Raw genomic sequence first — 70156 nt, 5'->3', positions numbered from 1 at the left:
ATCATTGAAAAACGTTTCGTAGAATGTGTATCGCGTCAAAATGGTAGATTAAATAAACACTTAAAAGTTAATGTTATACTTCCATTAAGTATAAAATAAGATTTTGTGGTATCCACTAGTGTAAATATTTTAAATTGAAGATCAAATTCATTCATTACATTCTTATAGGGTTGAGGAGTGTAGCTGTAACCGTTAAATTGTGATTTTTCATTTATAACTGTCGAAAACGTTTGTTCCGTTACGTAATCTGTGAATGTTTGTTTTTTACGATTTTTTACGTATGCAATCTCAGAGTGTGTACAAATAAGTTTGACGGTTCGATCGTTGAAAAACGCTTAGAATGCGTATCGCATCAAAATGGTAGATTAAACAAACACTTAGAGTTAATGTTATACTTCCATTAAGTATAAAATCAGATTTATCCACTAGTGTAAATATTTTAAATTGAAGATCGAATTCGTTCAATGCATTCTTATAGGGTCGAGGAGTGTAGCTGTAAAAAATCATCACAATCGGAGCTAAAATAACCGTTAAATTGTGATTTTTCGTTTATAACCGTCGAAAACTTTTGTTCCGTTACGTAATCTCTGAATGTATTTTTTTTACGATTTTTTACGTATGCAATCTCGGAATGTGTACAAATAAGTTTGACGGTTGGATCGTTGAAAAAAGTTTCGTAGAATGCATATCGTGTCAAAACGGTAGATTAAACAAACACTTAGAGTTAATATTATACTTCCATTAAATATAAAAAATCTAGTGTAAATATTTCAAATTGAAGATCGAATTCATTCATTGCATTCTTATAGGGTTAAAGAGTGTAGCTGTAAACAAATCATCAAAACCAGAGCTAAAATAATCGTTAAATTGTGATTTTTTGTTTATAACTGTTGAAAACTTTTGTTCCGTTATGTAATCTCTGAATGTTTGTTTTTTACGATTTTTTACGTATACAATCTCGGAGTGTGTACAAATAAGTTTGACGGTTGGATCGTTGAAAAAAGTTTCGTAGAAGGCATATCACGTCAAAATGATAGATTAAACAAACACTTAGAGTTACTATTATACTTCCATTAAGTATAAAATAAGATTTTGTGGAATACACTAGTGTAAATATTTCAAATTGAAGATCGAATTCGTTCATTGCATTCTTATGACATTTTCCGTGTACAATTATTTTTTTGTTTCTTTATTGCATATTTTACATAGGTTATTATCCATTAAACCAAACAATTATTTATTTTCGACCAAAAAAATATTTATTATTTAATTTTTAAAAACGTATTCTACTTAAATACAGATTATTTATTTATTTATTAAACCAAACAATTATTATTTTATCTTTTAAAATCGTAACAAAATTTTGGGGGGAATTTAAAATTTTGGGAGGGAATTTGGGCGGTGAATTTTTTCCGCCATTTTTGTTCTGTCGGTTATAACCGACAGCAATGAAATTTTTTTGTCGGTTTATATTTTAAAAAATGTTTCTGTCAGTTTTAACCGACGGTACCTAAACCCTTTCTTATACCTACATCCGGCCCCCACTCCTCTCCTTCATTTTTCTGAAACATAACTCTAACTATTGACACACTCTCTCTCTCTAAGCTCCGAGAAGGAACCCCCACCATTCCTCTCAATTCTGACCAAATCAACCCTTAAAAATTTGAACCCCGAACCCTTGGGACATGGGGAATCAACCTGCAACGTTGCATGTATCATCGATGCATCACAGTGTGCTCTGCCATTAATGTTGAGAGCTTCAGCTCTCTCGAACTCCATCTCAGGTATGAATTATTTCTCCCTCTTGGTTGTGTGGGTTCTAATCCATCTGTGATGAGTATTATGGCGAAAATCTCTAGGGTTTAATCTCTGTTTTGAATCTGTCAAGATGCCCTGCTACTGCTCTGCCAAAATGCCTTGGCCGGGCCCAAGGCCATATGAGTGTGTCCGGCGAGCTTGGCATAGCGATAGGCACCAACCCATGAGAGGTTCCATCATTCAGCAAATTTTCCGGCACTGGGTCCTCTTTGTTTCCATGGATTTCTTGGTAAAGGTGTCTGTTTTTCACATTTTGCCGACCGCCCACCACCTGTTTGATTAGGGTCGTCAATGAGGTTCATAGCTCCGTAACGAAGAAGAACAAGGAGTGGCAAAAGAAGCTGCCTTTGGTGGTTTTAAGAGCAGAGGAAATTATGTATTCCAAAGCCAATTTTGAGGTTTTTCTCGTTTCCTTTTCGGTTTTGCATTCGCTCTTTTTGGTTGTTCCGTCGGTCATTTTTTGCTTTGTTTTGTTGAAGGTTGAGTAAATGAATCTCGACACGCTATGGGACATCAAATGACGCGGTTAACACGATTATCCGGCGAGATAAGGGCACTAAAACCAGGGAGCTTCTGTCGCCGTGTGTCGAAGGTAACATTGTATTGATTTCTTTGCAGTCTGTTGAATTGAACCTTGAAATTATGCTACTGGGTTGTTCTTATTTTCAATGTATATTAGCTCATTGCTCAAGCTTAGGTTAGTTCGTTGTGTAGAATGAATACACTAGAGGTGTGATTTGTATGTGTTTTGGTTCCTCCTCTTTAGTTCGTAAGAAGAGATTATTGCGCAGAAAGTGGTTGTTTATATTTTTTTTAATTATTAATATATTTTATGTCGGTTTCATCCGACAAGAATGCTTTTATTTATTCTTATTGATAAATTCTCTGTCGGTTATAGCAGACAGAATTCCTGGCGGTTTTAGATTTTCTGTCGGTTTTATCCGACAAAAATTCTCTTATTTATTTATTATAAATATATATCATGTCGATTATAACCGACAGTATTTCTGTCGGTCTTAGAGTATTTTCTGTCGGAAAATTCATTTCCTGACGCAGGCAATTCTGTCACTGCATCCATTTTCTGTCGGATTTTGCTTAAAATCCGACAGTAATATACGTTTTTTGTCGGTTTTTGAACCGCCAGTTATAGATAATTTTGTAGTAGTGCTATAATTAGAGGCATCAAGCAAATGATAAGTTAAGTAAATAAAATTCAGGTCTAACAATATAGGCAATTGAATTTACAATTTCGCCTGCTTTGACGGTCTATATTAGTTGTTATCGGGAGATATAATCTTTTTTCTTTTCAATTTAGGAAAATATAATAGAAGTGGGTTTTCGTTTTTTTTTTCTGTAAATTTCAATTTATTTAAAATTTTGAATTAAATAACGTAAAGGAGAAGAAAAAAAATCAGTGCTTGAAATCATTTCTTTAAAAAAGGGAGTTCTAATTGTCTATTCCCCTTCTCTCTTCTTTATTTTTAATATCAAAGAGTGTTGATGACATTTTTATGGTGCAAATAGCAGCTGTATCAGGAAATAAGGGAAGGGTCAATGGTGAGTGAATGAATAGTGTGAGCTTGAAGTCTCTTTTCAATACGTTAAAATATATTAATCCTTGTGATAATATGGGAAACTCTTATTTGACTACTTGAAGATAACTAAGTTGGATTCAGATACCCAAAAAAGGAGGCGTGTAATATCAAACCCACATGTCCACATGAAAATTTTGAAATCGGTTATTTTTGCTGATGGTATTGCACACAAAATTCATACTAGTACGGATAGTGGTTGGTTTGTTGTCAGTTTTTCTTTGGAGTCGGCATTGCTCATTGTCAAAGAGATCCTCATATTCATTATATTAATTCAAGGTTTTGTGCGTAGAAGCTCTCATATGCTAATTCGCAAAGTGCTCTTCCTTTTCATGAGAATAAAATTTCTTTGACTTTGAAGTGACATCTCAGTCCTGAGTTTGGGTGTGAATCATTTCTAAGGTTGGATGCATTCTTTTGCTTCTTCTCGGGCATGTCTTGCCCCCAATTCCACAAATATTGTGGCACTTAGTTTGGCCGAGTTAGTGTTTTATGTTTTGTTAAGGCCATCTCCAATGGAAAAGGCTAAAGGTCCAAAAGCCAAAAAAATTAGCCTGATTTGTTCAAAATTTCATCTCCAACCGATGACTGGCTATAATTCTATGGAGCTTGCTAGGCCATTATTTGGCCAAAGGGACATCAGAGTGGCCAAATGTAGCCCATCTTTTATCCCTTTATTGGGGCCCAGCTCCTCACTTATAATTGATTCAAATTCAATTACTAGATTTTGAAAACATCCACGTTAGTTTAATTAAATTAACCAATAAAATTAAAGTATAAACTTAGAATCAATAAAATATTGAGGGTGCTATGTTTAATTTGAAGTATAAACTTAAAAATAAATTTTTGCAAGGCTATATTTAGCCATTTTGATTGGTGATGGCCTAAAGTTTATTTGGATTAAGAACCTCTTTGATGTTATCTCGAATGCCCTCATTGATATTTTTTAGAGGGTTTATTTTAACATTATAATGGAACCACTGTCGTTTCTGTAAAAAAATATAAAAAAATAGGCGTGTAATAAAAAAAACCCACATGTGCGCATGGAACATTTAATTATGGAAAGATCAACGCTTAGCCATGCTATACATTTTTTGCCACCATATCAAAAAGAATAAATGGTTTGGTAAGAGTTAAACAATAGTGTTATAATATGCACTTGTACAAGTGTGAACGCTTCTCTTTTATGTTATTGTATATATAATAGTATTGGTCATAATTATAACGATGGATGATTGCAATAATAATACTAATAAACGAAAATAATGCACCATAAAAATATTATATTAGGATGACCGATAAACAAATGGTGGATAAGATCTTTGGCAACCATCTTCATATCGAGTTCAAACCCTCTACTTCATTTACTATAAATTAAAATAGTGATATATAGCTTGTAACAAGGATAATAATAATAATATACGGTATTAATATCTAAAATAATATATATATATACACACACACACACACTAGGAATATGGTTTAGGGTTTAGAATATTTGACAACTTAAAATATTAGTTTATATCTAAATGCATACTTGCCAAATGCATACCGGCCACAAAATTATATTAGCTTATATCCAAAAACTTAAAATATTTGATAACTTAATAAAGTAAAATAGGAAATTGAATTTTTTAATGATTCATGGATTTTAAGTTGGTTTGCTTTATTGAGCTATCAAATATTTTAAGCTTTTAGATCTAAACTAACATAATTTTGTGGTTAACATGCATTTTGTCCTCACTAGGGATGGGCAACGATTATGGCGAGCGAGTAACCGCGGTTATTTACCCATAACCGTTTATGCTCATACCCGTATAATCGAATTTACCCGTTGGATAATTTCCCAAACTGTTATACACATACACATAACATTTTACAAACGGTTAACCATACCCATCAACGTGTACCCATTTAATCGTAACCGTTTAGTACCCATTTACCTTTTTTTATCCCGTTTATCCTTTTTTTTTTTACCATTTACCCATTTTTCACCCGTCTACATGTTTTTTAACAACTTGAAAATTAAAATAAAAAAACAATTTGTCATAATTTTTTTTTTTTGACAGTTAAACGCTGTTATAGGTACATTCATCATACATTTCCATATTTTAATTTTTTAAGTCTTTATACAATTTCAAACATTGAAATAAATAATTTATGGACGACATTTTTAACTGTTACCTATGAAGGTAATATAATATTTGCTAAGTATTCTTGGGTTACGAAAACTATTTAGAAGATAGTATTCTTTGGTTACGAAAACTGTTTAGAAGACAAAATTCTTGGGTTATTTAAAGTATTAACATAATATATATAATTAGCTACAGAAACCATGCACTATAGTGAATAGCATTGATCTAAGTTTTGTCCGATAGAGAACATGGTTTGTGTTAATTTCACATATATAAAATAAACGGGTAAACGGTTACCTATTTATAACCGCAGTTAATACTCATAACCAATCATTTAAATTTCACAGGTAAAAGGTTATACCCATAACCATTTAGATGAGCGGGTGACCGCGGGTATTTTGCCCATCTCTAGTTCTCACAAGTCCTCAAAACAACGACCTTACGATAGAACCATAGTAACATAATAGAGTCACGCTCTACTAAGGTCCTCATTTTGAGGATCTGTGAGACCCAAATGTATATTAGTCACAAGATTATATTAGTTTAGATTCAAAAGCTTAAAATATTTGACAACTTAGAAAACCAAAACAAGAAAATGAGTTTTCTATGAATTTTAAGTTGGTTTTGGTTTATTAACTTTTTAAGCATTTGAATCTAAACTAATATAATCTTATAACTAATATATTTTTGGTCCTCATAGGTCCTCAAAATGGAGACCTTAAGAAAGGAGCTCCAGTATACCCATAGATCATGGAACAAATAGGGTAATAGAAGAATGGATGAATATAAATTGTCCTGGATCACTACTAAATACTAATTAAATAGAAGATAAAATTAATTAAACTGTACTCTAACATCTCTACTACGAACTCTTTGGAAATATGTCTCTCCTCTCCTGCCCTCTCCAATCAAAACATCTCTAGCTGTGTATGCATGCAGGCGCTATGAACTGCACCAAAACAAAATATAAAATAATTAGGAGGCCACCTTAAAAATTAAAACCCATATATACGTGCTTGCATGTATCGTTTTCATAAGAAAACCCAGTTTTCAAATCTGAGTCTGAAAATTACAACAAAACAAGCAAAACTTCTACGTGATACATCAGAGCTCAGACCAATATATAACGGGTTTCACGTATTAGAAAATCCCCATTACAAGTTTCATGTTTACGTATCAACTGTTGAGAATCAAACACTTGACTTTTGGATCATCATTTTCCACACATGCCAAAATTGAAACACTCTTCATTAGCTAACTAGGTGGAGAGAGACAAAGACAAGGGTACTTCGGTCATTTCACACAAAGAGGGAAGAACGATCGAAGCAGATAGTGAAGATCATAAATAGTACTGCGACTGTCAGTGGAAAATGCCTTGAAGAAACCACTCATTAAAACGAAGAAGAAGAAGACGACCCACGTAATCCTGTTTTTAAATTTCTCTTTCACAATTTGGACCATCAAAACAACACCATACAATCAATGCGTGCACCAAATTAGCTCAAGCAAGCATCGCCATCAACTGCGAGCGTATATTTCTTTATTTGTATATTCTGACAAAACATAATTAACCAAAAAAATAAAAAGGAAATAAAATATATTGATGCATGATGAAGGAAAGGGATGTCACAAAGGTGGGGGAATTGAAACCTCAGATGTTATTGATGACGGTCAAGAGGGGTGCATCCCTCCCTGGCTGTGAAAAGACAATAATTCCCTCAAACCTAACCTAACTAAACCCCTTTCTTCTGAGTATACCCTATCATCTATCTCTATGCAATAAAGAGTTTCATGAAAAAACAAACCCAAATCCTATGTCCACACAAATCAAAACCATCACAACATTCATAAATGCAAAACCCTAATGCGTACAAGGAAAATGAAACTCATTTACACCCCAAATAGAATATTAGTGTGACGGTATTTTAAACCAATTCAGCACTATTAGGTATTAAAAATCAAATCATCATAACATTCATACATACCCAACCCTAATGTACAAGGAAGGAAACTTATCTATATCTAGATAAATGCCATTGTGGCGGTATTTTAAACAACTTACGAATTGAAATATATTTAATTATTCCACGTATCAATGCGTTATTGGTTTAAAATACCGCCACATGCAAGACCATATGTTCATAAATCCAAAACCCCAACAAACCCTCATGTGCAAGTAGGGATACTTATCTACATTTAGGATGTCAATACAACGGTATTTCAAATCATTCATGCACTAATATATTTTGGAATTTTTTTAAACATAAAGAGTGTTATTGACTTAAACTGCCGTGAAATTTGAGGTGTAAGTTGTGTGCAAGACCCTCAACAACAATTAGAACAAGAAATTAACGAAATTGAAATGTATGAATTTTCATCTCAGAAAAAAGGAACAAGCAAAGGGAGGAGGAGGACACATACCTAGAATGAAAATTAGTTAAATGAAAAAGCGGGGAAGGCAGGGAAGAGCAGAAGAAAGACCCATCAACAAGAGGGACCCACACTCCTACCACCGCCTTCCTCGCCCAGATCGGACTTTGCCTGCAACTGGGGTTGCTGGGGCTGCTGAGCCTGATGCTGCCCTTGCGGCTGTTGGGTTTGGAGCAACAACTGAGACTGAAGCTGCAGGTGGAGGTGGAGGTGGGGATTATGGTGAGGCTGCTGCTGCTGAATCTGGTGGTACGGACCGCTATCAAACCCCAGAGCCAAAGACGGCGAAACGGCGTTGCCCAACGCTCCGGCCATCTGAGTGAAGCCGCCCACAGTGACCGAGCCAGGGGACGAGTCAAACCCACTGTTGAATCTCACATGGTCCTGCGCCTGCTGCTGCATTGCCTGTTTACTCTGATCAAAACTCCTGAACATCTCCTGCTGCTCCCTCGCTGCCACGGCCACCGCCAACTGCTGCGCCTCAAAAATCTGTTGTTGCTGTGGCTCTCGAATCATCAACTGCCCGGAAGCAGCCCCGGTTGGAATGCCAATCATTGGAGACATGTACGGCGAAACGGCGGAAGAAGCGTTTCCTTGGAGCTGCTGAGCCATGTAAGTTGGCGGCTGGAGGATGGAGAGCATACCTTGTGGGCCCATGTAAGTGGCGAGCTCCTTCTTGGCATTGAAAAGGTCGGCCTGGACTTCCTTGAGCCGCTGCTGGAGGATGGAAATGAGTCCAACGCAGCCGTAGACGGGGTCGCGAAGGCGGGCCTCCGCCTCATAGGCCAGAGAGTTGACGGCGTCATCGCGCTGAGAAGCGCTGAGCTCGTTGAGGATCTTGGCGACATTGCTGGCACCGAAGACCTTGTGGACTTTGGAAAACTTATGGGGATTGTCAGGTGGGAAGTAAGGCGCGAAGACGCACTCCTGCGTGCACTTCCGCCGCAGAAATTTGCACGCTGCGCAAGGAGAGTTTGACGACGACGAAGACATTATTTTAATAAAAAATTAACCACCTGCAATACAAAAAAAAAAGAAAAAAAAAAGAAAAAGAAAACTCAGAAACCCAAAACGATTAAATTAAATTATTAGAAATCTTTCCCACAAGTCAATATTCGATAATTTGATACAATGCAGGAAAGACAAATGGACTTTCCACCAAGGACAAAACTAGAGAGAGAGAGAGAGAGAGAGAGAGATTAATCTTGTGTAAAATAAGCATTGAAATGTGAGAAATCAGAGGGAAATGGAAAGGGGATTTTTCAGGGAAGCTTCACAGATTTTAGAAAGCCGACATGGTACCATATAATCAAACAGTTTCTTCTAACCAAAGCAAAGCGATAATATTATTAAGAAATATGATTTTATTTTATTTTATTTTTCAGAAGAAGAAAACAAAAACGAAACGAATCGTTTTGGAGTATCTGATGATCATCGAGTGTTGAAGCTTCAAAAATTGCAGATACTGTCAGAAAAAAAAAAAGCTTCAACAACAATGGCTTCCTTTACACACTGCACTCACAGAGAGAGAGAGAGTGGGAGAAAAGGAGAGAGAGAGAGAGAGAGAGAGAGCGACAGTGGAACGGAAAACAATGAAACGAGAGCTAATTTTCTGTCAATTTTACCCAAACGGCGTCGTCGAGAAGAAGCTCTCTCTCTCTCTCTCTAAGAAAACACTCCGATGTGTTTGTGTGTTTGCGTTTGTGCCTCACACCCACACTCTCTCTCTCATCTTTCATCTCTCTCTCTCTCTCTCTCTCTCTCTCTCTCTCTACTTCATAGGTATGGAAATCAAGGAAATCTCAGATCCGCGTAAACGACAATCAATCTGCAAAAACCGAATCGGAAAAAACGGCGGTAAAAACCTCAAAATCTATTAATCTAACCTTTATTTTGTACCTTCGATTTTTAACTTAATCAGCAGAGATTGCTCCGATCACAGTCGACGGCTCCACCTTCTCTCTCTCCCCAAACCGTCAAAGTCCATCAAACACCTGCGATACGACACAGAAGTACAGAACCAGAAACAAACACTGAAATCTTTGAAGAAGGAAGGCGTTTCGCCGATAGGGAAAATTGAGATAGAGATGAAGGGAGGAAGAACAAGAAGGAGAGACCTGTGAGAGCAAGAGAGCGAGAGAGCGCTCGATCCGATCTTCGCAGGATCCCAAACAGAAGAAGCAGAGAGAATGGAAAAACACAAATTTTTATTATTTCGAAGATATGAGAAGAAAAAAAATGAAATTAAGATTATATAAAAAGAAAAATGATGAGAGAGAGGAGAGAGTGGGAGGGGGGAAATTTTTTTTATAAGCGTTATGTGACCGTTGGATTGGGTTTCGGGGGCTTTTTTGGTTTTTTATACGGTATGCCATTACGAACTTAACAAGGAAGGACATGTTCATCTGAGCGACCATTTAGTGCCTTCTGAGTTTCCTCTTTGTCTCTGTACTGTCTGCGTCAATTGTCGATACTACCCCTGTTTGTACGCTTTGCTTGCCTTGGTTTTCGATGCAAGCCTCCTTATTACCTAAATACCCGTATGTATCTCTCTTTTGTCATTTCCCTCTTGATTCATTTACACTTGACTAAAGCTCTATCATGAAATTGTATTATTAGGTGGTTCTTAACAAAAAATAAATAAAAATTGAAGTAGAAAACAAATATATATAAAGATAGTTTACCGACTTGGGTTATAACCAAGTTAATTAAGCAGTGTGCTTCTTTTGATACTTCAGTTCGAATTCTAAAACTTTTCGCACTCTCTCGTAGTTTATTTGGCTAGAAATGCCCCTTTTTGTACACAAATTCAAATTGCGTCATCCCGCGTGCGCACTCACGTAACTTGAAGTTAATTAGAATTTCTCTAGTACAAGAAAAATTGATTATTTCTTATTATTAGAAGGTAATCTACTTTTAATGGAAATGTTGTTAATTAGGTTCCATAAATGATAAAACAAAATTTAATAATCATTCCTGGTAAAAGTCATGAATAAATACTATGTTGTCACTAATCCAAAATTAATAAATTAATTGTGCAGACTGGTTGCTAAACTAAATTGCAACCGATACTAATAGCTGGATAAGGTATGCAAACTTTGAATTTCAAATAACCATATCTGCTTAGTTTATTATCTACCATTATCATCTCTGTCTTTTCTTTTTCTTTTATGTTGGAGAATATCACTTGGTCAGTTGGTTGATATTTGGCTTGATATACCACATATTTGGCTTGATATGCCAAATATTTGTCAATTATATTAAATTTTCTTAAAGAATAGTGAACACAAGTTTAATAAGACTACTTGTATGGTTTAATTTTAAAATATTTCTCAAAAAGTACTTGATAATTAATATTGTTAAAAGTTAATGTCTGGTACAAAAAGTCTATTCGCAGGCATACAAGGCAACACTAATAAGCAAAAACGAAATAATGACATGAAAACGCACAGCGAAATTATAGAAAATAAAAACTTTATCAGAAATTAACATTGTTCATCAAAATTTTAGCATATGCAGGGAGGCTAATAACCAAGTATCCATATTTCATATTACATATCGTTTTGGAACCACGTAAGATCGATGTGTATTAAGAGCCGATTTGGTGGGCTTGATGGAACTGGGTTTCAAGGATAGGATTGGATTGGTTAGGACTTGTAAGATAGGACAGGACTTGTAACCCATGTATAAAGATAGATTAGATAATCCAATCTATTGTGCACTTATAACTAGGGGTGCAACTCGGGCTCGGGTTGGCGGGTTGGAATGTTAACTCAATCTTAACCCAACTTTTACAATTCGGGCTTTGGTTCATGTTGGGTTTCATTCGGGTTTATTTGGGCTCGGGTTTAATTGGGTTAGGGTTTACTTGGGTTGGGTTCGAGTTGCCCAACGTTTTCAAGTTTAATCTTGTAACAACTTAGTTTCCAAGAATTCCTAAAAAAATTAAGTCAAGTAGCATCAAAGCTAGCTAACTTTAATTTCATAAATCAATCTACTATAAGGCTTTAGGATTTAGAGACTATGAATATGGGTTGACTAATCAAATCCTCTTATTCCCTAAAAGCTTAAGTAATTATAAAGGGTAATTTATTAAAAAAAATATTAGAAAGTGCATTGGTTTTTGGACTTGGCTCACTTAGGTGTAGTATGAGCAGTAATTTATATGAGTTACAATCTGGTTAGATTGTGTTTGGTTAGTCGGGTTAGGTTTGGACGGACTATAACTAAAAAAAAAACTCATTTGTTTGGGTTTAAAGTTGGGTTGGACATGAGCGAGTTCGGATTGGTCCAACCCAAGTTGCACCCCTACTCATAATCAATCATGTCCAATCCTATCATTCTCACATTTAACACAGCAAACAATGGACTGAACTGAAGAAATTTTAATTGATCACAATCTATTTCATCCAGCCTACCAAATAACGCCTAATGGATCACAAGCTTAAAAGTTTGAAACGAAATGCCAATGCGCATATAAGTATTAAGTAATTACACACTGGACCTCGCTGGTTCGTGGCATAAATATTCCTTTTCTAGTAGCAGCACGTTTGGATACCATGCACGTTAACTCTACTCAGCCAGGATAATGCTAGAGAGACTAAACTTTCAAACTAAAATATATGTCACAAATATAAAGTAAGCACGTTAATAATCCAACCATCAACACAACATCATTTAGTTTATAAAATTTAATTTAGAAATTCAGTCTTCATAGCATTATTCAATCTGTAAATTTATCAAACTACCACTCTTCACTGTCTCCACACACTACTGCACCTTAGTAAATTGACAGTTGTCACTCTCAGCTGGACACCGGGGCAAAATGGTAAACCCACATTCCCCAGCACATCGGTTCTCGATTCGCCTACTCATACTCCTTCTTCAACCTTCCTTGCAGGCATCAGCAGCGAGCACGAGTTGCGAGAGAGACAAATGGGTGGGATGGAAGGGATGACCTGCTATTGCCGGTCAGACATCAGTCCTCCTCAGTACGGTCAGAGATAGGCCCAAGCACAGTCGTTTTGATTGCCTTTTCCTTTCATTTCGACGTGACCAAACCTTAAGCTTCATCCCGAGAACTGATGGGTGGTTGCATCCTCAGCCGTCAGGGACTGTCACCGCTACCGGCTAATCACGTCGCTCCCTTTGACCGCTTAGCTGGTCAATTAATTTATTTTAATTATTAATTAATTAATTAAATTAGTAGTAATTATGCTTTTGTGTTTCGAGGCTATAAAGGGTTAAGAAAACTTCGAGTGTGTACGAGTCTATTCGAGTCAGCATGTGACCGACCCGAGTACCATGACCTGGTGTCCTTATTTGCGTCAAAACATGGCGCCAGGTGTGAGTTCTCAAGTAGCTGTTCGTGAGCTGGTACAAGAGTAAAAATTGCTCCTCGAAGTTAGGCGTGGATGAGTTTGTGCTTCTTAATTTGGTAAAATTTGTAAAACACAAGCTTTGTAAAATTACCATATGCTGTAAAAAAAAAAAATATTATATATATATATATATGCAACCGACTATTTGAACTTCACATATGTGACAAATTGGTAATTGTGTTCATTTTCATCTACTTTATTTTCTCTTGAATAACATGTGATAAGAACATTGACTCTTTTACGTATATTCTTGCCATTTCACGGTTCTATACCGCAATTGGTTGCAAAATCCCAACCTTTTTCCCTATGTTTTATATTGGATTTAGTAGCTTACAATTGTGAAGCTTTCTTGAGCACGAAGGAAAAGAGATATAACTATTTGGACTGTATTTTCAACAACATTATTATTTAGAAAAGCTAGAAAGATACTGTTATAAGACGTGTCATCATTAAATTAGGATTGTCAAAACAACAACAATAATCAGGTATCAAAACTCATTCAATTCAATAAAAACAGTTAACACTCAACCAAGGCTAGTGATATATAGTATATACCAACTGTAATTTTAAGCATGCAACGAGGAATTCATGTATATATTTATATATATAGTCAAATAATTGTTACAATTCGTGTATTTATACATGAAATATTTTAAAAGTCAAACTATCACTACTACAAAATTGTCTATAATTGGCGGTTCAAAAACCGACAAAAAACGTATATTACTATCGGATTTTAAGCAAAATCCGACAGAAAATAGATGCAGTGGCGCATATAATAAGCGACATAATTGCCTGCGTCAGGAAATGAATTTTCCGACAGAAAATACTCTAAGACCGACAGAAATACTGTCGGTTATAATCGACAGGATATATATTTATAATAAATAAATAAGAGAATTTTTGTCGGATAAAACCGACAGAAAATCTAAAACCGCTAGGAATTCTGTCGGCTATAACCGACAGAGAATTTATCAATAAGAATAAATAAAAGCATTCTTGTCGGATGAAACCGATAGAAAATATATTAATAATTAAAAAAAATATAAACAACCACTTTCTGCGCAATAATCTCTTCTTACGAACTAAAGAGGAGGAACCAAAACACATACAAATCACACCTCTAGTGTATTCATTCTACACAACGAACTAACCTAAGCTTGAGCAATGAGCTAATATACATTGAAAATAAGAACAACCCAATAGCATAATTTCAAGGTTCAATTCAACAGACTGCAAAGAAATCAATACAATGTTACCTTCGACACACGGCGACAGAAGCTCCCTGGTTTTAGTGCCCTTATCTCGCCGGATAATCGTGTTAACCGCGTCATTTGCTGTCCCATAGCGTGTCGAGATTCATGTACTCAACCTTCAACAAAACAAAGCAAAAAATGACCAACGGAACAACCAAAAAGAGCGAATGCAAAACCGAAAAGGAAACGAGAAAAACCTCAGAATTGGCTTTGGAATACATAATTTCCTCTGCTCTTAAAACCACCAAAGGCAGCTTCTTTTGCCACTCCTTGTTCTTCTTCGTTACGGAGCTATGAACCTCATTGACGACCCTAATCAAACAGGTGGTGGGCGGTCGGCAAAATGTGAAAAACAGACACCTTTACCAAGAAATCCATGGAAACAAAAAGGATCCAGTGCCGGAAAATCTGCTGAATGATGGAACCTCTCATGGGTTGGTGCCTATCGCTATGCCAAGCTCGCCGGAACCACTCATTCGGCCTCGGGCCCGGCCAAGGCATTTCGGCAGAGCAGTAGCAGGGCATCTCGACAGATTCAAAACAGAGATTTTCGCCATAATACTCATCACAGATGGATTAGAACCCACACAACCAAGAGGGGGAAATAATTCATACCTGAGATGGAGTTCGAGAGAGCTGAAGCTCTCAGCATTAATGGCAGAGCACACTGTGATGCATCGATGATACATGCAACGCTGCAGGTTGATTCCCCATGTCCCAAGGGTTCGGGGTTTAAAATTTTAAAGGTTGATTTGGTCAGAATTGAGAGGAATGGTGGGGGTTCCTTCTCGGAGCTTAGAGAGAGAGTGTGTGTCAATAGTTAGAGTTATGTTTCAGAAAAATGAAGGAGAGGAGTGGGGGCCGGATGTAGGTATAAGAAAGCGTTTAGGTACTGTCGGTTAAAACCGACAGAAACATTTTTTAAAATATAAACCGACAAACAAATTTCATTGCTGTCGGTTATAACCGACAGAACAAAAATGGCGGAAAAAATTCACCGCCCAAATTCCCTCCCAAAATTTTAATTCCCTCCCAAAATTTTAAATTCCCCCCAAAATTTTGTTACGATTTTAAAAAATAAAATAATAATTGTTTGGTTTAATAAATAAATAAATAAATAATATGTATTTAAGTAGAATACGTTTTTAAAAATTAAATAAATAAATATTTTTTTGGTTGAAAATAAATAATTGTTTGGTTTAATGGATAATAACCTATGTAAAATATGCAATAAAGAAACAAAAAGATAATTGTACACGGAAAATGTCATCACACAAACGAAATATTGTCTAATCAATACTTGAAAAACATAAATAAGAATGCAATGAACGAATTCGATCTTCAATTTGAAATATTTACACTAGTGTATTCCACAAAATCTTATTTTATACTTAATGGAAGTATAATAGTAACTCTAAGTGTTTGTTTAATCTATCATTTTAACGTGATATGCCTTCTACGAAACTTTTTTCAACGATCCAACCGTCAAACTTATTTGTACATACTCCGAGATTGTATGCGTAAAAAATCGTAAAAAACAAACATTCAGAGATTACGTAACGGAACAAAAGTTTTCAACAGTTATAAACAAAAAATCACAATTTAACGGTTATTTTAGCTCTGGTTTTGATGATTTTTTTACAGCTACACTCTTTAACCCTATAAGAATGTAATGAATGAATTCGATCTTCAATTTGAAATATTTACACTAGATTTTTTATATTTAATGGAAGTATAATATTAACTCTAAGTGTTTGTTTAATCTACCGTTTTGACACGATATGCATTCTACGAAACTTTTTTCAACGATCCAACCGTCAAACTTATTTGTACACACTCCGAGATTGCATACGTAAAAAATCGTAAAAAAAAAACATTCAGAGATTACGTAATGGAACAAAAGTTTTTGACGGTTATAAACGAAAAATCACAATTTAACGGTTATTTTAGCTCCGATTGTGGTGATTTTTTACAGCTACACTCCTTGACCCTATAAGAATTCTACGAAACGTTTTTCAACGATCCAACCGTCAAACTTATTTGTACACACTCCGAGATTGCATACGTAAAAAATCGTAAAAAAAAAAAACATTCAGAGATTACGTAACGGAACAAAAGTTTTCGACGGTTATAAACGAAAAATCACAATTTAACGGTTATTTTAGCTCCGATTGTGATAATTTTTTACAGCTACACTCCTCGACCCTATAAGAATGCATTGAACGAATTCGATCTTCAATTTAAAATATTTATACTAATGGATAAATCTTATTTTATACTTAATGGAAGTATAACATTAACTCTAAGTGTTTGTTTAATCTACCGTTTTGATGCAATACGCATTCTACGAAGCGTTTTTCAACGATCGAACCGTCAAACTTATTTGTACACACTCTGAGATTGCATACGTAAAAAATTGTAAAAAACAAACATTCACAGATTACGTAACGGAACAAACGTTTTCGACGGTTATAAATGAAAAATCACAATTTAACGGTTATTTTAGCTCCGATTTTAATGATTTTTTACAGCTACACTCCTCGACCCTATAAGAATGTAATGAATGAATTTGATCTTCAATTTAAAATATTTACACTAGTGGATACCACAAAATTTTATTTTATACTTAATGGAAGTATAACATTAACTTTTAAGTGTTTATTTAATCTACCATTTTGACGCGATACACATTCTACGAAACGTTTTTCAATGATCTAACCGTCAAACTTGTTTGTACATACTCCGAGATCACATATGTAAAAAATGACAAAAAACAAACGTTCAGAGATTAGGTAACAAAACAAAAGTTTTCGACGGTTATAAACGAAAAATCACAATTTAACGGTTATTTTAGCTCCGATTTTGATGATTTTTTACAGCTACACTCCTCAACCCTATAAGAATGCATTGAACGAATTCGATCTTCAATTAAAAATATTTACACTAGTGGATAAATCTTATTTTATACTTAATGGAAGTATAACATTAACTCTAAGTGTTTGTTTAATCTACCGTTTTGATGCGATACGCATTCTACGAAGCGTTTTTTAACGATCGAACCATCAAACGTATTTGTACACACTCTGAGATTGCATACATAAAAAATCGTAAAAAACAAACATTCACAGATTACGTAACGGAGCAAACATTTTCGACGGTTATAAATGAAAAATCACAATTTAACGGTTATTTTAGCTCTGATTTTAATGATTTTTTACAGCTATACTCCTCGACCCTGTAAGAATGTAATGAATGAATTTGATCTTCAATTTAAAATATTTACACTAGTGGATACCACAAAATCTTATTTTATACTTAATGGAAGTATAACATTAACTCTAAGTGTTTGTTTAATCTACCGTTTTGATGCGATATGCATTCTACGAAGTGTTTTTCAACAATCGAACCGTCAAACTTATTTGTACACACTCCGAGATTGCATACGTAAAAAATCGTAAAAAAACAAACATTCAGAGATTACGTAACGAAACAAAAGTTTCGACGGTTATAAACGAAAAATCACAATTTAACGGTTATTTTAGCTTCGATTTTAAAGATTTTTTATAGCTACACTCCTCGACCCTATAAGAATGCAATGAATGAATTCGATCTTCAATTTAAAATATTTACACTAGTGGATAAATCTTATTTTATACTTAATGGAAGTATAACATTAACTCTTAAGTGTTTGTTAAATCTATCAATTTGATAGGATATGCATTCTACGAAACTAGTTTCAACAATTCAACCGTCAAATATGTTCGTATATACTATGAGATAGCATGTGTAAAAAATCGCAAAAAATATAACATTTAAAACATGTGTTTATTTATTTTTAATCAATATAACATTTTAAAATAATAAAATCAGACATGATAAAGTACACCAGATGTTCATGTATGTTTATGCGCCAAACAATGTGCATTGTGACCCATTGGAAAAAGTTGTTTAAATTTCTTTGTATCTTGTTGTTTGCCTGTGAGGGAGCATAATCCTTATTACAAAAATGATAGAGCTTTAGATTGTAGTATGTTGTTATTATTCTCTTAGAAAATTTATGGCTTGTGGGAATTGGGTTCATTAGACTTTAGGGTCATGAGTGAATTTTAAAAAAAAAAAAAAAGTGTTTATTTATTTATTTTTAATCAATATAACATTTTAAAATAATAAAATTTTCATTTATGTCAGTTATAACCGCCAGAATACTAAAATAATAACAGCCATAAAGTAAAATAATAAAATAGTCAATTTTTGTCAGTTATAACCGCCACCATTAACTTAAAAACCGCCAAAATATGTAAAAAATATTTTAAAAAAAGATTAAAAAATATCCGCCAATAAATATCCGTCAGTATTTTCTTGATATCCGCCATTAAATATCCGCCAGGAATTTATGTCGGATATATCCGACAAGATTTTTCTAATATCCGCCAGTAATTAAATGATGTGTCGGATATAATATATCCGACAATATTTTCTAATATTCGCCACCATCATCCGCCACCTAAAGCTAATATTGTAGTAGTGTATGTATATAGAGAAATTGGTAACGGATTTTCATCAACGTGGTATGAACTACAAAGGACGTCAGAAGTTAAGTAAACGTGACGAGAAGATTAATGAGTGGGGCCCACCAAGAGGGAGACAAAAGGAAGGGAGGGAGGGAAGAAGAGGAGAGGTGGTGGTGGTGCGACCAGTACGTACGTACCACTGAACTTCGAAGGACTGAGGTATACGGTACACTGCTATGTTAATGTTTATTTTATTAACACAAAACGTCACGTATTATATTTTTGTACTGTAAATCATGATATGTTGTGTCTTGTTAAGCAATTGCGTGCTCACATATTAACCTAATTCATTTCCTTTATAAAATAAGTGATCAGATTTTCTCTATTTTTGTCTTTTATTTCCTACTTTTCATCTTTTTAATTCTTCTTAAACGACAAATCAAATCTTTTTTTAATTCTTCCAAATCCTTTTCGTGTGGAATGAAAGCATAACCAAAATATTAATTTATTTGTAGATTACTAAAGCTTAGCCATTGAGTCTAACATTACATATATTATTTAATATATCTTTGTATCTTTCTGATTTGTAGTGTGTACGCTTCGTTCGTAGTGATGATCGCTGTATGACATCATATATCTGGATCCAAAATTTGATTTTCTCATAATCAAATATATATTTTTCTTCTTTTTGACAAAAGGAGAATTAGAGAAATGATCTTCCAGGATCTTTACAGACATATAGGGTTTGTTTAGAAGTACTTCTATATTAATCAAAAGCGTTTTTGAACAATTGTTTTTTAAACTAATTTTTAATAAAAATGTAAGTAAATTATCAAAAAAACACTTGAATTGGTTTTTGCACGAAGCACATAACCGGTGAATAACTTCAAATGCTTTTAAAACCCAAAAACATTTTCTCTAAAAGCGTTTTTCAGTCATTATAAAAATATTTTCTAACGAGCCCAAATGATAATGCATATATTATAAAGGAAACGAGAGATGACATTGATTGAATACCTGTAAATCTCTTTCTACTTGAAAACGAGTAATGTTGGGCCGTGATACTCATACAAGGCCTCGTATAAGACGTGTAATATATATATGTAGTAGCCATTGTTTTCACATGTACGTACGGTCACATAAAATAAAGATTAACAGTAATTGTTTTCTTAATGCTATTAAGTTTTTTTTTTTTTTGGCGAACTAATGCTATTAAGTTGCACATGCATTTGTTAACCATTGTGTTATCACATCAACACATGTAGATGAAAATGATGCCATGCCATTTCTCCAAAACAAAAACTCTCTAACGATCATGCCAACAACACATGTTGATTAACAGTCATTGTCCTCTTCTGTAAATTGATCGAACCCAAGTTAAATTTCAAAAGCAAACTAAATAAAAATCTAGTTACATGCCAACAATCCAGTAGACCACGTGACAAACAAACAAAAAACCTAAGATTTGGGGGAAGATAGAGAGATAAGAAATCATGGAAATCAAGCAGGCAAGAACCTCTTCTTCTTTAATCAGTTATTTACCCTTAGATAGAAGGATTTATATGAAGAGTGAGATCCTCTCCGAAGCCTCCAATCACATCCGTTCATTGTATATCGTGCGGTCAGTTTTCGTTAGATACTATTTAAATTCAATTTTAAATAAAAGAATTTACAATAATTTATAACCACACGATATACGATAAACAGATGTAATTTGAGGATTCCCGAGATCCTCACAAAGAGGATCCGGCCAGGATCCTCACTCTTATATGAAAAGGTCCTCACATGTTCTCAAAATGTGGACCTTCGGAGCATCATTGCTCGACTTGTTTTTGGTGTTGCAAGTTAAGTTAGTCTAAGTCTAATTTTTGCATTTGGTATTGCAAGTGTAGTTTGCTTTTAACATTAAAAAAAAATCCATAGTTGTAGACAACAAAAAATGAAAAGTTTTTCTTCGAAATTGTTGTAATGGTAGTCAAGGGTATGGTGCTACTCACTATTTTGTTTTGCTATGCCTCACATTGATAACATGTAATTTATGAATTCTTTTACTTAATATGTTATGCTTTCACATCTATCGTTAATAAAAAAAAAATTAATCAAGTATATATGCCGTATTTATAATCTAATATCAAAATAAGATGATTCCTTAACTCTGTAATCTACGAGAGTAAACAAAGGAAACTCAATAAAAATATGAATTTCGTTAAATTGGCTAAAATAATGTATTCTTTCGCATCAAATTTGCATTCTTCTACATAATTTTGATGAATTAATATAATAATTATATCGTTAGTTAAAAAACAAAACCATCGAATGCGGCTAAGCATATATCATCACATCACAAAAACTTTTCCTGGTCCATGAGTCCACGGAATGATTTGCAATCTGGAATATGAAAGGACAGAGAAAATTCCAAAAATAAAAAAGAGAAAAAGGTACGGGCGTGTGGTGGGGATGTATAAATAATATAATCATGTAAATACACACACGCACAAGTTGGTGGTCCCATCTCTCAAGAATTGAGATCACGAAAATAACTTACATTAACAATAATGTCTTTAATCAATAATACATTGTTATGTTGAAAAAAATTTAAACTTGATAATACATTATTAAATAAAATACAATATAACAATTAATCCGTTTTATGTAAGTCTTATGTCAAGATCACACACGCACCTGAACTTGTATAGGACGGTAGGAGAGGGAGGACTTTGTGGGATAGATCTGCCCTGCATCCCTATCAACCAATTTGTCTCAAGCTTTTTCCAAATTTTAGAGAATTTCATTTACAATATTTTTTATTGCTTATTCTTCTCAATCTCTTTTGCTGTACCCTGCCTTTTTTCTGTTGACTTTTTTTACTGTTTTGGGCCGGTGGCCCAGGGCCCAAGGGTGACAGCTTTATCACCTGCATGGATTTGACATGAAATGCCTATCACTTCTTAGTTAGGTTTTAGTATGCAACATATTACCAGATATGTGTGAATATTCTTGTGTCACCATTCACCAAACTTAATGCCAAATCCTTTTTATTTTATATATATATATATATATCGACGAATAATAATTTTTGTTCGACAGTACGGGATTAGACAACTAAATAGTTCAAAAAAATAAATGGTGATTGACTTTAAGAAATCAAATAATGAATATTGTTTAATAGTTGAATTATTTTGTAAGTTGGACTATCGAAGACAAACCTCAATGTATAGTGTACTCTAGAATCATCGGTTTTCTCCTCTTCTCGATTCGATTTAGTGACTTTACAAGGCTAAAATATAAGAGGAAAAGTAGTAGTTTATTATTGTATATACGAAAAGGTTGAGGACCTAATAAGGTTCCTTCGATGGGCATGAGTGTGAAAGAGCAATGTTTTCGACGTATAAAAAGACTGGGGATCGAGGGTTCGACCAAAAACAAAAGTTAGCTGCTGCGTTGCCATTGCAGCATCTGTTATTATTTGCACTATTAAAGGAATAGTTTTGTAGGGAATTTGGAAAGTGTTCTGGTGGGTGCTTATTCAAATGTTCTTGAGACAATGAGACATAGTTAGCAATTTGAAATAGCTAGCTAGCTTTTGGTTGAATTAGTACTTATCCCCACTATATCCAAATTGTCCCAAGAGATTCCAAATTTGTAGCAACATGGGAATTGATGAACACATACTATTTTCTCCTTATACACACTCCTGTTTAATTATGTTTATTGTTTTCGTTTGATTTGATAGCCAGAAACAACAAAGTGTGTGTGACAGACTTAAAATTGGTGTGCGAACTAAACTCCCTAATCCTTCCTCAATGATGTCATTACTCATATGCCTCTCACCACAACTAGTTCTACACATATTATATATTTAATGTTAATATGCCTTCGATTAAGAAAGTATCTCTAGTCATATAATAACATATAAATTGATAACATCATGTGTCGGTGCCACAGTTAAACTAAAACCATTTTCCTCTATCAAAGAAGTGGTAGGTATATATTGTCTAGATAACTTTTAACTTTTATATAAAAGAGTAAATGACCATGTGGTATAAGAAAATTGCCTTTGAACATTGGGCTTGACAGAAGAACAAATAGGGAAGTTAAAGGCCTAGTCCATTATTCAATGAGCCCATTACTCTGATAAGTCGAAGTTCACCTCTCCCCAGAGGCCCAGACCCTTAAACCCCAAAACTAAACACAAAACCCTCGGCGGAAAAATGCAGAGACCAAAATTAACCACCCGAAAAAATGGCCAATCGGTGGCGCGCAGCCGGCAGCAACATCCGCGCGGTTCTGCAAAACCCCAGCTCCGGACCCCAACCTCCATTCTCATCCTTCGCGGCTATGTACCACACGATCCAAGCCATCCCTCGAGAAGTCACTGGAAACAGAGTCTCCGTCAAAGACAGAGCTCAAGGTCGAATCCCAGCCGTCGTGTTCTCTCAGCAGCTAAATCCTACCAGCGCCGCCGCTCGTCCGGTGTCCAGGAAGCACCTGCTGACCACCGAAAGGAAGCAGATTCAGGCCATTCTCAAGTCCGTAGAACTCCCATTTTTCTGCTCCACTCGGTTCCCCCTCCAGATCCGAGCCGGGTCCGGGTCATCGGATTTGCTCGAATCCGGAAATGTCATACCCATCAAGGCAATTTCTCATTTTCTTCATCCATTATAATTCGATACAATTTCCAATAATATAGAAAAAAAATTGAAAATTTCTGAGTTATTTAAAATTTGGGTTTTTGTGATTTTGTGTAGATTCATAGGGACGAAGAGAGTGGGAAGATTCTGAATTTGGTGTTTGTTTGGGCGGATGAGGGCTCGGAGCTGAAAGTTGACGTCCCTGTTGTTTTCAAAGGTGAAGATGTTTGTCCTGGTCTCAAGAAAGGTAAATTTGATTTTCTTTGGTTGCACATTGTTAGGGTTGTTTCGTTTCTTTGGTAAACAGAAGCTTTAGGAAGATAGGAAATTTTGGTTATGGATGTGGTACATTGCTTTGCTTTGAAGGCTCTTCTTTCTATCCTCTGTGCATCTATACTATAGCGGTTACGTCTTGAAAACAGAATTGCAGCTGCTTCTACGCGTTGTATGACAACGGTGCATGTAAAATGTTTAAAAGCTTGTTACTATCGGAGTCCCTATTTGACGCATCATGTTGTTTTCATGCCTTCTTTAAAGACTGATTTGTGTTGATTAAGTATGAGGCTATGTGACAGTGCACTGATTGTGACTTGTTCGTGCCAAAACAGGTGGCCATCTGAACAAAATTAGAACTAGCCTAACGTACCTGGGACCAGCTGAGCACATTCCTACAAAGATTGAGGTGGATGTCAGCGATCTAGATATAGGAGATAGGGTGTTCGTTCCGGATGTTGAGGTTCATCCTTCCATGAAGCTTCTAAGTAAGAACGAAACCATGCCCATATGTAAGATAGTCGCAACAAATTTGGACAACCCAGAATCTGCACGAGTTTAGTCACCAAAGCACAGGTTTACGGCTTTCCTGCATTGACATGAATCACGAGTAGAAGCAACAAGTTCAATAAGTCTTTGATTTATCCTAAGTTACAGATTTGCCCACCGCCATATGCTGTGTGATTCTCAAGTTGTAAAACAATCGTGATTGTTTAGATCATAATCAGCTGGATTTTGTTGTAGCACTCTCAATTTTTGTTACATCTGTGCTTTTATTATAATGGTTATCAGAACATGCCTGATGTTAAGCAAAGATTACATTATAATTGTCGCATACATGTGGATCTCGTCGTAGTTAACACCGTAACAAATGCGTAATTAGCTCCATCTAATTCTAAGCAAGTTGTCAATGTTATACAAGCCTTCAATTAAACTAATAAGCTAGTGATGATATTCATGGATGTGCCTGCAGACTACAGCCTCACCACTTCAGTCGAACATTTCCGGGAACGGCCTCACTGCCTTAAAAGCATCCACCATCTCCTCAGCCCAATTATGTCATCCTACTATTTCCGTTAAAACTTCACTAAGCAGCTCCTTCACATCACCACTCATCATGCCTTCTGAATCTGAACCATTTTCTGTTCCTCAGAAGCACCCGAAGTGAATTAGCAAACAACGTAACACATGCATAGATTGTACTGCTAATACAAAAATATATCAACCGTCTCACCTTTTGCATATCATCGAGTTTAGCATCATCCTTGTTGACCCTAAAAACTACCAAGCCTATATGGCGCGCATGTCAGGTAACTAATGAGTTAACTACGTCCTTCAGTTGATGCGAGGTGTGCCAACTCGTCAGCTGAGGAGTAAAATGTGTTGATGTTGCGTTGAGTGCGCGACTGACTTCTCGATCTTGCGACTATGGCCAAAGAAGGAACACGTCTCGGCCTTTGGGTTCTAGAGCCTGAAGACAAGGCTGCTAATTTTGCGAAGTTCACAAATTGTCGACGCCGGATTCGGTCATAGTGGTTATATTTGTAAGGGTATAAGCACGCCGAATCGACACCAGAGTACAGGGGCACAAATACTCAAAACAGATATATGTCGATGGTAAATGTGGTTTGGCCGTCGGAATGCCGAACTCTAAAACTTATTTGTGAGTATCCAATCATAAAAGAACTCGGCGTTCAATGTGCCAAGCCCTAGTAAACTGTAACACCTCACCTTGCCGAAAAAGCTAATGAGATGACCTCTGCTAATAAGGACTCGAAAACCCTTCTCGACCGAGACTTGGATAGATAACCAGTCGCCCTCGACGAGTGCTGTTTATCCAAACTGAAGGTGCTCCGCAGTCGGCTGATTCTACGACAACAATGTTGTTTATCCAAACTGAAGGTGCTCCGTGGTCAGCTGATTTTATGGCAACAATGCTGTTTCTCCAAACTGAAGGTGTTCGCCGGTTGCCTTCACAGTGCTGTTTATCCAAACTGAAGATGTGTTGGCAGAAAAAGAAAATAAAAATCTCAAGGTTGTTGAGAGGTTTCGCATAGATTGAGAATTTGTGTAGGGCAGTTTGTGTGTTGAATTGGAAGGGGCCTTCTCATCGCGGTCCGTCTTGTATTTATAGAGCTTGTATGTTTAATGACCACATTGCATTTCGAGAAGTATGAAAGCTGCCAATAATATTCCTAAGAATATCTTTTAATAACCCCATGGATTACCATCACGCCATTTGGGCTTTAGCTTGTAGCCACGTGCATGCAATCCAATCTTTATTTTCAATTCCTTCATGTGATGCCATTTGACAAGATCCTTGGCAGGATGCCAAGAATATTCGATCCCACCATCACTTTATAATCTTGGGAGTTTTAATGAAAAGCCTGCGGTACTGTTCATTTTAACGAAAAACCACATTTTTACACTAAAAAGTCAATCATGATACTGTTGAACAAAAAAAATAATAAAAAAAAAATTAAAGAGAAGTTTGCAAACAAACAAACTTTTCAAAAGACAAAGGAAAGGTAGCACATCTCAGACTTGGAAGACCCAAGTCGACAAAAACGGGAAGAAGAAACGTGGAGCAAAAACTCCTCATTTTCTGCAAAACGTGGGAAGGTTGCAGTCATGGAAGATTGCTGCACAGATAGTGGGAGAAGTTAAGGGAAAGTGGAGGCCTCTACTCCCCCACATAAAAACTCCAGAGCCTTCCAACCATGCCTATAAATAAGTACTAGTTGCAGTGCAAGAGGGGAAAAACGGAAAGGAGAAGAGACTCTGTAGAAATCAAGAAAGAAATCAAAGAGGTGAACTATTGTGGAAATTCAAGGAGACAAGAGCAAACAGAGAAGCGGATACATAGCAAAGGAAAGCAACAAAGCATTTAAAGTGCACCGCTCTTTGTCGCTCTCTCTCTCTCTCCCAAGTCACGGCATCCATCACGGCGATTTCGAACTAAAGAATAAAGTTGTAGGCCTCTGGAAATCTACCACGCCTTCCTTTCACCATCAGTGAAGACATTTGTAGCACCATCACGGACGTTAAACGGAAGCCCAAAATGACTTTGAAACCATGCCGTGACCTCTCTGCCTATCAAATTTGTCTATACCGAGAAGAAAAAGGTGCAGTCCGTGCCGTTGCAGTTAGTCCCATGAATTTCTTCGGGGTGGTCTAAACCACCCCGTGAAGTTCCAATCAAATCTAAGTGCTCTGACCCCGTCGTCGTTGTCTGGAAGTCAAGAAGAAAAAAGCTGCTACCACTTTGGAAGGAAAGGCTGTGTTATGCCTGCACAATGCGTCAAAAATGGTGCGAGCTGTTGTCTAAGTCGCTAGCGGAAAAGAAGACGGTGCATATGCTATCCGTGGTCATCTTCAAAAGCCCTTGGTGTTCTTCATTAAGACAAGAAACTCGAAGAAATGATACCCAGCCAAAGAAGAATGGGCGCTGGTTGTCGCTGACCAAGTTTCATTCAAATGCTTATTTAAATTAGGAATTGGAAGAAAAAATCTCCAGCAAGCAAAAAGGTTTCGCGACTGTAGTCGAAGACCGGTTTTTCTCTCGCGAGGACAAATCCATGCAGGAAGCAGTAGCCTCAAAAGAAAGTGCTTGTTTTCAAAAAGCTTAGCACGTGGCACAAGATGAGCAAACTATTGTCAAATGTTGGGCAAAAGTTAAATTCAAAGTAGGAGACAAAGTACAAAAAGGAAAAGAGATTAAAACTCAAAAAGGAAAAGTGAGAAAAATTAACAGATACTACTAGACAAAAGGGAAAAGAAGAGAATGTATTGTTCAAGAGTTCCACCCAAAGTCTTTTGTGTTGGGCGTTCGAAGGATAAGAAAAAAATGGACAATAAGGTTTGCAGAGGAAAAACAAGTAAAAAAAAAGGGTAAAGGAGAAAAGCAAGGGAACTTAAAGTCGGAAAAGGCATTTATAAAAAAAATGGTGCTTTGCCTTGTTTTATTACATAATGTAAAAGAAAAGACTTGCTGTGCTACTATGTAGCCCAGTTAGTGTCAGGCATGAAGACAAGATGAAAATGGGTAACCTGCTTGATTTTTTCCCCCTCTTCGTTTTGAGTTTTCGATCCACAAAGGAAACACACAAGCAAACTAGTGCGGCAAAAAGAAAAGAGAGCCCGTAGCCTGCATAAAAAGGTCTCTACGGTTTAAGGGGAAAAGAAGATAAAATAGAACAATTCAAAAGCATTTGAATTCCACCAAACTTACCCATCTTCGTTTGGAAACCTACGGCTGACAAACCCAAAAGGAATTAAAAAAAAAACATGGCAAAATCAACGGGAGCTCAAATATTGTGGAACTGCCTTTGGTTTCTGATGGAAGAGCACCGTGTGTTGGAACTGGAAAAAAAAATGATTTGTAAAGCCATCTCGCAAGGTGAGAGAAATGGTGAATAAAATCTGCACCTCACGTGGAGTTTGCTCACGTGGAGAAGAAGAGGAGTGGTTGAACTTAAAAGCTTTAAAGTCACATAAAAAAAAGGAGGAGTAAAGCTTGTTGTCAGAAGGCTTGAAAATTCAAAGTGGGTTCAAAGCTCCATGTTAAATGGGGTTGAAAATTCAAAAGAAAAGTACATAAAAAAGGGGAAGAAACAAGAAGTTTGATGTGAACAAAATTCTCAAATTAATTGAGAATGTTGCTTGCGTGGGACCCTTAAAGAAAATGCACCAGACCAATTTATGTTGATCAACCTTTCCCAAACCATGTGGGATGAATCTCACCACACGAAAAACTCTTAAAATGCCCATCACTAAATCAATAGGCATGATCACTGACTTGTACTCAATTACAAGCATATGAAAGGAAGGAAGGTGTAGGCAAAAAATTATGGAAAATTAAAATCCCACCATGGAAAACGGCTCTATAAAAAGAGAGGTTCAATACATTGATCCAAACTCACTTTTACAAGTTTGATTGATTATTCATCAAAGAATGTCCATCAAAATTTTATTTAACGGCACAAAGCTGCTCCAAAGTTGAAGTATACAAGAGGCACGAAGCTGAGGAAAAGTCAAAATATCAAATGGCACGAAGCCGTATCAAGTATCAAAGGGCATAAAGCCGTGTTAAAATTCAAATGGCATGAAGCTTCTACAAATGGTACAAAGCCACATCAAACATCAAATGACAAAACCGCTACAAATAGCATAAAACCGCTACAAATAGCATAAAGCCGTTACAAATGGCACGAAGCCATAAAGAAAGTCAATTAGTCCTCGCCCGCATGAGCTAAAACTGCACAAGGCATTAAATGCTCCAATGGCTTAAAGTCCTTGCCTGAGCTAAAACTGCACAAGGCATTAATGCTCCAATGGCTTAAAATCCTCGCCCGCACGAGCTAAAACTGCAACAAGGCATCACAATCAAACAAGTACCAAATACCAAGGAACTATGAGCGACTTGATCCCTCAACGAGGGTACATAAGCAATCTAGGGCTCTACCTAGGTGCAGTCACAAAATCAAATAAACACTCAAATCCCCAAGTTACGATTTATTCATATTAGAATCAAAGGGTATTCCTTTCCCAAAGGAAGGGTTGTAATTAATAGGCGCATAGCCTAGAATGGGTTGAACTCGAATTAATAAAACCCTCTTCAAGAAATGAACGAGGGTGAAATTGTGTCAAGTGAATTATTTTACATATTGTGTACAATTTTTGCTCAACAGATACTATTCACTTTACCATTTATTTTGTTCTTATCATTAAAACTTAAAGTTTTCAAGCATTTTTCATTAGTTTTCCTTGTAATCTTTATTCATGCATGTAAGCTAACCTTCTGCCACATCACATCACCATTTCATTATCCCATCTGTAGGCTAAAGCCTATCATGACCCTTACATCCCAACCATGCCACGTGATAAGAGTCCCAACTCAAACTGTGTTGTTTACTTCCAGATCACAGATATAGTTTGCATCCCATTTATCTCAGATAAGGAAAAGTCAAGATAATTCACATTAAAAGATAATTATTATCATAAAAATGATCATATTATCTTGTAACAATAACAAAATTATCTTCACTTTTCATCTGAAGGTTGGGAACTATGCTCACTCAAAGGCCTTGATTGCACGGGCCGATAGTGTAAATTTGGGTCCAAACAGTCCTCTAGGAAGAAACTGATATATTTGAATGGTATATCTACCTGCACAATGTATTGTCCACGAGGTACAATTATTCCTTGAGTTACAAGGCACCAACTACTGACAAACAAATCTTACAAGACATGAAACATCAAATTTCCATGCAACTGCAGACGGATGAGTAGATTAAGATTTTCTTGCTCCAAATACCCCCCGATTTGCTCCAAACTTTTTCTGATCCTCTGGAAATTTTTGTCCACCAGATAATGCATGCGGCATGCCTGTTTATCTGCACGTAAAATGAAGACATGCAGCAATTTGAAGAGAGAGTCTTAGGTAAATAGAAATGTTGTACAAACTTATAAACTTACAGATACATAGCAACAGAAAATTCTTATGTACCTTGTTCTTAATTTTCTCTGTGGTATCAGTTACGTAAATCGCAGAATATGGATCGCTCACGGACATTTGTTGGACTCTCCCTACACCCAATCTTATAGGGTGATTCTAAATTAGTCTAAACCTTTTAAAACATTTTAACCAAACTACTTAATGGACATATGTTAGGTCACTGGAGCCTGAATTAATGACATTGACAAGTATATTGAATTGGATGCTCGAATTTTTAATTTATACGTCTATGTTATCACTTAACGTTGGAATGTCATTACTTAATATTGGAGATCCAATGAATATCTGATTTACAAAACCGTAGGTATTTCCATAGTATAGTTAAAATGTTAAGAGTAATTTAGAGTCAAAGGTTGGGTAGTTATCCATACTTATCATCAAATTAAAAAAAAAAAATAGATGTATAAATTTGAAATAAAAATAACAGAATTAACGGCCGGGACACAAGAAAAACGAAAAACCAAGCGCGGGCGCGTTGTTCAAACATGGTTAGAGAGAAAACAGAGAACAATAATATGGACCTCTCAATTTCTCAAAAATGGCGAGAGCCGTACCCATTTTCTAAACCGCGTTGTGAAAAGAAAATAAACGAGTTAACGACACCGTCCCGGGGAATTCATTCATGGCCTGCAGGTCTCTCGACGAAGATCCAGGCCGCTCATGGATCTTGTTCTCCTGGACCTCCTAGGCCTTCCCGCAATCGATATCCAAATTTGTTAGGGTTTGTGATTGCGACGATCATGAATGGTTTCCACCATGGGTTGGCTGTCTAACATTACCTTCTCTTCTTCTTCCTCCTCGTCGGCATCGTCGTCTTCGCCGTTCAGATCGGCAAACGGGGAGTCGCCTAAAAAGAAGACCAGCGATGACGAGAGAGGGTGGATTTTCCGGTCGAGGAGGAAGCTCACCCGACAGAGGAAGCAGCTTTTGATCTGTACTGGCGGCGGAGACCAGGACGGGGGAGGTGGAGCCGTGAATAGTCATAAATGCTCGGGTTCGAGTTCGTCGCTTCCGGAAACCACGTCCGCGGCCGGGACTCCTCAGCCGCTGCCTTTGCCGGAATTGGCAGCGGATTCACGATGGAAAGAGAGGTGCTCCGGATGCAGTTTCGGCGATTGTAGATTGCCGTCTCTTTGATTCATATTGCGTATAATTTGTTTTTTCTTGACAAGAAAAATTTATAATTTCTTTTCATATTGTTTAGTTCTAGAGAAAACAAAAAATTGAAAAAAAAAAAAAATGATACTATTACTGGATTTCGAAAACCAAAACGATTAGTGGATTTTAATTACATGCTCAAATTAAGAATCGAAAAAGATAGGGGTTTGTGATTTTGATTGCACCAACATTTCCATGTTTGTCAGATTTTGCATTGTTTGTTGCAGATTTGGCCTTTGAATTCCTTCATTTGCACATATGCATTGTTTATTAACGTATATGTCTTGCATTTTCAGTGTGTTTGGTGGCCGGGAAGCGCGAAAAAATAACGAGAATTGTTTTGAATCAAGGTCAAGGTCTACGAGGAGGAATCAAGGTAGGAATGGTTTAGAGAGCTATCATACTGACTTCGGGCTTGAAGTTCCAAATCGTATTTGGAGCGCACCTGCTAGTCCTTTTTCGAGTCCTACATTCAGCCCACACAGTCCCAGTGCTGGTGATCTTCTCCCACACCTTGTTCCTGTGGGAAATCAAGGCTGGTCTGCCCCCGAGATGCCCACTTGCGATATGACTTCTGCGCTCCCTCCCCCTTCCTTGTCGGAATACTCCACCCAGAGTAATGATAATTCCCCTATACAAAGTCCATCAAATAGAAGTCCCTGCCGAAATGTCAAAATCCCACCAGGCTCAACATCGCCATTGCCTCCCAGATTATCAATTGAAGTCTCCACTGCGCGGCGTGAGGTCAATGGTTATGCTGAAGTCCATCCATTGCCTCTGCCTCCTGGAGCAAGTCTTAGCCTACCTTCACCACACGCTATACCCACACCTAAACCGGAGTCCCAGCCAGTGAAAGGACAATGGCAAAAGGGAAAGCTTATTGGGCGTGGCACGTTTGGAAGTGTTTATGTTGCTACCAATAGGTATATACAGTTCCATAAACAGCAGATCATAGTTTCTATTTGCTTTGCTAAATGCTGATGAAGGTTTTTCATTTGTAACAGAGAAACTGGAGCTTTATGTGCAGTGAAAGAAGTCGAGTTATTTCCTGAGGACCCAAAATCTGCAGAGTGTATAAAGCAGCTACAGCAGGTTATCATCACTCTCACTTTGTTCTACGAATGTAACACATCACATAAGCTTTTCTCTAATTTACCTGTTTAACCTCTGGAGTATCACTGCATCAGCGATTCAGCATCCAGTATGGCGGCTTTCAGCTTTTTGATCTCTCATAGAAAACGAAAATTTAAAAGTACATTGTGGACTGAGATCGGGGCAAAATAATTTTTCATGTAATATATTTTGGTGGACTATGTTGTTCTGGTTCTTCAGGTGTATTGAGTGATGTATTATGTTACAATGTCAGTGTTTCTTACTCCTTTTCTGTAAACCTTTTCTTTTTTAATCAGGAAATCAAAGTTCTCAGCCAGCTGAAGCATCCTAATATTGTGCAGTATTATGGAAGCGAAATAGTGAGTAATGTGTTACATGCATGTTTAGGCATCCAGGCTCATGTTTGTCCGTTGGAGTTGCCTAAAACAAATCACACCATACTTTCGTATATGCAGGTTGATGATCGATTTTATATATATCTGGAGTTTGTCCATCCTGGTTCTATTGACAAATATGTCCATGAACATTGTGGAGCCATAACAGAAGCTGTTGTTCGCAATTTTACTCGCCATATACTCTCTGGGTTGGCCTACTTGCACAGCACAAAGACAATACACAGGTATCATCACATTCTTAATCAAATGTATGATTATCAGCATAAAGTTTGTCTTACAAAAACGGAATGTGAGACTAAATTCGAGTAGCAAATAAGAATGAGTTCTGACTGCGAGTTTTATCATTGTCAAATGTGGAAGAACTGTTTTTGGTGTAAGGGCCTATAGCATTGTGCTTGGGGTTAATTAGGCTGCATATTATCTTGTGTTCTGTTGATAGGGACATCAAAGGGGCTAATTTGCTTGTTGATTCATATGGAGTTGTCAAGCTAGCTGACTTTGGAATGGCAAAACATGTGAGTGCTAGTAGCTTTTTTTTACTCTTGGCAGGGTAATAGGCTAAGTTATTTTGAGATTTTGAGCTGGTTTCCTCAATCTAATCATCTGGCGGTTCTACACACTGTTTCATGAGGCTATCATTACAGTCATCGCATTGTTATAGTTTCAGATCACTTTCTGGGATTTATTCTTTACCATCTAAGTTTGGTCTGACATAGTTTAAACTTGTTTGTTTTGTAGCTTTCAGGTCACGTAGGAAATCTTTCTCTAAAGGGAAGCCCATACTGGATGGCTCCAGAGGTAATCTTTTGCTAACTAGTATGCGGCAGCCTATGGGGTTATGCGCTGCTCTAATACTGCTACAATTTCTTCCTGCAGCTGATGCAAGCTGAGATGCATAAAGATAGCAGCTCTGATCTGGCTCTTGCTGTAGATATATGGAGCTTGGGTTGCACAATTATTGAAATGTTCACCGGAAAACCTCCTTGGAGTGAGTATGAAGGGGTAAGCTCGTATCTTCTGTATTTTACCATGAAACTTGTTTCAATTTGTGCTTTGAAGGGGTCTACTCCATTGTTTATGTCAAAATCCCTAATTTCTGCATGCTTTTACCTATTCGCGCACAGTTTGATAAAATCATAAACTTCTTTTTAGCTTCTTCGTTGCCATGTAGCTTTGCTCATCTGCCTCTCGAGAGTTGACATTGTGAATATATAATTGGGTTCGAGTTTCATACATAACTTTCTGCATTTAAGCCCTCTGTCAGTTTTCTAAACTCTTGTCTATTAATTCAGGCTGCGGCCATGTTTAAAGTTATGAAGGATGCACCACCAATTCCAGAAACATTGTCACCTGAGGGTAAGGATTTCCTATGCTGCTGCTTCCAAAGAAATCCCGCAGAGAGGCCAACTGCTGCCATGTTATTAGAACATCGATTCTTAAAAAACTCGCAGCAGCAGGATGTCCCGCCTGGCACTCAGGCATCTAATGGGATGAATTACGCGGTAAGTACAAATGCCATGCCGCTTGTTTTATTAAAGTTTATATATTCTTTTTACAGTTTTTGTTATGTCTACAGGATAAATCCCATAGTCCAATCGAACTTGAAAGAAAATTTGATCAGTCGCTGATGATTCCTGCCATAATTGGATCACAGAGCAGTGCATTCCCAATTTGGTGATTGCCAAGCTTGACGGGTCCAGCCTTTTCTCCAGTGGAAATGGCCAACATTTTCGTGTGCATTAACTCCTCCAGCACAGTTTGCAATTCAAATACCACATCCCTCCTGCAGATGCTCTGCGTTGTGCCAACCGCAATGCTGAAACATATAGCATTTTCAGATGACTGGTGGAAAGGGAACGATAGCTGCCTTTCTGCCCATAGTTCTGCAGAGAAGCGGCTCTTGACTTGTAGGTGTGCTGTGCTGGATGAGACTCTGGTAGGTGACTCGCAGCCATTGAGTGTTTTGTAGGTTCTTTCTGCCATCCTTTTCGATGGTGGAAGTTTATCTTGCCCTGGGAATTTAGAAGCAGTTTTTGTATACCAGTAACTAATTTAGAGCTTTAGCAGAAGTCTTTTAACAAGGCCTTCTGAAGGATGACTTCGTCTTCATGTATAATTTGGCGGACTCAAAAAATGACATGTCTATATATCAAAGGGCTCAAATTATTTTTGCACTTGGTGCTTTTGTTTGCATTCCAAGGTATCTGATTTTGCAAATTTGTTTTAAATTTCATTTTATACTTTTGGTTTGTTTAGAAACGTTAGAAGTGTTTTTTTCTAATAAAGCAGTTTTGGCTATAGTTGGCAGAGAAGAAAGTTAATAAGCACTTCTGAGTTACAGATACATCTGCACCTTGAAACAACTCCTCATGAAATATGCTTCCAAATGCACTCTGTTAATACAAGCAATATCCCTATGTTAATTTACACTAGAGAAGGGTGGTGGTTGAACCCGAACAAAGTGGATTAAAGAAGAAGATCCTAGTAACCACCAGAAAATTCTTGGATTTTAACAAACAAAAAAAATATATGCTATAATTCTTCTAAATTCTTGGATTCTTAGATAATACTTCCTCCTTCGCAGCTTTCCTCCTTCTCATTTAACATGACATTATTTGATAGGATAACGTCATAATCATAATTGTTTTTTCTCTTTATCATCTTCTAAAGTTCATCTTTAGAAAACTTTATTGACTCAAAGATGTTTAATCATTCATGTGTCAAACAAATCGATGATTATGGTAACAAGTAACGTCCTCATTATGAATTGTTAATTCCTTTCATTCATATGTACGACTAAACAGTTTCCAAATATGACGTTTGCACGTTGAAATGATGGCATGTTACTGGGAAGCAGGGAAATAATGTCCTTCCTACATAAACCACTCCCAAATGGAAAATCTCCAAAACAATTTCTAGTAAAAAAGATTTTATGGTGCTCTAAAGTATTTTATACTATGAGAATATTACGCGTTAGATGTTGATCGATGTATCTTTGACAAAAAGATTTAAGGATTAAAAACTTCAAAATATATAATACCCCAAAAGATCTTAAATTAATTTCTTTGGTACCCTATGTATCTTTGACAAAAGATTTAACGACTAAAAACTTCAGAATACATAATACCCCGAAATATCCTAAAATTACATTCTTTTGGTATAATGCATATATAGTGTAAAAAAAAAAAAAAAAAAAAAAAAAAAAAACTGAAGACATTATTCACAAAGAAAATGAAGTCATCAATCAATGAAAACGACTCGTAACTAAAATAGCTTAAAAAGGTAAACCTTTGAAATACATTTTGGTAGTGCAAGTAACGCATGCACAGAATCACCATTAGTTTCACAGATAAATGGCCTTATCAACTCCTGCAGTGGTCCACTTCAACTCTCCATAACCATTTACTTTTCTGTTTAATTTTTGCATTTCTCTAGATACAGTGTCTGGCTCAACACTTCGTGATCCATCCACAAAATTTTATACTTATCGTAACCGTTTATATTATAGTTACTTAAAAGATATATTTACAAAAAATTCATAAAATATAAAATATTTTAAGAATAATATTATTTACACGTTAATTTTCGTATTGAATAAAATAAAGAAAAAAAAGTATAAAAATTAACAAAAATGTGTACAATAAAAAAAAATGAATAACACTACTTTAATCTAATTATGAAATGTATAAAAGCAAATAAGCAAAATCAATAAAAGCATTATGAAACATTCCAGTCATGATAGTGCCCTTTAAAATTAGGATATGGGTTCTCTCTTCCTTTCATTTGGTCAAATCAAAATAAAGAAAGAATATTTTATTACAAAATTTAGGAAAAAGACGAATCCGTTGTGCATCATATATGTTATTTTTTATTTTTCATTTTCTTTTATTCCACCTCTCTTTCTCTCTATGGAGAGTATTTCAGAAGATAGGAGAAGATCAGATATGGAGCCTCCACCAGCACAAGCCATAGATGCTTCCACAAAGAATTTCGAGATAGAAGAAGATGAGCAGGACAAAGTCATCAATGAGTGGTAATTATCTAATTAATTTCTTGTTAATTATTTATTTTCTTTTATGGTTTAATTAGCTTGTAATTTGTACTTTTTGTGTAATTTTGTGTTTGGATGCAGCTGTTCCTGCTTTTATGACTGCACGGAGACCTGCTTTGATTACTTATTCTGTAATCTCTGTTAGATGAATCATGAGAGATTTAGATTAAGACCTTAACTTAATTATGTTGTATTAGTAATTTAGTACTATTACATTATCCTATATTGGGAATCTACAGTAGTTGGTGTTCTTGGTCTGTGTTTGTGAATTCGAATAATTCTCAGCACTTTTGTCAACATCTAGATGTTGCACTATTTGCAGAGAATTAATATTGTAATCTAAATTTATGTTGACAAAAGTTTCTGGTTATTTATAAAGATAATGTTAAGGAGATCAAATTTCTAAACCAAATATTGTGTCACAATAAGTAATAAGCACGTTAATCAATACTTGAGTAATAATCCAAATTTCCACTTAGCATTATGGGTGGTGATACTTGCTCTTCAAAGTTCAATCCCCTTTTCTTCCTTCTGGCTGCTTCCATAGATCCATTTCACTATAGCCCCCATCACTCTCTACGCTTATGCTTATTTTCACTAGTTGATAGCAAGGATCTAAAAGACATTAAGCACTGGTCGAGCGGTGGATTGGGGCCTAGTGCCTAGGCGGCTAAGCGGGGTATTGACGGGAGTCTAGGCAGACTTAGCAGATTTAAGTAAATTTATTATATATTGTATAAATAACCGTCTATTTATACTTAAAAAACACACAGTTGTATTGGAATACACAAATTACAAAATAAAATGACATGTAGATTATAAAATATTAAAACATATTGAAAACATGGTGAACAAACATAGAATGAGTGTTCATCCAAGTATTCAACACGTCTCTTACATTTTTTATAAAAATAAAATGAAAAATGAAAGTTATCGATTTTCTGTTTACGTGCCTAGACGGATGCCTAGGCGGGTCTAGGCGCACTTTCTTGATTTTCAAACGCTTGAGACTAATCAAAATAGTGGTCAACCGTCTAACGCCTTTAAAATAGTGTCTCCAACCTTTCAAGTACATATAGTAGGCGGCTTTGGGTGGAGATTTTTGAAACAATGTCTCCAACCCTTCAAGTACATATAGCCAACAATTAGACCAAAGATTATCTAGGCCAAACAGAGAGTCACAACATGCCTTTGGACTTTCATGAAGCCCCAGTTTTAATTTTTATTACTAATTAGCCTTTGGAGGACATTTCAGGCTTAACTCACATACATTAACTACAATATATGTTATATCATGAATTCAATGCCTCTTTGCAATGACAAATTTTGTTGAGTGTATATTTATTCAGCTATAAAAATATCTTTCTAAATATCCGATTATTTATTGAGAAAAAAGATATTAAGAAATTTAAGTCAACTTGAGTATGAACTAATGCTCTTTTTCTAGGACCAGAATACATCATCCTAGTATCCTACCACTTAGAGCAATATAAATAGTCCTAACCTAGCCGCCTTCTTGATCCCATTAATTACACAAATGCAGTTCTACCAAACTCAACTGAATAAAAAGACAATCTAGTGCCTCTACCACTCTCCCCAGATAACATAATCAACTGCATCTGCACAATTTCATGCACTTTTCCTTTGTCTTTGACACTCTCACTCTCTATATAAATATACCTCAAGTACTCACTACTCGGTACCATTTGAACTGTCACAAAGTATTACTGACAACTTAATTAGAGAATTTATATATTCGTATTCCAGAAAATGGATCACAAACTTTCCTTTCTTAATACCTTGCTTTGCCTCTTGTTCCTAAGCCCTAATCTTATGTTCTGTCAGCTTGATTTTAAATTCTATGATTCAACTTGTCCCAACCTGACCAAGATCGTTCAGTCTGGAGTTTGGTCAGCTATTGCAAATGATACTAGAATTGCGGCCTCACTTTTGAGGCTTCACTTCCATGATTGCTTTGTTAATGTAATTAATTTGGCTTCACTCATTTCTTATATAATTTAAAGTGAAAGATGACCTTTTTAGAGTGTCATAATAATTATGTTTGTCTAAGCATTATAATTTTTCTCTACGCGACACGTTTTTTTTTTGTTAAAGAACAATTTCGTAGAGATATGTAATGCAAGTAATGTATCGATATTACATTAATAAGTTTTGCTATTGATATGTTATCTAGTATTAATATGAACCACTTATTGGCACCACATTGTCGGTGCATTCTTTAATAAAAAAACGTACGTCTTGTCTAGAGAAGAACTGGTCTAATTAAGTATAAGCATGATCACCTGATTACTAGTTGTGGTTACCATATGAGCCAAATTAAATTGACTAGAAACCTGAACTTGTTCCATTTTGTTGGAGGTAGGGATGTGATGCATCATTGCTACTTGATGATACCAGCGGTTTTAAAGGGGAGAAAAATGCTGCACCCAACAAAAATTCAGCCAGAGGTTTTGAGGTGATTGACACAATCAAGTCAAAGGTGGAGGAAGCTTGCCCATCCACTGTTTCTTGCACTGACATAATCACTCTTGTATCAAGAGCAGCCGTTTATTTTGTAAGCACCTTCTTCATTTAACAACTCCAACTAATTAAAATTTCCACATGGTTTATCTTTTCTATTGTTTCTTGCAAAATGGTACAATTAGTTGCGCATGAATGGTCATGCTTAACTCATGTATGTGTAAGTGACTGATTCTAGCACTTATATATTTATTTTTTTGCTAGAGTGGAGGGCCATATTGGCCAGTACCCTTGGGTCGTAGAGATGGCACAACAGCAAGTGAAGATGCTGCTAATAAACAATTGCCATCACCCTTTGAGCCCTTGGAAAACATCACTGCAAAGTTCACAGCCAAAGGCCTTGACTTAAAGGATGTAGTTGTGCTCTCAGGTTTTCTTCCCATGTCATCTCTACTACTGAAAGATATTCTTATACATCATGGAGATATGTTCTCATCACCATATAACACTCAACAAGTGATCATCACCATATGATACTCAACACGTGATCACTTGACCGTGATAAGTGTTATATATAGGGATTCACGGTTAAACTCAAAATGTTGCCCTACGTTAAGGGTTTTCTTTATTGTCGCACACATGCTCATAGGAATCTTAGGACGAGCCCTGTTATAGTGGCCGTTTTTATATATAAAATTTTGGATGACTACAAAGCTTAATAAACCATTTTTTTTCTCCATGCAGGTGCACATACAATTGGGTTTGCTCAATGCTTCACTTTCAAGACTAGACTCTTCAACTTTGATGACTCTGGCAAACCTGACCCAACACTGGACACTTCACGTTTACAAAACCTGCAAAGCGTGTGCCCTAATCAAGCCGACTCCGATACCAATCTGGTTCCCTTTGATCCAGTCACTTCAGCCAAGTTTGACAACATCTACTACAAAACCCTAGTCAACAATTCTGGACTTCTCCAATCAGACCAAGTGCTTATGGGGGATAATAGAACTGCTTCCATGGTTCTTAGCTACAGCAAGTTTCCATTTCTATTTAACAACGACTTTGGAGCATCGATGGTGAAGATGGCCAATCTTGGTGTACTCACAGGAAGCAATGGAGAAATCAGGAAGAATTGTAGGGTGGTGAATAAGAAGTAGGGTATACTGCATTATTGATGTTAGTGTGTTTGTATTAAATGTATGATGTTGAAAATGTCATAAACTTATGTTTAGGAGTTTCTAGTGAGAATCCTATGGCTTATGTATATACTTGTTGGTAAGCAAAAGTTATGCTTGATAGTTAGACGGATAAAAGGATTAACGATGAAACAATTTGTAACTTGTGTTTTTGCCAAATAGTAAAAGATATATCTATGTTTTTCAGAAAACTATAAGGGTATAAATTTTAAAAGAAGTTGTTATTCACGCTCTAAAAAGATATATAATTTATACGGGTTGTGTCAAACTGAAATTGGTCATATTCTTTTTGAAAAAATGCAAATAGCACAAGGAAATGATTTATGCACACTCGACTTATTTATGTTCTTGTGAGTTTTTATTCATCTTTTTATAATCAAAGACCAAAAATAAGTCAGCATCTATATAGAGAAAAAAAAATTGTGGGGGAAAACACGTTACTCAATTCAAAGCTATGGTATGAAAAAAAAAAGACTAATCAAAGGAATTGGGCCAAACTGCATATGGCGCTTTACGATAGTAGCAGAAAGCAATCACATGGTGAAGGTTCGATCCTCTTCCATCTAATACTAACATTTGCAATCATTTGTGAAAATAAAAAAATAATAAAAAAAGAAAAAAGAATTGGGCCAAACCTCATCCAAAATATGTGAAAATATTCTCTTTGAGAAACATTTTCCTATCAACGGCTACAAGCTACTATGTGTTTATATGATCATCACGTGAAGGTGATAATTTTTGAAACGGCACTCAATATCAAGATGAATACATGACTTGATGTGTACATAATTAAAACACGATTAGCACTATTAACTTAATATTGTATAAATAGAATGAGGATCCTTTCCATATTCTCTTTGTGAGGATCTTGGGATCCTCCAATCATATCCATTCATCGTATATCGTGCGGTCAGAAATCATTATAAATCTTTTTATTTAAAATTCAATATAAACAATACCTGACGAAAACTGACCGTATAATATACAATAGGGGTGTGATATCCACACACCCCATTTTACTTCTCACACACCTTTTTAATTTTCGGCCGTCAGATCGAATGAATTGAAGAAGATCAACGAACATAAATTATCAAGAGGTGTGTGAGAAGTAAAATGAGGTGTGTGGATAGCACATCCCTATACAATAAACATATGTGATTTGAGGATTCCCGAGATCCTTATAAAGAGAATCCGGAGAGCATCTTAGTTCGTATCAATAAAATGATAATTTTTCTCATTATTTTGATGAAGAATATAAGTTATTATATTATAAGAAATGATATAGAGACTACAGTCCACATTTTAGTAAACAATATCACATCACTCTTTTAAATAAAAACTAGTATATATCTACACACAAAATATTGTGTGTAATGTTTTATTTTTGTTTTAAAATTGAAGGAGAGGGGGAGAGAGAGAACATGAGAGCAGACAGAGGAAAGATGTTTAATTTTATTTTTTTAATCAGAGACGTTAAAATCAACTGTAAGTGATGCTTAAACAAAAAAAAAACAAATTTTATTTTATAAATTTACTTTACTATCCCTAACTTTAATATTATGATGAAAGACTGAATAATTTTTTCACTATATTTTTGTTGACACAATTTGTTTATTAATATGTAGTTATAAAAATAAGACAAATGTCAACTCAAGAGGTAGCACAAACATGATAAACATTAAAGCACAAACACAATACGATTAAACCCGAGCACGATCCATTGCCACCCAAAGAAGCGCGCACACAGTCCTGTACAGTGAGTTGCACCCAAATATCTTCAGTCAAATCTCACTACTTTCCAACAATACCCATCTCCACTGACCTCTCTTCAGCAACCAAAATACCCTGCAGTGTCCTGCCCCTATAGGAGTCAGTGTCCGTCCACATCTTCTTGTAGAAGAGGGTAGGCTATGCTAAACTAGCAATAATATAATTCAAATTTGTTTCAAATGAAAATCAAATATAAAGTGTTTAATTTTAAAAAAAAATCATTAGATCATAGCGCTAACATTTCCGTTCACATCTAACCCGCCTACACCTCCCCACCAGCCTTTGGTGACTCAACGAGACGGATATTTCATAGGCACAGTCTAGAAGACTGTGAACTGTGAAGGTAACCTGGTCTCACTGAGTCACCGAGTCTCGCGGCGAACTTGAACCAGTTCAAATTTATAAAAGCGGGATTAGGGTTTTAAGTTTTCCCCTTTTCCAATTTTTTATTTTAGTTAAGTTTCTTCTGGGTTATTCACAAATGGGGAGGCCAAGGTGCTACTTGGACATAACCATTGGAGGAGAGCTAGAAGGAAGAGTAGTAGTGGAACTCTACAATGACATTGTCCCCAAAACAGCTAAGAATTTCAGAGCTCTCTGCACTGGTGAGAGGGGCATTGGCCCCCACACCAATGCTCCTCTGTATTACAAGGTCCTTCTCTCTTTCTCTCTCGTCAAAAGATTCAATTTTTATTTCTAGGTTTGTCTTTTGATTGTTACATTGTTGGGTTTTGGTTTTTGCATTGTAACACTGGTGGGGTCTTGTTTTTCTATTGTTAAATTGGTGGGTTTTTGTTCTTTTGATTTTTACATTGGTAGGTTTTTGATTTTTACATTGGTGGGTTTTTGTTCTTTTGATTTGTAATTTTGTTAATGGGATGGAGTTGCAATAAGAATTGCATTGCATCTTGTTGCAGGTTGTTTGTTTTCACCACGTTATCAGAGGTTTTATGATACAAGGTGGAGACATTTCGGCAGGAAATGGCAGCGGGGGAGAGTTGATTTATGGGTTGAAGTTTGAAGATGAAAACTTTGACATAAAGCATGAGAGAAAATGGATGTTATCCATGGCTAATAAGGGCCCTGACACCAATGGCTCTCAGTTTTTCATTACCACCACTCGGACTTCCCATCTTGATGGGAAACATGTTGCGTTTGGGAAGGTGATCAAGGGCATGGGCGTGGTTCGTTCGGTTGAACATTTGAACATGAAAGATGGCGACTTGCACATCGAAGAAGTCGTTATTTCGGATTGTGGGCAGCTTCCTGAGAGAGCAGATGAGGGGGTGTGTAACTTCTTCAAAGATTGTGATGTTTATCCTGATTGGCCTGTTGATCTTGATACAAAACCAGATGACATTTCTTGGTGGGTCACGGCTGTGGGTGCTATTAAGGCCATTGGAAACCAACAGTTCAAGGTATTGGGATATTGCATTTAATATCACAACTATGGTAAATTATGTCATACATTTCATTCACGAATACCCAATAGTATGATTTCTGATCTTTATCCAGAAGCAAGACTATAAGATGGCCCTTAGAAAGTATCGCAAGGCTTTGCGCTACGTGGATATATGCTGGGAGCTGGAAGAAATTGATGAAGGTATACCATTTGCTCTACACTATAGAGTGTCCTTTACTTTGTTTCATCATCTTATGACTTTATCTTTTTTATTGTACAGAAGCGAACTCCTCTTTGCGAAAGACAAAGTCTCAGATATTTACTAATAGCTCAGTAAGAATTTTCATGTATCAAATTTGAAAGCACTTGATGTTAAATGAATTCTCTAAGAAACCTTCTTGAAATGAAAACAAAATTACATGTATGGATAGGTAAACCAATATCTTCAGCTCAGTAGTATAAAATGTAAATGACAATTTGTTGAGCTATCTCTATTGCAGAAATTGTACATTTATGAGTGGTAGTGATAGACATCGAAATTGTGTAACAGTAACTTAATCACATTCAAATTAACCTGCTGGACAAAATGAAAAGTACCATCACTTGTCAGTTTCTGTGATACCTAGAAGATAACTATGAATACTTCTCCAAAGGCTAGCTTGATTATGTTCAAGAGTATTGTATATTCTTTTGTGGTACTTTGATTTCACTGTTATCAACTAAAAAGAACAGCTTTTCCCTTTATTATCTAATTGATTGATATGTGAGTTTTCTGTTCAGGCTTGTAGGTTGAAATTAGGAGACCTAGATGGAGCATTGTTGGACACTGACTTTGCATTGCGTGACTGGGAAGACAATGTGAAGGCTTTGTTTCGCCAAGGCCAGGTAATAATCTTTAATTGGCAAGAAAAGAATTTATAATGCTTTATGGCTGCTGTTTATGATCTGACTTCTATGCATCTTGCTGCCTGCAGACCTATATGGCACTCAATGACATTGACGCTACAGTTGAAAGCTTCAAGAAGGCACTAGAGTTGGAACCAAATGATGGTCAGTAGTGTTAGATTATTTATCTAACTTCATACCGAAAAGTAGGTTCTTTTATGAACTATCCAACTAGGTTATTCTTTCTTGTAATCGTTAAAGTTTGCCAAGGTTCAGATTCTTGAGATCAGAGAGCTGTTACAGGATTGCTATGCCAATCTTTCAAATGCTTTATATGTTTTATCCTTCCAGAATTTTAGTTACGATAAATTTGCACATTTTTCCCAACGGCAAACCATATTTGTGGGAACCTCAATAGACATTAACTTGACTGTGGTTGTTTTTTTAAATATTTGTTGTTATTCGTTATAACTATATAATTAAACCCCTATGCTTTCAGAGTGGATGACCAAGACCAACTATACATTATACCATCAATGATAGATTCCTGACCTTTCATGATGTTTTCTATTTTTTAGGAGGAATTAAGAAAGAGCTTCTGGTTGCTAAGAAGAAGGTTAGTGAACTTTTTTCATTTTTTATTTTCTCGCCAAACAATGGATGCTGCTTTGTTTCCTTTCCTTTCCTATAAGATTTGAAAGCAAAAAAAAAATCTCCACAGGTTGCTAATAGGTCTGAGCATGAAAAAAAAGCATATTCAAGAATGTTTCATTGATTACGCAGTCACATGGTAAGTTTGTTTCTATCAGTATTGCTTTGTTATCAACCAATTTTGGGGCTGAGTTTTTTGTTTATGCTATGCAGAGGCTGTACATAGTATGGATAAATTTTGATTCCTTTGGCAATGTCAACTGGTTAAAATATTCTGTTAAAAGTCTTAGTTGGCCCCTAGGATATATCAGGTATCAAACTTTTACCCTTTTGTCATATTGCAAATGGTCAGGCTCTTGTATTCAACCCTTAATGTTTGTGAGATTCCAGATAGGATACCTTTGTCTTCTGCAAGATTATTAACTTCCTTTCTTGATCTTATTGATCTGATCATTTGTTGGTTTTCTTATTGTCGTAGCAGTAAAGATTAAACCCAGTTTTGAAATAGGTTAATATCATTGCTCTATTTATGATGGAGCTTGCTCGTTTTTCAGGCTTTGTAGGAAAGGCAAGACAACTAGCAGAAGACTTGAGGGAAAATCAGAATACTCTAGCTTAAATCAAATTTTGTTCCAAGTGTTTTCGCCTTCTGTTAGACTAGCACATATGACTTTATTGCTGTTCAAAACTTGATTGCTACGTTCTGAATTTGTATGAAATCTTTCGAACAGCCCTTTTATCTTTCTTACAAAATATTGTCTTACTTTTTGCACTACAAATGGTTTTTTCTTTGTAGACAACTTCTTGTTGTTGCTTCTTGATCTTGGGTTTCTCTGATTTGTCTTGGAAATTGCCTTGTTCCGAGCTTGAGGGAGCATATAATCTCTAGTATTTTGGCCTCCTGTCCTGTTTCTTGGATCTCCATTGTGTCCGTCTCCACTTATACTTTCTTCTTGTATTTCCCCTTCTCTGGATATTTTCTCAGAGAGTAATCTGTTCAACTTTTCCAAAGCTTTGTTTCTGCTTGCCTCCGTTGCGAGCTTCTATTCTGATGCAACCAAAACACGCCAGTCTGAAAGAAAATTTTCATCTTGAGCTCTTTTGGCCAAGGCATGGTACACTTCCTAAGTGAGACGGATGATGGTTTTCTCCATCTGTGAACAGTTTATGTATTTAAGTGCTTTTTCTTCCGATGCAACAAGCGCTTCTTTTTCTATTTGTACAGCTTCAAGTCCAAGTTACAGTGTTCACAAAGTCTGTCTCCTCATAAGAAGGCCTTGCTTCAGTCTTGATCTTGCTTGTAATTCTTCATCTGCATCGCACTTAAACCTTTTCATCTCTTGACGCGTTTGATCGAATGCCTGATTTATTCCATTGATCATTATCGTCGCCTTGTGTTGTTCCTCCTTTTTGGATATGATGCTCTTGTTTGTCGTCTCAAGCTATGCTTCAAGGTTTGAGATGATGCTGGGTGTGTCACATCGGTTATCAGTACATGCAAGGCCATATTTCAGCAGTTCAAGCTCATCAATGAGAGGCCTGAAGTCTATCCACGCCTGCATGGTGCTCTATTTAGCTTTCTTGATCTCTTCGTTGGTCTTTATCAGTTCTGCCATCTTAGACCCCATTTTGTCTTCGCTTTCGTCCCACTCTTTCGATTTGCAGAAGTAGCTTTGCGCTATTCGCTTGTCGTACAGCTCCATACGCTCTTCGCACTTGGGTGTTCGGGAACCTTTGCCTGATCATTTGCCTTCATTGTTTACTTATAGAGCAACCTTTTCCAGGTTTTGTTATTTGTGATCTGTTGCTTCTGCTTTTGTTTTAAGTTGTGAATGTTTTTGTTTGGTGGGAATTCCAATCAAGACATGTTTCAAAATTATAGATAGATTCAAAATTGATGTTCCAAGCTGTACTTTGTTGTCACCGGATCTTTGTTTGAAGAAATGTCCTATATATTACCTTTGTCTAATGTCATCTGTTGGAAGAAAATCTAGTGCACGACCGCCAAACCACGTGTTCATGTGGCCAATAACACAAGTATGATCTTGTTGTTACATGCGGCCAGTTGTATGCAAGAATCTCTTGTTTGGTAGACACCAAAATACACTTTTATAGCTTAGAATTGTTTTACTTTATATCATCCACCCATAGCTAGGTCTTTCTCGACTTCCTTTTTTCTTGAATATTTTGTTTTGTTTTTAGGATATTTAGGAGATTGGTTTGATAGTGTTTTGGAAATATTTTGTGGATGTACTAAATAGAAGATACAAAGCCAAGCAGGAAAAGTAGTACTGGCTTGTAGTTCTGGAGGTTAGCATTTTTTTCCACACCTAATCTTGAGTTTGAATTTATTCCTCACCACTTATCAATTGACAGTACAAATAAGCCAAACTACAAGACATAGTGTCACAAATTTTATTGTATCATAATACTTATTATAATTTGAATGAATCCGTTGAATTTCCTGTACGTGTACATGTTGTAATTCTTTATTTTCAACTAAAATTTGAAATTGAATTCATGAACATGAAAGATTAAAAAAAAAAAAAATTATTATTGCTGTCTCTATTGGGCTTCGAATTGTTTTATTTGAGCTTCCTTCCCTCTGAGATGGTTTTTAGCAAAATTGACCAGTGCTTCGTGACACTGGCTTCTTCAATAGTGCCTCCCCAATCTCCACAAACCTCTTTAGATTCTTCTCCGTCGCTATATCGACCAATGCGTCCTCACCACTCAACGAGTCATCCTATAATTTTCACAATAAACACAATTAAAATAATGTTACTCGTACCAAATTTACTGGTCATTTTGATAACCACAGTAAATGTTTTACCTTTGTTAGAGATGTGGTCAGTAAATTAATTAGATTTGTGGTGAATTTGATTGAATGAACCAGGGATTCAATTTGGATTTGTGGTGAATTTGGTTGAATGAATAAGGGATTTGGTTTTGGATTTTGTGTGAATTTGGTTGAGTTGAACTAAGGATTCGATTTAGATTTGATGGTGAATTTGCGTGGTTGCATCTGGATTGAATCTCTAGATTGCCTACATCCCCTTGGCATGATCAAACCTGATGTAGTTTAGAATGGATTCGGATTTTTAGCGACTGAATGACCACTAAAAAGGAAAGATTTTGTATTTGGGGCTTTGCGGTTGCATCTGCAATATGAACTAGATTGCCTACGTATTCTTGGCAGAATCAAACTGGCATAGTTTACAAATGATTTTGGGATGGCTATGTCGTGTTTTGGACTTTGAATTGGCTTTGTGCCATTTTGGATTTAGAATAGGCTTTGTACCATTTTGAAATTTGAATGATTTTGTATAATTTTTGAGATTTGGTACGACTTTGTGCCATTTGAATTTTGAAGTGTCTTTGTGCCATTTGAGACTTGACTTGGCTTCGTGCCATTTGAGATTTGACGTGGTATCGTGCCATTTGAGACTTGACGCGGCTTCGTGCCATTTAAGACTTGATGTGAATAGGTGCCATTTGAGATTTGACGTGACTTCGTGCCATTTGAGATTTTGATGTGACTTCGTGCCACTTGAGACTTGATGTGGCTTTGTGCCATTTGAAATTTGACATGGCACGAGTCCAAACACTTTTAAACTAGGAAGTACATTGAACTTTTTGCTTTGAGATGGTTCACGTCCAGGGACGGAGCCACCTTGGGCTCAAAGGGGGTGGATGCGCCCACTCAGTTTTTTTTAGCAAACAAAAAAATGTACATGCTTGTGACATTAGTAAGGTGTATAACTTGTTTACTTGCTTGTGACATTAGCATTAACTCTTTCAATTGCAATTGCCAAAGTTGAAAGAGCATTTTTTGCCATGAAATTTTTGAAGAATCGATTGAGAAATCAGATAGGATATCAATAGATGGATGATAACATGGTTATTTTATGTAAAAGAGATATTTGATGGTATTGGTAATTAAGTTGTCATGCAATGCTTTCAAATCATGAACATGCGTCAAGGGGTATTATATTTTGTATGAAAAATCTTATAGATTAATATATAAGTATTTGTTTAGTAAATTCTTTAGTTTTTTATTTTGTGACTTTGTTGCTTAACAATACTCCCATCTATACATATTTCTGGGTTCGTCCTGGTTCACGTCCATAGTATTTGAAGTGATTTGCATCCACGAATTATTGTCGTCAACGTTGCCTTCACACTTTATTTTAAACCATTTTAAACCGGTGTGCCTCTGTCAGGCCGTTGGATTCCTTGCATTTGTTACTCGCCCTATGTTCTAATTCATGGGGTCCAAATTTACATAGTCCACATGAATTTAGATAAGAACTGCGGCTTCATGTGAGTACTTTTCCCAATTAATTTGGAAAGCTTATCAGTAAACTTTTACTTTCTTCTCTCTGTGAACTTTGAACCTTCCATATATGACTTTACGTGGTGGTGTTAAGAAAGATAACCATCCTTCGCTATCTATTTGAGGGTGCGGGAAAGACACTTTCTGATCATTTCGCATCCTATACCAATTATTGTGATCATTTCGCATCCTATACCAATTATTGTGATCATTTCGCATCCTATACCAATTAGGTAATAATTGCAAATGGTGGGGACGTTTCTTATCTTCCCTTTCTCTGGAACTTAACACTTCTTTAATTTGGCAAGCCCACAATTTGTAATTTAAGATTAGTCAAACTCGAATTTGAGAGAATTTCAAAAAAAAAAAAATTAAAATCTTAGTGTAGTCAATTAAAAGATTTTAAAGGATTTTTGTAACTTATGCAAATCCTAGTATAGTCAATTGAGATTTTAATAGACATTTTTAGAGTTTATCCAAATTCAGGTGTATTAAAAAATTAAAGATTTTATAGGATTTTATTAAGTTGTAAATTTTGTAGAATTTGAGAGTAATAAGTATGTATAATTAGGGCTGAAAAAAAATCCCAAAAATCCCAAACCAAACCAAAAAAATCCCGATCCCAAACCAAAATTCCCGAAGTTTTCGGGATGTAATCCCGAACCAAACCGAAATTTTCGGTATGGGATTCGGTATTGCATCTCCATTTTTCGGTATTCCCATACCGAACCGAAAAAAAAAATTATATATATATATATATATTATTTTTTAATTATAAGAATTATTTCAACCGTTGATTATTTTGGATTTAATCTGTGCCGTTGATTTGTTTTTAGGTCATATCCAAATGGTACTCTTTCTTTCCTTTCATTTGTTTCCTCCATCCATCGAAGTGATCTGAGTCTGACTGTCTACCACCACCGGCCCTCATCTCTCATCTAGAAGTGATCTGACTGTCTACCACCACCGGCCTACCACCACACAGCCACCGCGCGCTCTCTCTCTCTCTCTCTCTCTGTCCGCGCTCTGCCTCCAAATATTTCACTCACTTTCGCTCCCGCTCTCTCTCTCTCTCTAGAAGCCGAAAAATACATTCACCAGTAAGCGCTCTCTCTATCTCCATATCTCTGAGCTAACTCTGGTTAGCAACATTTCTAGGTTTTTGAAATTTTTGTTTTGTGCGAATTCTTATTTTCTGGGTAATTTTATTCCAGCTCCGTGCCTTGTTCGAATTCTTATTTTCTGAGATTTATTTTGGCTGTTTGGTCCTCCAGCTCTGGTTCTCCGATCATGCATTTACTTAGATTTGTATTTTTTGTTTTGTTTGGGGTTATCATTTTTGGATTTTTTGTATTTTATGTATATGTTTGGATTTTGGTTGATTTTATTGTGCACTGTGAAAATAAGAAATTGATGGGAAACTCACTGATTATTCCGTCTAATTGATGGGAAACTCACTGTATATGTATATGTTTGGATTTTGGTTGATTTTATGTATATGTTTGGATTTTGGTTGATTTTATTTTGGTTGATTTGATTTTGTTTGGGGTTATCATTTACTTAGATGTATGTTTTACAGCTGTTGGATATTAATCACTTACTTTCTGATGCAGGGTGTTGGATAGATTTGTACACAGATTTGACATGTTCTACTTCACTATTGCTACATCCACTCAGCTGCTCATTTAATCCTACAGCAGCAGCTGCCCAAAATTGTTTTTTGTTGAATCAGGTTAAGCCCATATGGGCTATGGGCTGTTGAATTGACTACACAATTGGACATATTCATTACTGGGCTGGACGGACAGATTCTGGGCATGGCCCAATATTGGTTTTTTGTCCAAAAGCCCAAAACCATTTCGGGATTCCCGATTTGTCCCGAAATCCCGAAACTATTTCGGGATTCCCAAAAATTGGGATTCCCGAAAATTTGGTTTGGGATCGGTATTGAAATTGGGATTCCCAAAAATTTTGGTTTGGGAATCGGGACAAGGGTTTCGGTATGGGATCCTATACCGAACCACCCCTATGTATAATTAAGACCAAATAGAATCCTACCTTACCCCTAGGATTTCACATCCAACGACCTCTGACTCTCTCTTCCTTTCACTGCCTGCCAGCTACTTTGTTTTCTTTATCTTCTTCCTTTCGTGTCTGCATTTTTCCTTCAATTTTCGTTGATGGGTTGCATTATTTCTAAATAAGGATGATGTTGGGTTGCATCATTTCTCATATGTAGTGTTGTTGGGTCCCAATTTTCACATCTCATTTTTTTTCCCGCGCGACGACCAATTCTTGTTCTTTATCATTTTTTCCACTGATTTTTGGGGATTTTTTCTGAGTTTGTTTTCTAATTTCTGGAATGATGGTGTTGATTTCACTGTTTGTAATATTTATTTTGCAATTTTTTTTATCGAAAAGCTGAACAGAGACCTGATGGGTAATGGTGAATTTCCCATGGGTGGCAGTGGCGGTTGGAGTGTAGAAGTGGTGAAGAGCAATGGTTGCTCTCGGCTGTTTGGTGGGTTACCATCCCCATTGTCTTAAAAATCCACCAAAATCATAAACCAAATTAACAGAAATCCTTAAAAATCTATCTAAAAATCCTAAAAAATCCATATGAAATTTGTAAGAGTTTTCAAAAAACAATCAAATCTATTACTTTTAAAGTTTTTTAAAATCCTCCTAAATCCTAGGTTACATTTGGTAAAAGGTGCATCAGGTTGGCCAAATGTAGACCTCCTTTTAACTCTTTTTTTAGGGTCAGCTATTCAATTGTAATAATTGATTCAAATTGAACGATTAAATTTGAAAACATCCAAAGGTAGTTTAATTAAATTAACCAATAAATTCAAAGTATAAATTTAAAACTAACAAATTATTGAGGGGACTATGTTTAGCCCACTCAGTTGAAGATGATATATGAGTACGGCTAACATTATTCATTTAAAAATAATTTTTTTGCAGAGCTATAATTTTGGACGGAACTATATTTAGCTATTTCAGTTGGAGATAGTCTTATGGCATGAATGGATTGATGATAATATCAGATGACGTCATTGGGACATGAAAAATTTACTCTTGAGTTTTTATTTTTTATTTTTTTATTTTAATTTTTTAATTTTTTAATTTTTTTTTGGTAAAACCATTCTGAAGAAAGGAGACAATTTTATTTCAAACACAGAGGCCCACATACAAAATAGTACTAGACACACAACTGGACCTCCCAACTAACCCAACAAAGCTAAAAAAAGAGCCCAGCACTATGGACAAAACAAAAGAAGTTTCTCAGCCCCAGCATCCATGGCCGTAAAATTTTTTCCGATCAACCCAAAACAAATCCTCCAGCCAACGCCAAATCTAATCAAGCAGGTCTGCAGAACCCAGCCACGAAAGCCGTCTTGATCCCCCCCGATTGCTCCAATCGCCCCGATCTTAGCCAGAAATCGGAAGAAGTCCGTGGGAATACCCCGAACGACACTACCAACGAACGCAGACAAGGGAGAAGGAGGTGCTGTATTAAACACCCGAGCCCTTATGTCCACCGGAGCTCTACGCACCCTCTCAAATGATCGCAAAAATTTGCGTTGAAATCTGACTAAAGATTAAAGTGAAAGTATTTGGGAAGATAGACGTCGAGGAGAGACAGCTTGGGTGAATCAGGAAGAACTGGGGGGAAAGTTAACCAAAAACTGAGAAACAAAGAGCAAAAAGAAAAGCTTTCCTCCGACCCTCACCAAAGAAGGGCCTTCGGCAACGATTTTATACAGTGGGGAGTTCACTCACACATATGGTAGGAAAGACTCTCAGGAAGAAAGAAGAACTCTCACATTCTAGAAAAACTATTCCTAATGCAGCATTGGCAGGCCGTGTGAATATGTAATCTTCCAAGAAACCACTCTCTCACATAATTGCCTTTTTATAACGGATATGCATTATATATTCTTGAATGGACATTGCAAGTTGATGCCCATTTCTTAAGTCTTTATTTATTCTTTTCCGTGCAAGCTGATTCAAGCTACATATGATATGAGGTTTAAGTTTTTTTATCATGACTGCAAAATCTTCTAATATTTATAAATTTATTTCTAAATATATAGTAGAGGGTTTAAATTTAATTTATGTTTTATATTAATACCATTTGTTGAAAGATGTTTTATCTTCGACAATGCATTCCCGATCTCTATAAGTCTCATAAAATTCTTCTCCGTTGTTATATCCACTGATGCTTCACCACCGGTCAACCAGTGATCCTATAATTTTTGCACCACTAGGATATTATTAGCATCATCATTCTTACAACCGTAAAATGAAACATAGTGTGTAAATTTTAAAATATTTTTAACCACGTTCATTGAATTTTAGCAAAATGTTTGTTTATTGACTTTTCTTCTATTTGTATAGCTTTTTCGTAAGGGTTTAGTTTCTCGCTCTTTTAATCTAAAAATCGTCAAGCAAAATCAGTGACATTGCCTGAGTAAGCTTGTCATCCATATGTAGACCTAGTTTTTGTGTTTTGAAAAGAGTTTGAAATTGATTTTGGGTTCATAGGTGGTCACTTGCGGTATTTAGTTTTGGGTTTGAATATATTTTTGTTTTATTCGGATATTTTAAATTAGTTTCTGTACATTTGAGTTTGTTTTCCCACAACCCCTTAACTTAGTGTAGCCTTAACCTAATATTGGAACAAAAATCAGTCACATAACTAGGAATTATCTTAGACCATTATGAGGATGGTTAATCACATAGCTAAAACCACCTCGATTAACTATGGCATGCACTAATTGGTCATGATACGAGTGCGAATTCCATATAGACAAATTAAGAAACTATGCAAAAAGCTTATTAGGAGTCGGACTACTTTCTTATTGATAATTGGCTTAGGTTATATGCTCATTCCAATTTGCAAGGTATCATATGAAATCAAATTGAGCCCAACATCTCACATGCGCACGTGATCTCATATCACTTGTATGTAGAAACGTGTTAAAAGTACGAATCAGATAACGCAGAATTAAAGAACCTTACAAAGGCATTGAGCAACTCCCTATTGTTCGCTCCCTAAATCCGCCATGGCGCCTTGCGGGCAAGCCGGGGATTTACTTCACATACGAGATTGGTGGGTGCGGGCGTGCCACTACTAGATGCCGCTAGTAGACGGGATTTGAATGATTGAGGTTGCGCCTGAGTTTGACTTCGAACCAAGAGATTGTGCCATTGAGTGGGAGTTACTCAAATTATGGTTCTTCGTTTGCCTTAAAAATAAGGACTTTACTTATATGGAGAGATAGAACAATATGTAAATGACAAGGTTGCTTGGAAATATAAATGACAGAGGAAAGTGACTAATATTGCAAATTGCTTGTAGATTAAATGACTGAAAGAGGGTCGTACATAAAAGCTACAAATAAGATCGATACTACAAGTGAGTAGCAGAGCTAATAAACAAGAAAGGCAAAGGATGCTTGGCTAAAAATAAATGTCTACAAGGAAGCTGATGAGCTAATTTGAATAGAGTTTTGATTGGTTGTTTTGAGTGTCCATAATCCTTCTCCATCTACTTCCTTATATAGAGGTTTGGAAAAGCCCCTTTGTTGGGATCTTTGTACTTGCCCGAAAGAAGCTTGGGCAGCTTGCATTTCCTTACTTGGGTAGCTTGCATTTCACTTGCCAACTTGCATGGAGAAATAATATTAAAAGGGGAACTTGCATTTCCACCACATGCTTTCATCACATGTTTTCCCACTTGTAATAAACTAACATTAAAAAGAAGCAAGTTGGCTTCTTTCACATGTTCCTTGCCCGAAAGCTTGCTGGTGCCTTTCCATCTACTTGCAATACATGCATGTATCTTGATTAAACAAAGGCTAGACAAACCTCCACCACCCAAACAAATAGGAGAAACAATATTATAGTGTAAAACCTATCCCACTTGCACCAAATATCTCTCCAGATTAGTCTTCTTGCTCATTAATCCTTTAAATACCATTTTTTACCCAAATTGCCCAAATAAGTAAAAATGGGTATATTTTGAGTGCAAACACCTATATTGCAATCTCTCTACTCTAAATGTGCCAACTGAAGCATCTTCCCTTGTCCAAAAATAGAAAATAAAAATATACTCTTAAACATCTATCCCTCTCTTTTCGTCCCTCTCTCTCTTTTGTGAAGTTTGTCTTGGTTTTATAATGGCTTTTTACCTAAAATGATCCTAAAGATTTACATAACTCTTTATTTTGATCTATGAGATTTGAAATCAATAAAAGTAATCTCTAAATTTGTCTAACATCAATTATTTTTCTCCTTTCATAAAAATCCCCATTAAATAAGGTTAAAATAACCAAAATTGAGGGTATTTTTGTCTTTTTGTCATTTTAGTCCTTATTTAATATAATTTTTGTCATTTTGATCCTTATTTAAATTGGGGTAGTTTTGTCATTTCAAATTTCAGTACCAAAGTGATGAATCATGCAAATCTCAGAGACTATTTTAACTAAAAAAAACTTTTTATTATTAAAAAAACTATAAATTGTAAATCTATTCTTGATTTTATCAATCATTTTAATATTTTATTTAATTTTCTACTCTTAAACCGTGCCTTGATCTTGGTTTTGTCATCCCTTTATATTTTTATGTACTTTTCTTTCTTTCTCCATGCCATCTTTTCCTCTCCCCATTAAAACTCCCACGTTAATCACTTTCACTCTCTACCATTTCAACTTCTTTTCTTAGAAAACCATTTCAGATTCAACCACTTTAATCACGCCGCCACCATCACCAACTGCTTAATTTCGTCCCTATATGTCTTCTAGACCCTGAGACGAGGACAGAAAGCGGTTTAGAACTTAACCCGAGGGCGGGGCTCATGACCTCTGTTCGAACTCTGAGGTTTTCCTGAAAAATTCCGCCATACACAGCCAAGGTAAGTCTCGGGATCACCTTGTTTCTCTTCCTTTTGATGTTTTGGTGCAATTCCAGAGTCTGCATGCATGATTGGTAGAGTTTTGGTGCAGATCCAACTCGGCAAGCATTTCCCTAGTTTTTCCGGCGAAACCCGTGACCTTCTAAGCCGTTTCCAGCCAACTCTAGCCACGGTTGGGAACCAAAATGGTATATTTTGAATCCTTGTCTTTCTAGCTTCATTTCGACTACTAGAATGTTGTGTTTGGTTGAGAATTGACCCAAAACATACACAATTAGTATGGTGCTTTCCTTTGTTTTTTTATATTTTAATTTGTGTAATTTTTTTAACAATGTTTTTTGTATTTGCTCCCTCAGGAAATTTGATGTCTCCTCAGTTAAGAGTTTTTGTTTTTTTGTTTGAAATTCTTTGTATATTTATGCACATAAATTCATAAGTTTGAGCTATACTTTGGGAGTACAAGCTTGATGGAACTCTGCTTGTGGGAATGATGATTTAGTTGTGGAGCAACGAAGATGGGATGAACAAAGCTTTCTGAGGAAGATGCAATTGTGCAGTAATGATTATTTTGGAGTGTTTAAATTTATGGATAAAACATGTAAAATTTTTGTTTCAGTTTGTAGGGTGTTTCGTTTTTTATTTTTATATTTGTTTAATATTCAATCGATTGGGCACAATTACAAAATTTGTGGTAAGATGGATGGGAAAGCCTTCTGACAACCTTGTCAGGATAGAGGCACAAAAAAACCATTGTTAGTGCTCAACTCTTTGAGCACTAGACGTCTTATTGTGCCCTTTGACCAAAGGCCACACTCATAGAGGGCACATATACAATTTTGATTGCTGCATTGTTGCTATCGTCAAAGAACACATATATTGGTGTCCTTACAGCTACTCTAAAGGAGATGTCAAATTTTAAACATCAAAATGATAATTGATAGCTTATGTGGTAATTTGACATTTTGTACAATATTTTGCTCCACCCGATATGTTAAATAATGTTATTTAATAAAAAAATTATCTTTTTATGGAGTCCAATGATTAAGGCAACCAATAAAATATTTCAAAAACATAACAACATTTATTTTTTTTATATATATATATATATATATATTATATTAATCTATTAAAATATCATTTAATAAATTGACATTTGCTGTCAAATTTGACAGCAAAAGGCTTTACCTTCAAATGACTCAACGCTACCTAAGAAATTGAAGGCTCGGTTGGAGAGAGTTTGCTGCTATTTTTTACTATTGTATGCCTACGTGTCAATTTTGACATCTCCTTTGGAGATGACCTCAATAGGCACATTTAGAGCATCTCTAAAAGGAGATGTCAAATTTAAAACATAAAATTTGAATTTGACAGCTTATGTGGCATTTTGACATCTTTCAAATTTTTGCTCTCCATCCGGTATGTCAAATTAAACATTATTTTATTACACTATTTTCTTTTCTTTTTATTTTTTTTAAACTATTTATTTTGTTAAACTATTATTTTCTGGGTCTCAACCTTTGAAGGTTAATCAGCCACCACTTTGGCTGTAGACGAAATGGGACTGTTTTGAACTGCAAAAATTGATGGGTTCTCGTCTTCATACTTCACGGATCGCGGTCTTTTCCTCTTGGGTGCTGCGGATTCAAACCAGGACACTAAATTTTCATCACACTATAAAACACACAAAGAACCCAGCTCTGTTTGCTCACTGAAAAACTAATTCAATCCTTTTTCTCAGTCTCTCAACAACCAAACGAAGCATTTGGGGTACCCAGAAAGAAATGAACAAAACCGATAGCTCAGTGAGCTTATAGTACCCACCGGCGACGGACATGGAAGTGATAGAGGAGCAAGAATTCCGAGGGAAAGGCGACGTCAGCTGAGGAACCACACAAGGCGAGTTCGAGATCGGCGACGAAACTCTCGATTTGGCATTGCTGGTAAATTTGTTGTTGGTTTCCCTGGATCCGAACTTAATCGAATCGATGGCTGTAATTTCTTGCTTCATCAGCCCTTGTGGCTGCCTCTTCATCCCGTACAACAACTCCTTGACCCCTATTTCGATTTCGTCCTGATTAGAAGATGCAAATCTGATTAAAAAATTAATAAAAAAATATTTGATGTTGCTGTCAAATTTGACAACAAGGGGGAGAGCTGCCATTCCATGTCATGCCATATCAGATTTGGTTTTTCTGTTGGAAAATATTACAATTATCTTTTTTTACTGGTAACTCCGCCTATGTCTTACATGGCCGGTCCCAAGCCCGGATAAAGGAGGAGGGGGAGGGCGTCAGGTAGTCGACAGCCGGCACTCCATGATCACGTCGAATCCTTATGAAAGTGAATCCAGAACAAAATCGCGCTAAAGCTAGGGCGTCACCCGTAAGTGGCGCGCTGTGTGGCCCGAGCACAGTGATAAGTGAGCAAGGGTCGCTGTATCTCCATCGGCACCCGGATGCAGTGTTAAATGAGCAAGGGGGCCATATAAACTTCTTTTCGAACGACTCCACTCAAAGTTGTTTGGGAGCATATGCTCCTATCAACTTTACCCGGGACACACAAAAGAAGTACTTTGATCCTATTAGACGGGGGAGGGTGAAGAAGCTAGGACAGAAGGGTAGAGTTCAAGAGAGCAAAATGCGTTTAGGAACGTGGAATATAGGAACCTTAACGGGAAAATCTATGGAAGTAGTGGAAGTTATGGTGAGGAGAAGGATAAATATTATGTGCCTACAAGAAACTAAGTGGGTTGGTAGTAAGGCAAAGGATCTAGAAAACTCAGGGTTTAAACTTTGGTATTCGGGCACAAATAGAACGAGAAACGGTGTTGGCATCATCGTGGACAAGACCTTGGTACAAGATGTTGTAGATGTCAAGAGGGTAGGAGATAGAATCATGGCAATCAAGATTGTAATAGGACAAGAACTTATCAATGTGATTAGTGCGTACGCACCTCAAGTAGGGTTGGATACGAGTTCGAAGGAGAAATTTTGGGAAGATCTTGGAGACTTGGTGCAAGGAATTGCTCAGACGGAAAAGTTATTTATAGGAGGAGATTTAAATGGACACGTGGGCAGGGAGACAGGCAACTATGGAGGTTTTCATGGTGGCCATGGTTTTGGGGAGAGAAACGAGGATGGGGAAGCTATCTTGGATTTTGCAATGGCATATGATGTCTTCTTAGCCAACACCTTCTTTAAGAAGAGAGAAGAACATGTGATCACCTACAAGAGTGGGTCGTCAAAAACACAAATAGATTTTCTTCTAATGAGGAAAGGGGATCGTATAATTTGTAAGGATTGCAAAGTTATACCAGGAGAGAGCGTGACTAATCAACATCGCTTGTTGGTGATGGATGTACATATCAAAAGAGTAAGACAAAAGAACAAGACTTGGAAGTGCCCAAGGACTAGATGGTGGAATCTAAAAGAAGAAAAACAAGCAATTTTCAAAGAGAAGGTAATCACCCAATGTGTGTGGGATAGAGAGGGGGAAGCTAGCCAAATGTGGGATTCCATGGCTAGTTGTATCCGAAAAGTAGCAAAAGAGGTATTAGGAGAGTCCAAGGGCTTTGCCCCACACCAAAAGGAATCTTGGTGGTGGAATAAGGAGGTACAAACAAAGGTGAAGGCTAAGAACGAATGTTGTAAAGCCTTATACAAGGAAAGGACCGATGAAAATGGTGAAAGGTATAGAAAAGCGAAGCAAGAGGCGAAGAAAGCTGTCAGAGAAGCTAAGTTAGCGGCTTACGACGATATGTATAAACGACTAGATACCAAAGAAGGAGAGTTGGATATCTATAAACTATCTAGAGCAAGGGAAAAGAAGACAAGGGACCTAAACCAAGTGAGGTGCATCAAGGATGAGGATGGAAAGGTTCTTGCTACAGAGAACGCGGTTAAAGACAGATGGAGAGGTTATTTTCATAATCTTTTCAATGAAGGACATGAAATGAGTGCTTCTTTAGGGGAGTTGAGTAACTCAGAAGAGTGTAGAAACTACTCTTTTTATCGTCGAATCCGGAAGGAAGAAGTGGTTGTAGCTTTGAAGAAGATGAAGCATAAAAAAGCAATAGGCCCAGACGATATACCAATCGAAGTGTGGAAACTTTTGGGAGAGACAGGTATAACATGGCTCACTGACCTTTTCAATAGGATTTTGAAAACGAAGAAGATGCCAAATGAGTGGCGAACGAGCACTTTGGTGCCTATCTACAAGAATAAGGGCGACGTACAAAATTGCATGAACTATAGGGGTATTAAGCTAATGAGTCATACAATGAAGCTCTGGGAGAGAGTCATTGAGCATAGATTGAGGCAAGAGACACGGGTTTCGGACAACCAATTCGGGTTCATGCCAGGGCGCTCAACCATGGAGGCAATCTATCTCTTACGAAGATTGATGGAAAGATATAGAGATGGGAAAAAGGATTTACACATGGTCTTTATAGATTTGGAAAAAGCGTATGATAGGGTCCCAAGAGACATTCTTTGGAGGATTTTAGAGAAGAAAGGAGTACGAGTAGCATATATCCAAGCTATAAAGGATATGTATGAAGGAGCAAAGACTGCCGTAAGAACTCATGAAGGACAAACCGAAAGCTTTCCCATAACTGTAGGATTACATCAAGGCTCATCCTTAAGTCCTTACCTTTTTGCATTGGTAATGGATGAGTTAACAGGACATATTCAAGATGATATTCCTTGGTGTATGCTTTTCGCAGACGATATAGTGTTGATAGATGAAACTCAGGAAGGGGTAAATGCAAAGCTTAACCTTTGGAGAGAAGTGTTGAAATCTAAAGGTCTTCGCCTAAGCCGATCAAAGACAGAATATATGGAGTGCAAGTTCAGTGCAAATGGAGGCCAAAACGAGTTAGGGGTGAGGATCGAAGATCAAGAAATACCAAAGAGCGACCGTTTTCGTTACCTAGGATCTATCTTGCAAAAGAACGGAGAATTAGATGGAGATCTCAACCATAGAATACAAGCTGGATGGATGAAGTGGAAGAGTGCATCCGGCGTGTTATGTGACCGCCGTATGCCACTGAAGCTCAAGGGAAAATTTTATAGGACGGCAATAAGGCCGGCGATGCTGTATGGCACAGAATGTTGGGCGGTGAAACATCAACACGTACACAAAATGGGTGTAGCGGAGATGAGGATGCTTCGTTGGATGTGTGGGCACACGAGAAAGGATAAGATTAGGAATGAGGATATCCGGGGTAAAGTAGGAGTAGCCGAAATTGAAGGAAAGATGAGAGAAAATCGGTTACGGTGGTTTGGACATGTGCAAAGAAGGCCTACTGACGCTCCGATTAGAAGATGCGACTATGGGACAGCGGTTCAGGGCCGAAGGGGTAGAGGAAGACCTAGGAAAACTTTGGAAGAGACTCTAAGAAAAGACTTAGAGTACTTGGATCTAACGAAGGACATGACACAGGATCGAGCACAATGGCGTTCTAAGATTCATATAGCCGATCCCACCCATTGACTTGGATTTTCCAAGTCTCCAACCGAGAAGTTTTCCTCACTCGAAAAATTAAGGGAACACTACCCAACCTACATGCTCCACTTAGAAAGCTTCAACATACAAGCTTCAACAAAAGAAAATTCAAAGAACTTAGCGAATAAGGCTTTGGTGTATTTAACACAATACGTTGAAATGAAGGAAAGCTTATTTATTGATATCCCCGATAAGCTACAAATATGTACATATACATGAGTCAAAATAAACACACAAGAGGGAGCCTTCACAAAGGTTGCTTAGGAGAAGTCTCAGCAGTCGGTAGAGCCCCAGAAAGAGAAGGCACCGGAGGGGGATCATTTGGAGCCTCAGTACTGGACAGAACCCTAGAAGGAGGAGGCATCAGAGGTTGATCATTTGGAGCTTCATTACGCGGTACAGCCCCAGAAGACGAAGGCAATAAATGCCTTTGGAACAAACCCACAAATCTCTGATGATCAAGTAAAACCTGACCATCAGTTTCCTTCATCTGGTCAAGCTTCCTCTTCATGTTTGTAGCATAGTCATGTGCGAGCCGGTGCAACTGTTTATTCTCATGCTTGAGCCCTCTAATCTCCTGTTTGAGACTCATCACTTCAGCCGCCAATGATTCAACTTGGCGGGTTCGAGCAAATAGGCGTTGGGCCATATTAGACACAGAACCTGCACACTGAACACTGAGAGCCAGCGAATCCTTAACAGCTAACTCATCAGACCGTTTGGAAAGTAGTTTGTTATCTTTGGGAGTGAGAAGGTTCCTGGCCACCACCGCAGCGGTCATATCATTCTTCATCACGGAATCCCCAACGGTAAGAGGACCAGTAGGGGAGACGAAGGATGGGCGCCATATGTTGTCTGGAGAAGGCGGGGCTGCCTCTTCAACAAGGTTCAAGTCAAAACGACGGTCGGAGGGGCCAGACATTTTCAAAGGTGTTGAAGAGAGAAGAGGTCGGACAAATCAAGATCTTAGAAGTGCAAGAATGAAGCTTCTACTGGTGAAGATTCAAGTGTGCTTTGGAACTTAATGCCAGCCCCTATAAAAATTTGCACTCGACGGAGCTTCAGAAATCGAAGAAGCGCCTGCTCAGAAATCGAAGAGGCGTTTGCTTTCTCAAAAGCTGGGCTCCTCAGAGACCACGAGGGCCGATCTCAGAAATCGAAGAGGCACCTACTTTTCTAGCCTTGTCAGCACCTGTCACACGCACACTCAGCTTTGCAGAAATTATGGGCATTCTGTCGAAGACTTCTGGTGAAGTAGAAAGCACATGAATCTTACTGTTCAATCACCCACTTCCCACACGCAACAATAGCTCATGGGTACCACATATAACTTTGCCAAAGTTCTCTGCCAAAGTTGAGCACGTGAAGCTTGCAGCTCCCACTACATCGCTCTGACCAAGAAAGGTAAAAGAATAGCAAAGAAACAGCACTAACAAAGTTTAGACACATAAATTTTGAAGGTCTAGCTACCATATTATTACCCACAAGGGTAAAGGAACAGTACCACTGCTGGATAATTGGAAAGTCCCTGTGTGTCAACCTCTGTGCTTCGTGGCAAGGTAGACTAGCAAACATGCCCAACCTTTACTCACATTCGAGAAAACACTCCCAACAAGATTGCTTGCTCTAAAACCGAAGAGGCACCGTCCTCCGAATCTCGAGAGCCAGACTCCCAACATGACTACTTTCTCAAAATCGAAGAGAGGGTAAAGGAACAGTACCATTGCTGGATAATTGGAAAGTCCCTGTGTGTCAACCTTTGTGCTTCGTGGCAAGGTAGACTAGCAAACATGCCCAACCTTTACTCACATTCGAGACAACACTCCCAACAAGATTGCTTGCTCCAAAATCGAAGAGGCACCGCCCTCCGAATCTCGAGAGCCAGACTCCCAACATGATTACTTCCTCAAAAATCGAAGAGACACTGCTCTCCGAATCTCGAGAGCCAGACCCCCAGCATGATTGCTTTCTCAAAAATCGAAGAGGCATCGTTCTCCGAATCTCGAGAGCCAGATACCACAGACCACTTTTTCAAAGTGCTCTGACAGAGTTAAAACATGTGAAACTGGCAGCTCCTACTACTGTGCTATGACCAAGCAGGGTAAAGGAATAGCATTACTACTTGTTGTTAGGGAGACTCCTATATATGTCGACCTCCATCCCCAACGGACAGGCAGACCTGCAAAAATGCTCAACCCTTCATCATATCTGAGAGGGCACTCCCAACGAAGCCTTTCGAAATATTCAGCTTTCTTTCCCCCCGATAATACCTCTGCAAACAAGCTATACTAGAGCAAGAATATCTCATATCATCAGGGTTAAAAGCAAGAGTATCCTATATCATGCTTTTTCCCTGTCTTTTCCTTTGGCCTTGTTTTTACCTGCAAGACAAAGAGAAAGAGAGCAATCAGTCAGCACTTGGAATCAAGCTTCCAGCCAGGAACTGACTGCCTGGAACCCCTTACCTGATTACTTACCTGGCATTGCTCTCGAGTACTCATCTTGAACATCTTATGTTTCCAGGGAAGATTCCGCATCTGCTTGAGGAACAGATAGGGCAAGTGCGAAGGATACAAGGAAGCATGTGGAGACAAGCGTAACAGCACACGTGCCGATACATCCATTACTCTGTCAAAAGCAAAAGTATCCCATATCAGCAGGGTGGAACGTACTCTAGATTTGATGGACTTGTTTTGACCCTCAAATTCTTCAGTCGGCCTTATACTCTGGAGGAAACCAGAAAACCCTCCAGCTCAGTTCAAGAATAAGCCTGTGGAAAGTTACTTCTTCAAAAGCAAAAGTATCTCATATCATCTCTTCTCATTTTTCTTCTCTTTATCCTTCATGCTGCTGCAAGATGGGGAGAAGGTGAACAATCAGTCGGAGCTCTGATTGCTTACCTTGTCTGTCAACTCTTTCAGCAGACCCCCTAGCTCGGCGACTTGGGGGACTCCTACTACATGGTTTGTATCGCGCTTGACCAAGCCTGAAACTACAAGTAAGCTTCAAGTGAAATTGATACATTACCTTGTGCATCTCCACCAGTTAAAGATACCACCCCTGGATGGAGGAAGAGTACTTCCAGAGAAGATGCCACATCTACCTATGAGACAGATAAGGCAAGTCAAGACGACACCACACTCCGATACTTAGAAGTTTCGTGATTACGAGATCATTCTCCCACAATATTTCCTAATGTCATTTGTACTAAATCATTCACTTGTACTCACTAAAGGAGAGCTTGAACCTATGTACTTGTGTAAACCCTTCACAATTAATGAGAACTCTTCTATTCCGTGGACGTAGCCAATCTGGGTGAACCACGTACATCTTGTGTTTGCTTTCCTATCTCTATCCATTTATATACTTATCCACACTAATGACCGGAGCAATCTAGCGAAGATCACAAAAAGCGACCGTTTTCGCTACCTAGGATCTATCTTGCAAGAGAACGGAGAATTAGATGGAGATCTCAACCATAGAATACGAGCTGGATGGATAAAGTGTAAGAATGCATCCGGCGTGTTGTGTGACCGTCGTAGGCCACTGAAGCTCAAGGGAAAATTTTATAGGACGGCAATAAGGCCAGCGATGTTGTATGGCACAGAATGTTGGGCGGTGAAGCATCAACACGTACACAAAATGGGTGTAGCGGAGATGAGGATGCTTCGTGGGATGTGTGGGCACACGAGAAAGGATAAGATTGGGAATGAGGATATCCGAGGTAAAGTAGGAGTAGCCGAAATTGTAGGAAAGATGAGAGAAAATCGGCTCCGGTGATTTGGACATGTGCAAAGAAGGCCGACTGACGCTCCGGTTCGAAGATGTGACTACGGGATAGAGGTTCAGGGCCGAAGGGGTAGAGGAAGACCTAGGAAAACTTTGGAAGAGACTCTAAGAAAAGACTTAGAGTACTTGGATCTAACGGAGGACATGACACAAAACCGAGCGCAATGGCGTTCTAGGATTCATATAGCCGACCCCACTTAGTGGGAAAAGGCTTTGTTGTTGTTGTTGTTGTATCTTTTTTTACTGGTATTACTGATTTGGACATTTTAACATTTCCTTTAGAGATGCTCTTAACTTTTTATGTGGATTGGTCATTTTTCTTGTAGTGCAAGAAGATTTGTTAGCCATTTCATATATAAGAAAATATTCAGAAACGTATTTGTCCACAGCCCATACATGTAGTGCCTGGTTGGCACTATGATGATATATAGGAGAAGGTGAGGTTCTGGTCCTCACCCGGAGTATATTGAATGGGTTGGAAACAACTAGCAAATCATGCTTGCAACCATAAGATTAAAATGTCTCATGGGTTGGATGATTAAAATACTTATAAATTCACCATGGAATTGATAAATATACATGCCCTTTCTTTTTTGCATGGGTTGGATGCTCCAAGCAAAGACAAGTTAGACAGATCATCCCATTCATAACCATCAACAGATGTGATCCCAAAACTCTAATCTTATTCAATATTCTTTATTTTTTAATCAAGATTCACAATGGAATTGATTAACGTAATCACATACTAATTAAACAAAAAATTTAATTAAGATTTTCTATTGCACTTTCAGTTAATTGTTTTGTCTACAAGCTTCTTTCCCTCCGAGAGCCTTTTGGCAAAATCAATCAGTGCTTCTTCATAGGTACCTTCTTCCTTGGATACCTCATACTTTCCGGTATCCAAATTCACCCGTGAAACCGGCTTCTTCAACAACGCATTCCCGATCTCAACAAGCCTTTTCAAATTTTTCTCCGTTGCAATGTCCAATGATGCCTCCTCGCCGATCAACGTGTCATCCTATTATTTTTCCACATTAGGAAACAATTAGCATGATCATGCTTGCAACCATAAAATTAAAATGCTGCATTTATACAATATTTACTGACCACATGTACATGTTTGACGAAGGTAGACCACTTATAAAATGTACCTGAATACGGAGGTAGTTGTCCTTGGCGTGGACGGATTGGAAGAGGGTGGAGACATGAAGGTCAACCATATCGGAACTTGCATCGCCGAAAATGTCTACCAAAGGTGTGCTCCCATTGTCAAAGAACCAATTGATCAAACCCCAGTTGGAGGCCGTGGCTGCATTATACTTCTCTTCATGCTTGGCTGCGCCTGTGCCCAATGATAGCACTAGCAACCTTGTCGCATCCATGGGCTCTGAGTTATGCTTCAACATCTCTTTGTTTATGTGGCTTATGGCCGTCATCGTCTGCTCATGATCGTAGATTCAATTAATTTCCTTTGTGCATTAATTAGTTTCTAATTTTTGTTTGAGAGTCTAACATGTTATTTTCCTAACTTATGATTAAAATGCGTGTCTATTGAGAGTATATTGTCAAATTGAGTACTTACAGGATTGTTTGCAGCTACCCCACCATCGACGAGATCAAAAGTTCGGGTTCTTCCCTCGTCATCTTTGACCTCGAAGTAATGAGCGGGGAGATAAGTGGGAGCAGCAGAGGTACTAACGCAGATATCCGAAAGCCTAGCATTTTTCAGTGGAATTTCTTTTGCCTGTGCCATAGATTTAAAACTATATAAGAATACGTACAAAGTAGCTACAACAATCCCAAAAAATTGAGTAAAAATTAGAGCTTGTATATTGTTGTTTGTCTTACATCGATGGTTGAGAAGATCACAGGCTGAAGGTGCTTAATATCAAAAGTTGGAATAAGCACAGTGGTTAGGGTTTGTTTAAGAGTGAGATCGCCAAGCAGCTCGTTCGTCAATGTTCGCAGGTACTTTCCATCATATTTTGGTCCCATGACAGCACCAACCATACTTGTTAGTGATGTCAAGAAGTTATTACGACTGCAAAATTTCAAACAAATTAACATTCGGACTAGTTAACTTATATATATATATATATATATATGGATTTGAGTGAGCTGATTGATCTGTTCGGATACGAGGTACCAACTTACAGTACTTAGTGCATTGTGGGTATTTGATCATGTTTTATGACATTACCAAACTTGTACATAGTAATACTGCAAGTTGATATCCTGATACGAAACAACTTTTTCTTAAGTTGTTATAAATGAAAATGACTGACCTATTCTGAGGGAAAATCTTAGGGGTGTGATCCAAATAGAAGTTGTTGATATCCTTTGCTTCGAACATGGGCCTGTTGTCTTTGTTGGGAGCTGCAAGCATGGTGGTGACAAGACCACCGGTGCTTGTTCCGGCAATTATGTCGAAGTAATCTGCGACTCTTGCATCAGGCCCATCCAATTCCTATACCACATGCACAAATTAATTAAGCACGTAATTAAAAACTAAAATTTGAAAACTGAAATGGTTAAAGTACCTGAAGCTTGGATTCAAGAAAGGCGAGGAGGGTGCTGGGAATTATGCCTCTAATGCCACCTCCATCAATGCTTAGTACTGTCACCGTCCTTCTCTTTGTCAAACCAGTCGACATCGTTATAACTCGAATTAAAGAGACCTTGTCGAAATTGAATTTTTTTCGAAAAAAATCAGCAAGTCACTTGATATGAGCCTGTTGTGATTGTGAAGGAAGCTTGCTGTGAAGCATACGGAGATTAAGTATGCTATTTATAGCAAGAACCCACACATTATTCTTAATGGTAGCAGCCATGGCGGCCCATATTACTGACTGTGTCTGTGTAGGTACTCTTAGGCGGCTACGCTCACACCTCCAATAGTTGAACGGGTTTGGTCAAAGTGTTCTATTACCGTACTTATAAGTATTCATTAATTTGCATGGGGATTCAGATCTTAATACTTATTTACTTGATGCATTTGTCGTCTACCTCATAAAGTTCCAAGGTCCCGTCTTCATTTGTCATGTTGGAGTTATATCATCATCCAAAACACCACGGTCTCACTGAAATGATAAACGTACACTATTTTTTTATACAATTTTTTTTAAAGGTAAATTACATAGTAGCTCTTTATGTTTAAGGTCTATTACAATCTTATACAACTACATAGTAGCCCCTCAGGTTTGAGGTCTATTGCAATCTTATACAACATCTTTAAAACATTTCACTTTCATACCTCAAGTACTATTTTATTTCAATTTCATACAACCGTTACGTTTTCCATCTATAGATCTGTTAAATGCTGACGTGGCTGCCACATATATGCCACGTGGCTGCCAAATGTCTGCCACGTGGCAAATAAAATAATTTTTTAATTTTTTTTTTAAAAACCTGTTTGCCACCTTTTTTTTTGTTTTCTTTTTCTCTTTCTTCTTTCTCTTCTTTTGGGTTCGATCCCTTTTTTTTTTTTTTCTTCTTCTTCTTCTTCTTCTTCTTCCTCCTCCTCCTCCTCCTTCTTCTTCTAGGTTGCAGGGGGTTCGATCATTTTTTTTTTCTTTTCTTCTTCTTCCTTCTCCTCCTCTTTCTTCTTCTCTTCTTCTTCTTCCTCCTTCTGGTTCGGTCCTTTTTTTTTTTTTTCTTCTTCTTCTTCCTCCTCCTCTTTCTTCTTCTCTTCTGGGTTCAGTCCCTTTCTTTTCTTTTTTTTTCTTCTTCTTCTTCTTCTTCTTCTTCTTCTTCTTCTTCTCCTTCTTCTTCTCTTCCTCCTCTTTCTTCTTCTCTTCTTTCTTCTTCTCTTCTGGGTTCAGTCCCTTTCTTTTTTTTTCTTCTTCTTCTCCTTCTTCCTCCTCCTCCTCTTTCTTCCTCTCTTCCTCCTCTTTCTTCTTCTCTTCTGGGTTCGGTCCCTTTTTTTTTTTTTTTTTTTCTTCTTCTTCTTCCTCCT

The 70156-nt window shown here is 37.0% G+C and overlaps 6 protein-coding genes and 2 long non-coding RNA genes across 16 annotated transcripts; 6 read left to right on the top strand and 2 right to left on the bottom strand.

Moving 5' to 3' along the window:
* Window positions 1-6200: 6200 nt before the first annotated feature.
* LOC126601441 (LOB domain-containing protein 36-like) lies at window positions 6201-10291 on the bottom strand. Of its 4 annotated transcripts, none has more exons than XM_050268159.1 (4): window positions 10093-10291; window positions 9862-9969; window positions 7967-8991; window positions 6201-6494 (listed from the first exon to the last, which is right to left on the bottom strand). In XM_050268159.1, exon 3 carries the CDS (start codon window positions 8966-8968, stop codon window positions 8030-8032), a length of 939 nt encoding a protein of 312 aa, XP_050124116.1. In that variant the 5' UTR covers window positions 8969-8991; window positions 9862-9969; window positions 10093-10291; the 3' UTR covers window positions 6201-6494; window positions 7967-8029. The 4 variants fall into 4 exon arrangements, with proteins under 4 accessions (XP_050124116.1, XP_050124113.1, XP_050124114.1 ...); XM_050268156.1 differs by having other exon boundaries at window positions 9875-9969; window positions 10093-10290; XM_050268157.1 differs by having other exon boundaries at window positions 9862-10291.
* Window positions 10292-23328: 13037 nt separating this feature from the next.
* Window positions 23329-24846, top strand: LOC126601179 (uncharacterized). Its single transcript, XM_050267856.1, has 3 exons — window positions 23329-23758; window positions 23872-24001; window positions 24363-24846. The coding sequence occupies exons 1-3, from the start codon at window positions 23366-23368 to the stop codon at window positions 24587-24589; spliced, it is 750 nt and encodes a 249-aa protein (XP_050123813.1). The 5' UTR covers window positions 23329-23365; the 3' UTR covers window positions 24590-24846.
* A 6224-nt stretch (window positions 24847-31070) lies between these two features.
* On the top strand, window positions 31071-35384 carry LOC126601297 (mitogen-activated protein kinase kinase kinase 5-like). 2 transcript variants are annotated; one of them, XM_050267987.1, is made up of 10 exons: window positions 31071-31635; window positions 31999-32625; window positions 32707-32794; window positions 33112-33174; window positions 33271-33434; window positions 33650-33725; window positions 33949-34008; window positions 34087-34212; window positions 34503-34712; window positions 34801-35384. In XM_050267987.1, exons 1-10 carry the CDS (start codon window positions 31289-31291, stop codon window positions 34813-34815), a joined length of 1776 nt encoding a protein of 591 aa, XP_050123944.1. In that variant the 5' UTR covers window positions 31071-31288; the 3' UTR covers window positions 34816-35384. The 2 variants fall into 2 exon arrangements, with proteins under 2 accessions (XP_050123944.1, XP_050123943.1); XM_050267986.1 differs by having other exon boundaries at window positions 34787-35384.
* Window positions 35385-36952: 1568 nt separating this feature from the next.
* On the top strand, window positions 36953-37673 carry LOC126605016 (uncharacterized). The gene is made up of 2 exons (XR_007616820.1): window positions 36953-37243; window positions 37343-37673. It is a non-coding gene; the product is annotated as an uncharacterized LOC126605016 (long non-coding RNA).
* A 1268-nt stretch (window positions 37674-38941) lies between these two features.
* On the top strand, window positions 38942-41094 carry LOC126604863 (peroxidase 10-like). Its single transcript, XM_050272176.1, has 4 exons — window positions 38942-39244; window positions 39645-39836; window positions 40007-40172; window positions 40487-41094. Exons 1-4 carry the CDS (start codon window positions 39032-39034, stop codon window positions 40900-40902), a joined length of 987 nt encoding a protein of 328 aa, XP_050128133.1. The 5' UTR covers window positions 38942-39031; the 3' UTR covers window positions 40903-41094.
* Window positions 41095-42839: 1745 nt separating this feature from the next.
* LOC126601851 (peptidyl-prolyl cis-trans isomerase CYP40-like) lies at window positions 42840-46402 on the top strand. 4 transcript variants are annotated; one of them, XR_007615837.1, is made up of 10 exons: window positions 42842-43363; window positions 43629-44129; window positions 44227-44314; window positions 44394-44446; window positions 44894-44998; window positions 45088-45163; window positions 45577-45614; window positions 45720-45792; window positions 45865-45960; window positions 46204-46402. XR_007615837.1 is itself a non-coding variant. In XM_050268618.1 (9 exons), exons 1-8 carry the CDS (start codon window positions 43193-43195, stop codon window positions 45771-45773), a joined length of 1086 nt encoding a protein of 361 aa, XP_050124575.1. In that variant the 5' UTR covers window positions 42845-43192; the 3' UTR covers window positions 45774-45788; window positions 46204-46402. The 4 variants fall into 4 exon arrangements, 1 of the variants encoding a protein (XP_050124575.1); XR_007615836.1 differs by having other exon boundaries at window positions 42843-43363; window positions 45720-45960; XM_050268618.1 differs by lacking the exon at window positions 45865-45960 and having other exon boundaries at window positions 42845-43363; window positions 45720-45788.
* Window positions 46403-56653: 10251 nt separating this feature from the next.
* On the top strand, window positions 56654-59012 carry LOC126605007 (uncharacterized). Of its 2 annotated transcripts, XR_007616816.1 has the most exons (4): window positions 56654-56907; window positions 56999-57095; window positions 57264-57463; window positions 58646-59012. It is a non-coding gene; the product is annotated as an uncharacterized LOC126605007 (long non-coding RNA). The 2 variants fall into 2 exon arrangements; XR_007616815.1 differs by lacking the exon at window positions 58646-59012 and having other exon boundaries at window positions 57264-57882.
* A 7858-nt stretch (window positions 59013-66870) lies between these two features.
* On the bottom strand, window positions 66871-68939 carry LOC126604867 (patatin-like protein 2). The gene is made up of 6 exons (XM_050272181.1): window positions 68742-68939; window positions 68487-68668; window positions 68050-68242; window positions 67784-67945; window positions 67353-67640; window positions 66871-67219 (listed from the first exon to the last, which is right to left on the bottom strand). The coding sequence occupies exons 1-6, from the start codon at window positions 68853-68855 to the stop codon at window positions 66989-66991; spliced, it is 1170 nt and encodes a 389-aa protein (XP_050128138.1). The 5' UTR covers window positions 68856-68939; the 3' UTR covers window positions 66871-66988.
* Window positions 68940-70156: the final 1217 nt, after the last annotated feature.

This window comes from Malus sylvestris, chromosome 15 (assembly GCF_916048215.2).
Source record: "Malus sylvestris chromosome 15, drMalSylv7.2, whole genome shotgun sequence".
NCBI lineage: Eukaryota > Viridiplantae > Streptophyta > Magnoliopsida > Rosales > Rosaceae > Malus > Malus sylvestris.
The sequence above is the reverse complement of the archived record's forward strand: the minus strand, read 5'-3'. Positions and strand labels throughout refer to the sequence as shown.

What these genes read in the sequence shown, in the direction of transcription:
- LOC126601179 (XM_050267856.1), top strand. Translation starts at nt 23,366, where the DNA reads ATGGCCAATCGGTGGCGCGCAGCCGGCAGCAACATCCGCGCGGTTCTG. An exon ending in GAAATGTCATACCCATCAAG is followed by an intron (nt 23,759 to 23,871) that starts GCAATTTCTCAT and finishes GATTTTGTGTAG; the next exon opens with ATTCATAGGGACGAAGAGAG. An exon ending in TTGTCCTGGTCTCAAGAAAG is followed by an intron (nt 24,002 to 24,362) that starts GTAAATTTGATT and finishes GTGCCAAAACAG; the next exon opens with GTGGCCATCTGAACAAAATT.
- LOC126601297 (XM_050267986.1), top strand. Translation starts at nt 31,289, where the DNA reads ATGGTTTCCACCATGGGTTGGCTGTCTAACATTACCTTCTCTTCTTCT. An exon ending in GTATAAAGCAGCTACAGCAG is followed by an intron (nt 32,795 to 33,111) that starts GTTATCATCACT and finishes TTTTTTAATCAG; the next exon opens with GAAATCAAAGTTCTCAGCCA. An exon ending in ACTTTGGAATGGCAAAACAT is followed by an intron (nt 33,726 to 33,948) that starts GTGAGTGCTAGT and finishes TTTGTTTTGTAG; the next exon opens with CTTTCAGGTCACGTAGGAAA.
- LOC126601851 (XM_050268618.1), top strand. Translation starts at nt 43,193, where the DNA reads ATGGGGAGGCCAAGGTGCTACTTGGACATAACCATTGGAGGAGAGCTA. An exon ending in TTGGAAACCAACAGTTCAAG is followed by an intron (nt 44,130 to 44,226) that starts GTATTGGGATAT and finishes ATCTTTATCCAG; the next exon opens with AAGCAAGACTATAAGATGGC. An exon ending in GCTGGAAGAAATTGATGAAG is followed by an intron (nt 44,315 to 44,393) that starts GTATACCATTTG and finishes TTTATTGTACAG; the next exon opens with AAGCGAACTCCTCTTTGCGA.
- LOC126604867 (XM_050272181.1), bottom strand. Translation starts at nt 68,855, where the DNA reads ATGTCGACTGGTTTGACAAAGAGAAGGACGGTGACAGTACTAAGCATT. An exon ending in TTCTTGAATCCAAGCTTCAG is followed by an intron (nt 68,669 to 68,741) that starts GTACTTTAACCA and finishes CATGTGGTATAG; the next exon opens with GAATTGGATGGGCCTGATGC. An exon ending in TGATCTTCTCAACCATCGAT is followed by an intron (nt 67,946 to 68,049) that starts GTAAGACAAACA and finishes TCTATGGCACAG; the next exon opens with GCAAAAGAAATTCCACTGAA.
- LOC126601441 (XM_050268157.1), bottom strand. Translation starts at nt 8,968, where the DNA reads ATGTCTTCGTCGTCGTCAAACTCTCCTTGCGCAGCGTGCAAATTTCTG.
- LOC126604863 (XM_050272176.1), top strand. Translation starts at nt 39,032, where the DNA reads ATGGATCACAAACTTTCCTTTCTTAATACCTTGCTTTGCCTCTTGTTC. An exon ending in TCCATGATTGCTTTGTTAAT is followed by an intron (nt 39,245 to 39,644) that starts GTAATTAATTTG and finishes TGTTGGAGGTAG; the next exon opens with GGATGTGATGCATCATTGCT. An exon ending in GGATGTAGTTGTGCTCTCAG is followed by an intron (nt 40,173 to 40,486) that starts GTTTTCTTCCCA and finishes TTCTCCATGCAG; the next exon opens with GTGCACATACAATTGGGTTT.